This window comes from Excalfactoria chinensis, chromosome 14, assembly GCF_039878825.1.
Source record: "Excalfactoria chinensis isolate bCotChi1 chromosome 14, bCotChi1.hap2, whole genome shotgun sequence".
Taxonomy (NCBI): domain Eukaryota; kingdom Metazoa; phylum Chordata; class Aves; order Galliformes; family Phasianidae; genus Excalfactoria; species Excalfactoria chinensis.
In genome coordinates, this window is record NC_092838.1 from 6,518,336 (window position 1) to 6,590,424 (window position 72,089).

The 72,089-nt window shown below is 40.3% G+C and overlaps 1 long non-coding RNA gene across 1 annotated transcript; it reads left to right on the forward strand.

Moving 5' to 3' along the window:
* Positions 1–10,708: 10,708 nt before the first annotated feature.
* Positions 10,709–54,894, forward strand: LOC140258884 (uncharacterized). Its single transcript, XR_011905310.1, has 4 exons — positions 10,709–10,780; positions 43,777–43,940; positions 50,213–50,382; positions 54,851–54,894. It is a non-coding gene; the product is annotated as an uncharacterized lncRNA (long non-coding RNA).
* The last annotated feature ends 17,195 nt before the right edge of the window (positions 54,895–72,089 follow it).

The window sequence follows — 72,089 nt, forward strand, 5'->3', positions numbered from 1 at the left end:
TCATTTTTTAATGAAAAGGTGAAAATAATAGGAATTTCAAGCCGTGTTCCAGGGAGGATATATTCCTGAGACTACTACAGTGAAGGGCACTGAAATGTCAAGGAGAGTGAATTTAAAGAAAGGGTACAAAGCAACAAAAACATTCTGGCTGGCAAAAAGAATAGATTTTGCATTTTGGAAAATGGTGGAGAGACATTAAGAGCTAGCATAAGATGAGTAAGAAGTAATGAAAACACTGACAACCAATTTGTTTATTAATTGTTGTGACAAAGCATGCTGTGGGTTGATATTTTTTGCTGTACGTACACGGCAGTAATCTTTGGTACGAAGGATCGAGTCTGTAAGAAATTTTACAACATTCAGTACGGCATTTCCAGTAGTAAACAGTGATCAAAACGTGCAAACTCAAAGCTCAGGAAATGTTTCATTTTATTAGATTTGAACATGTACAAAAAATTCCTTGCAAATACCCTGATCAGACAGTTTGATGAATAAGGCATCGATTTATGACACATGAAATAAGAAGCTGATGGTTTAAAAATCATTTGGTTTTACTTAAATTTGACAATTAATGCAGCTTGCTTGTAAACCTGCTCAAAATAGCATGTTCTTAAATGAATATCAAGAGTACCATCCTGTGCCATACTGGTTGATTAAGCATCCATAAGGAAGAATCCCAGCTGTGAGTGCTGCCAGTATTGCAAAAAGCTCTTCTCATAAGAAGGTTTACTGAAATTCATCTGGGTGTTGGTTACCATTCTCAGCATGTCTCCAACACGTGGCACTCAATTCCAAAACCATTCTACTTTGTCTTCACTAAGGTATGTCCCTGATGACCAGACGTGCTGAGATTGGAAAATTAGCCCTGGACAAAAATAAAACAATTCATAAAACCCAGCAACAGCAAAGTAAGTCTGGTCTTGCAGCTCCTGCTATGAGTAGCTTATTCGATAGTCCTTCCAGAGGAATTTTCTATTTGTATTTGTATGCAGCAGGGTTAGCTAACAACTTTTTCTATGATCTATTAAGTAATTGTGTTGGTTGTTTTATTTATCAGGCTTCAGAGCAATGAAGCTCTACTAGGCAGAAAATGTGACCCTTTGCTTAACTAATAAAAGCTGACTTAAGCTTGCATTGCAAACATGCTGGTAGGGTCATAACAGAAAATGTTATTTATCATAGAATCATAGAATTGTTTGAGTTGGAAGAGACCCATAAAGTCGTGTAGTCTTTTACTCCCCTGTGATGAACACGGCAACACAAGGGTAATTTCCATGTTCTGGAAATTTGCTGGAAAAAGATGGTTAATAATTTGCATTGTGCAGCCTGAGAAGGATACAGCTGTGTGCATTTGTATTTAATATTCTAAAACACCACTTCCATAAAATGCTTCAAATTACTGTCTATTTTTATGGCCCACAAGCCTCAACAAACACTGAGGAGACCGAATGTGTTTTTCAAAACAAAAGCACCACAGTCACTTAGCATGGATTTCATTTATGGAGATAGAGATGAGTTCTGCAGTACTGATTTCATGTTCTGCATTGAAAGCGTTTAGGAAGTTTTAATCGTAGACTGTATAAACCCTCCTGCCTCCTGACTGTTAAAGTTGGATACAGAATTATGGGGTGCAAGGCCTGCCTCAACCGCTCTGCGAGCTGTGAAGGTATAAATTGTACAAAGATGATTCTCCTACTTTAGCTTATGTTGTGTTATTCCTGAAAGAAACAAAAAAAAGACTGGTCTCCAAAGCAGCCATGGCATGAAATCAATCTAGATATAGGGACTCTTTAAGAGTATTGGTAGCTGAAATGCCATGGAAAACCTACTTTATATATTCTGATTGGAAACGTTATAGAAACAAGTTTTGCACAAATGGTGATCTGCAGCAGAGAAAGCTGGAGACAAGCATTTGAACTGAGGTCAGCTTCACTGGTTTGTCACATAGGAGAGAGTGGGGACATGTTTGAATGGGGTGATAGCTTTAATTCATGTAATACATGCTGGTATTTCTGCTCCACCTCCTGAGTAACTGAGGATTTCAGAAATGAACAGAGAGACTTTGTAATTGCAGCTCCATATGTTAATTGGCAGTATAGCTTTATTCAAATCCTTCAAGATGCACTGAAGTGAAGCAGATCAGCACCTTAATTTTATTTAAATCACATCCAACTCTCCAGCAATATGTGGTAGCTTTTAATTGTTTTTCATTGATTACTCTGAGAAAGAATGATTTCAAGTGGATAAAATTAAAATTTTAGGTTTGAATTGCAATGAATTTTAAACATCAGTCTCATAAGTCCCATACTTGTTCCTTAAATGGATAATACTAATGCAAGAAATTCTGCTTCCTCCAATGTTATGTTCTTAAATTTTTTCTTATGTCTCAGGAAAATAGGCAGAATTCTGATTTCACTGAAATACAACCACTGAGGTTGATTTATGTCTCTGAGAGCTATATTTGACCAGGTTTCTCTTTATTAAGAAATCAGATGCTGGGATGTTTCCCAGATAAACATTTTATGTAACTTGTTTAGTGGTTCCATGAAGAAATTTAAGTTATACACTTTCTTAGTTTCTGTAGCATCTGAGAGATGTTTGGAAGATGGGATTTTATTCCACATTGATGTGTTGCACTGCAGAGAAAAACATATACAAGAACATTGCATATTCTGCCTCCTATTCATAGAGTGATAAATTAAATGTTGCTGTAATATTATTAAAATTACAATAGGATTGCCATTCATAATATCTTTGTTGTAATGAGAAAGTGGATGCCTGTGATGTTATTGCAAAGATGGTGGTCTGTAATGCATTTGTATGTGTGCACCATGTATATTTAGAGACAAGAACTTTTCACATGGTTTTGTATCTAAGCCTGTAAGTGATTTATATAATTCCTTCTAAAAAAGCATATAAGAACACAAATGCCCCTGAAGCAGTTGATATGAAGGAGTTTGTTTGTGATGTTTGTATTTGCCTCCCGTCGTAAGGTAAGATTCTAAGTGTACCGAGACATGATGAGGTAACGTTGCAGTTTGTGTGCAGTGAGTGCTTTATAAAAGATGTTAAATGTAATGAGCAAAGGCAGAATACAGTGGTAGCTGTAGTGTAAAAATATTAGCAAACGATATAACTGTCAAATTCATTAAATTCAGTATTACATAAGTTAAGGCATGGTTGTATATGAAGAGAAGATGAGAGCTTTAAACAGTGTTGTATTATCTATTTGTGATATTAAGGTCAGGGAGAAGGTTTCATTATGACAGGAGTCTCACATCTCACTATGGCTAATTTTCTAAATCAAAGAGACTTAAGAGTCATGTGAATCTACCTAAGACACCAATATAAGACAAATATTAAATAGTAAACATTGCCCTTGTCTTGGCAGAGCTTCACAGAGCTGAAAATCATTTATGCTCTTTACCTTGTTATACCCATTTTCATTTCTGAACCATAGAGTCATAGAATCAGAGAGTACCTTTGGGTTGGAAGGGACCTTGCAGCCCATGCAGTTCCAACCCCATGCCCTGGGCTGTCATTTATAATTTTTAGCCTTTATATAGATAAGTTTAGATAGGTTATAAGATGAATTAAGGTTTCTGAGTAACTTGTCTTTGTTGGATCTGACACACTCTCTGATATTTGTTGTCATTGACAGTTTGGGGAAGTGATGAGGGAGTCAACTGTGTGGGGATCAGGAGGCTCCTCTTCCAGTACTTGCTTGAACCTCTTTTGTGCAGGTGGTAGCAGAGGGTCCTGCTGAAGGCTACGGTAGAATGGTTATGGATAGCAGAGTTTAATGTCTGTTTTCATACATCATGGATGAACCACAGACGCTGCCTACTGACATTTTCTTGCCTGTATGACAGAGCTATGAACTGTGCTTTGTGTGTTGCCATGCTCTAGTAGGACGCTGAGACCAGGAACTGTCTGTGCTTCTGTACCACAAACCCTGTGAAACATGTGTTTGAGTTTTGCACTAAAATAGCACGCATGAGAGTAATACATTCTTCTCTATTTGTTTTCAACTGAACTGTTAGCCAGTAAAGCAACAGCAGTCATTAAACTTGAAAATAAATATAGAAATAAGCTTTATTATTTTTGGGAAATTAACCAGGAAAAATATATTGTTCCATTTGGAGTTTATAGTTTACAATGTATATTGCCACATAAGAGTGAAGTTATGGCTGACAAAAATGTAGACTTTTAAATATAGTTAAATATTTCAATAAAACTCGAATTAGGGCTCTATGGAGCTAAATGGAACTTCCTTATCTTCTCTTTCATGGTCTGGTGAACTTCACAGCCTGACATTTCTTTCAAAATAGTGGAGCTATGGCAAGCAAAAACATAGCACTGCTGTGAATAAAAACCACCACTGCTCCCCAATGAGTTTTGGTTGTCGGGAGGCTCTAGGAGATAAGGCTTAGTTAAAGGCAGAGGGAGGAAATGACTACAGATGTGAAAAATTTAGAAATGAGGAACCTGGGGTTGTTACCAGAAATTATTTTGGTCATTATAAGTAGCAGAAACAGTTCATCTTCAGCACTGTGGAAAGAATTCTCTGCTTAATGGTTCATTATTTTATCATTGCCTGCTTTGCTGCAAGGTTTATGGGTGTTACAAATCCACCAAGTGAGGTGCATTATTGAAACAGCTCACCCATATTCCTGTAGCAGCAGCTGTCCTGCTGTCCATATAATTCGGAACTAAGCCCTGTCTGCTTGGAACTGTTTCTAACTAGTCTGCAAAATACCATATACCCACAGCAGATTTGCACACATCCAGCCAAATGCAAATCTGCCAGAGACACAGGAAAATATAAAATCCCTCTACTATTGATGGAATTTGGATCCAGGGCAGAATTAATTTCGGGATATTATTATTTAAAAGACTTAAGAGCAGAAGATGATCAGGATTCGGGCTTTGATCAGCCAGCGTTCCCTTGACGTATGCCTTTTTTGAATCTGCAGTGTAAAATCTGGCTGGGATCCCAGGGGCTGCCCAGCGTCCCTGGTTCATCCTGAAGCCTTCAGTTTGGAGTCCAGCCCTGGGCCTCCCTCAGCTATCTGCTCAGCTGATGAGAAATCTGGAGGCTGAGGCTGCATTCAGGTCCATCCTATGTGCAGGGCAGGAACTGACTGGACATGTTGAGGTGGACAAGCAAATGAGATCAATATAATGACCAGTAGAAAATGCAAATTGATCTCTGAAAACATTAGAAAAAGAGCAGTGGTAAATGGCAGATGCCAGTTCATAAAGAAGATATTTGCTGTTCTGCCAGATCCTTCTTGGGTTACATATAAACTTCTGAGAAAGAGTAAGGATGCTTTTGACTCTGGCCCTCATATCTGAGGTACAAAGGAGATATTTTAAAAGCATTTCAAATTTGCCAGATGAGTTTTGCCCTCAGTTGTGCTCCTTTGCAACCAAAGCTCTGGGTTCCTGATTTTGTATATCTGAAAGGCCTGAAGGAAGGAATCTAAGATGGTTTTGTATGGACTATTTGATGCCTCCAAGGTAAAAACTCAGAAAAAGGCCCCCAAAGAAGAATTTTATTTCCATGCTGTTATTTGTTTTAAGTAGGTTAAAGATAAAAGAGATCTCCTACTTTTAAAGGAGAGTGAAAAAAGCAAGAGACAGATCATGGCAATAATGCAGCTGAGATACTAAAATGAATGGGTAGCATCTTGCTGAGCTGCTGATGCTGTGTCCACGTTATTATTCTTTTAAATACATTTTTTGAACTATGTTATTTTTTGAGCAGATATTACAGCAGGGGAACTCGTTATTACAATGAATGTAGTGCGTCAGTAGTGCTAAGCTGTCACCTCTGGAAAGGGCTCTTCCTACAGCCTTCAATGTAGCAGCGTGTCGGTGACTAGGTGGAATTTCCTGAGATATTTTTTGATCTCATGTTTTTCTATTTTTATCACTGGGAATGAGAGTGATTCACAGATTTGGCAGGCAGGAGTCAATCAAAGCCATTGCTATTTCGGGTCCTTCAGAGATTAACCGAAAAGCAAGAACATCAATTAAATACACATCTTCTCATTTGGAAAGTGTCTAAGGTTCAAAGACATACAAATGTATATCACTTCTCCATGTGGATTTTGAAAGATGTGCGTACTTTGCTAGCAACAGGAAAATGTAGTGAAGGGAACTGTATGTTTAAATGATGAATCTGTTTGGGAACTCCATGGGAAGTTGTTTGCATTTAACATCTTCTATTCGAGGGAATTCTGAAAAATCCCCCTTAAGCTTTTAGATTTGAGTTCTGCATTAATTTTTTTATCCGGTGGATTTTGATGCTTCTTCCTGCAGGCTGAACAAGCGTATCACTCTTTCAATGATCTCTTTTAACTTTTAAATTAAATTAATTTTTTAATTAATTTTATTTTAAAAATATTGTTCCTTTTTAAAAAAAAAAAATATTGTGTGTGTGCAGGAAGAGTCAACACTCAAACTCTGTTGTCTGATTGGAAAAGGGTCATTCTGAAGTATCTCATCTGAGGGTCAAGTTTAAAACTCAGTGGTGTTTATTGTCTGAAAATAGGACAATTTGTTTTCACTCTTTTATTTGTTGCAATAGCGCTTATAGAGAAAAATGGTGGATGTGGAGATGTGAAATCTAGTCTAGAGCTGCATTTTCTTCCTATAAAAATTACTGTCAATGAAATGTTAAATCTCAGTATTCAAATGAAGAATGCATACAGGTTAAACTCATGTAATTCAGTAGCTGAGGCTGAATTTACTTCCTTGCGGAGGAGTTTAAATAGCAACTAAACATTCATACAGTTCCTGCTGTCCTTCCAACAAAGTTTTTGTAACTTTTAAAATTAATTTTCAGTATTTATTTCAGTTCTGGAAAATTACGTGCTGGGTTGTTTTGGTTTTTTTTGTTAAAATAGTCTTGGGAACAGTCTTATCAGGCCACACAGATACCATGTGGTGCTTCAGTTGCACGGAGTCTGACTTCCCCTTGTGGGATAGAGATGTTTCTGAGACCTATTAATCACTTTTGTTTGTCAGATGTCCCTGCTCCCTGCACATCAGAAGGAACATCAGGGAAGGGACCACAGTACATTGTGTGTTAGCTCAGCTCTCACGGGAACTGCAGGATCAGTTGTTCAGATGTCTTGAAGCCATCTGCCATGGGTACCTGAGGTTACTTTCTGCACTGGGAGTCACCCACAAGGAAAAAGAAAGTAAAACTGTTTTTCACCAACAGCTGCTTTCCACTGCCATGTTAATAATGCATGATGGGCCTCTGGAAAGGTAACGTGGGAATAAGGTTGGGCTGTTTTATTATTATGTCTGATATTCAGCTATGAAGCCATTGCCTTAGGACCCCTCCATCTATAAAACTATGTGTTTTGAATTTCATCAACAACCATTTTAGCCTATAGGGGTCCAGGAATACAGGAATTTACATGTTGTGTATGTGCTGCTAAGGCTGGGATCTAACTCCCATGATTATCTTGGTATATTTCGGAAATACTACAGTGGTGATCCAAGCCCTTGGTTCTTATTTGTAATGTTTTTATTCTGGCATTTATCTACCAAAATAAAATCTTGATGAGCCAGTGAAAAACCCTTGGCCTGCTGGTGACTGTAAATAGGGGCCATTTAATGCAGAACACTATGATCAAATGCTTGCAAGCATTTATATTCAACACATGCATTTAATTAATGGCAGAATAAAAGCAACTAAGAATTCAAAGTATCTATTTTAAATATATTGTGATAAAAAGGAGAGTATGGGTGTTGCATAGCAGCTATTTGCAGACTGCACAACAAGCTCTCCTTTTAAATCTCCTGAGGGTTATTGCCTGTTATGTTCGTTTCCTCTATTCAACTGCCATCTCCTCATTTTTGGCTATAATAAAGTACCATATGCTCAGAGAGCTGATGGACTTTGCTGTGCTTGCCTCTTGTGTTATTAGTTCACATAACTGTAAAATGGCAATGTTTGAAGCATCGCATTGCCTCAATTCCTGGGAAATTTTTGGTTTTGATTTTGGTAGTTCTGAAGCATTTAGTAATTCATAAACAAACAAGCAAACAGACCAAAAAAACCCCTCAAAAAACTAATAAGGGCAATCACATACAGTGATATTATTTTCAATACTGAAAAGATTGAGTTAGTAAGAACCAAAAAAAAAAGAAATGGAATAAGCCATCCATGTTATTACTGATTCACTTCATGCTACTTAATTACACAGTACAATTAACAATGCTGTAGAAGCCATTTTTCTATATTTCAGTAGAATGATGAATGCCTAACTCGAGTCTAAAATTCCTGCTCTCTTCTGATAAGTGGTGAGCACCAGCCCACAGCCCTCTGCCCATCCATCTCCTCCCCATGGGATGAGGTGCAAATGGACACAGCATCTCTCCAGGTAGGGTGGACATAGGCTTGGTGCAGGTGGTGGGCAGCAGCCCCACTTCTCAGCATGCAGCAGGGGGTCTGCAGCTTCCTCATGAGAATACAGGATGAGGGAGGAGCTCATTTGCTCTCTGGGGACTGACAGGATAGGAAGAAATGGCTTAAAGCTGGGTCAGGCTGGGTATTAGGAAAATGTTCTTTGCCAGAGCACAATGGTCATGGCTCCAACTGCCAGGGCTCACAGAGCTTTTGGCCAATGCCCTTAAATGTATTATTTAACTCCTAGTTTGCCCTCCTGGAGCCAGGATTTGGACTCAATGACCCTCATGGCCCCTTCCAATTCAGGATTTTTCTTGGATCTATAGAAGGGGATCAGCCTTGTTCTGTGCCTCCAGTGAGAGCAGGCAGCCAGCACTGGTGGTGCTGGCATTAGCACAGCCCTGTCCCTGTCCCCCTACACTGGCTGCTGTTTTCTGCCAGGACAGCCATTAACATGGCCACATGGTGAATGGAGCTGGAGAGCAAGATAAAAATAAGCCTGGTCTGTAACATCAAATCATACTTATGTGGGCTGTGACAGGAAGCAGGGGCTAGAGGCAGGGGAGATGACTGCAGCAGCACTGCCATTGATGGGTATGTCTGTAGCTGGAGTCCTGGTTATGAGCTGCACAGGACAACACACCTCCTGACGGGCTTTGTGTGGTAGTTGATTCCAATTTTTCACTGCTCCCGCCATGAAAAATCACAGTAACTTAATTGCAGGAATGCTTGAGAATTATTTTTTTATTTATTTATTTTCAGATGTTTCCTTTTCATTCATTTTTAATGAAGTCTGAAAATTTACATTTGGATGTCTATGCATCTTTTACATAAATGATACTTAGTCAACTCTATTCTGCATTTAACTGACAGTCCAATTTTATTTAGATGGATCGTCCCCATTTCTGTTCTTAAAACTTCTACTGTCTCACTTGAGGCTGATGTTCATGGCCAAATAAGTCTTGAGTGGGCCAACGTTGTAAGAAACATTTTGATGTGTTGATGGCACTCTTTTTCCTTTTGATTTAGCAAAATAGGAATTTAGCAGAGATATAGGTTAGCAGGAACTTTTCTGCTGAGTTTTGTTTATGCCCTCCTGCTTAATGCAATGCCTTGGAGAAGCTGCAGTCTCAGGCTGGAAGCAGCTGTGATAGCGAAGGGAAAACAGGGAATTCAAAGTTATGCAACCAATTTTCAATCATGCAAATGGGTGCACAACTCAGCACCATGAGACAAACACCCTACTTAAACCCCATGTCTCTTGTAGATCAGTACTTGAAGAAAGGAACGATAATTTGACAGTAATTGTCTTGGTGTAGTTACATCCAGCACATTTCTACACTGATTTTTTCTTCATGCTTATATTTAAGAGCTCTACTTTTGCATCCTACTGACCTCAGACAAAATCAACAAAACATTTTGAAGGCAAAATACAAATCTACCTTGGTATAAATTACCTGGAAAGAAAATGGAGCAAATGAAAGCTTGAGCCATTTAGGATGATGTTTACAAGTAAAAAAAGTTATTTCTCCTTCAAAGACATAAACTCTACATTTCCCTTTCATAATTCCATTTTTGCAATTATTCTGGCTGGGAACTGCTAAAATCTGCAGAGAACCATTAAATCTTCATCTCAGATTCATTCCTGTGTTGTGTTATTAAGCATTGACTTATCCTGAATATGGAAAACGGGTAACATTTTTCTGCAGAGATGGACCAAACCTCTTGGGATAAAAGTAATTTCTATTGATAAAGCTGTGTGCTTCCTCTCCACAAGAGTTTAGTCTTAATTTTTAGTCTGTTTAATGGGGAAAAATATGAGTAACAAATCATTCTGTGTACATACTGCAGTAGATTTCCCCCTACATTCTCCAGGCATGAAGTAGAGAAGAGTACACAAGTGAGAGAAAGCAAAATGAGAGGGGAATACAGGGATGCAAGTGGGAGGATGAGGAGCTTTGTGGAAGCTTCACTTTGGGGAAAGAAGGGGAAAATCATGGGAGAGAAGGTTGCAGTTAGTGGGAAAACAGACAAGGAATATGGAATTATTGAGCAGGATTGGACTGAGTTCATTTCCAGACAAGGAAATAGGAATAATTAATGGTATTTCCAGGTGTATGGTAACTGCTGAGTCCCAGCCTGAAGCACTGATTGAGCACCTGGGGAAAGGACTTGGTCAGCCCTGGAAGCACAGGTGAAGGCAGTTAAGCTGTGTGACCAGAAAGGGTGTATCCTGGCTGCATCCCTCTTAGACCTCATTTGAGGGCTGACTGCTACTGGGAAAGGAACTCTTTCTGGAGATCCCTCCTTGGTGGAGCTTTAACTGTGAGCCTGCATCTTCAGAGATGGGTGAGCAATTTGCTTTTGTGACACCTTTCTATTGAGCTAGACCTTTGTTATTAAACCTTCTGTATCACTATTACACCACATTGATCTTCCTTGTTGTTACACCATGGAACGAATGGAAATAAAGTGGGGCAGCAAAGAAGACAAATAGTAACAAGAAAGTTTGGCATGCAGTTAGGCATGGTTTTTCTCTTGAAGCAGACTCTATTATTATCATTATTTTCTGAAGAGTTAAATTAAGTATTAAATTTAATGTTCTAAAAATAGAGATATAGCTTAACAATTTTTCAGTAAGGGTGACAGACTAGATAAATTTGATTTAATACTACTTGTCCAGAGCTATGAATACTACATATGGTAGCAACAAGACGTTTGAGATGTAAAAAGCAGTTTATCATGTTCTAGCTAGCTAGAAAATGGCTTCTCTATCTCCTCAAATACATGTTCAAATGAAAGCGTATGCAAGAAAAAATAAAAACAAACAGAAAAATACAGGCACAGATAGGCCCTTCTCTAGACCAAATACTCACAAAGTTAGTCTGCGTACTTTGTAATTTATGTAATTTTAATTGGATAGTTCACCCGTGGGGACTTCTTGTACTCAAAGAGTGGTGTAATGAAGCACTGTCATTTCTGTAATGCATCTTTTGAAATGTGTTGTCGCATTAATAATTGTTTGGCAAACCTACTGAAAAGGTAATATGCTCAAAAATGTCACTTTTTTTTTTTTTTTTTTTTTCCTGCAGAGTTTAATAAAACCCTTGATGTTTGCCTCTATTGATTCAATTGAGACAAACTTTGCACATCTCCCTTTTATTGATTAAGTTTTCAATAGAGAATGTTACAGCTGGTCATCAATGGTTATAATTGAGAAATTATTTATACCTCAGGTGTGTGACTTGAAGCACTGTTGCCATCTGTAGTCACTGGGCATGGTATGGTACTTTATTGCATATAATTTTGTCAGAAGAAACTTCAAAGAAACTTTGGTTGTTTGGTAAAAGGGAGGGAGGCTGTCAGAGCCCTGAAGGCACTAATGGGTTTCATCTGCTGTGAGCATCCTTACCTGTGCAGTCCTGCCCATGGAACAGGTGCATCAGTTAAGCTCAGAGCTTTGCCAGGGCTCTGCTATTCTGTACCTTTCTCCACCCATCTCCCCAGTTGATTGGTTGAACATGTTTGCGTTTCTTGGGTCTGCCAGAGGTCTGGATCATTCCTTTGTTGCATCTGTTCAGTGTCAGGCAAAAATAAAAGTAGTTTAGAAGAAAAAAGTTAGCAAGGGGGAGAAGAAAAAGGCTTGAAGCTAAAACAAAACAGGAAGGTGTACAGTCAGTGCAGAGAGAAATCAGTAACATAGATGCCTTCCTTGTGTGACTCACTGAGCTCTTTTCTTTGCTGGTAAATTATGCTTTATGTCTTTGTGAATCAAAAAGGGGTGCGTTATGTATACATGAAAAAAACTTTTCCCTGCCAAATCTCAGGCTCTATACTGGCAGATTCACAAAACCAGATTTCTATGGTTGATTTCTCTGTGTGTGTATCTGATAAAAGCAGACATAAAAAGAAGTCTGCTCTATTTGTTGAAACATCACATGGAATGTTTTATGGCAAAGATCAGTATATGAGGGTCTCTAAGTAGGACTGATGTCAAAGAAAAAAGTTGATGTCAGAGTGGGGGGGGGATAGCTGTGAATTTCACATTAATATGGATTATTTATGCACACAAATATTAATAGGGAATGCATGATAGGTAATTGATAGATTACATGTAATTTTCCATGTAGTTAATGTCAGGGTGGGTGGGAAGGTGGGAGAGTCCTTTGGCAGAAGGGGCATTGCAGTCTCAGAAAGGTTGCGCGTAAGAAATAGCTGAGCTGCATAGCTGCTAAGAGTGACTGAGCGCCCACCCCTCACTCTGAGCAACCACACAGCCTTCTGGTATGACTTTTATTGTGGTTCCTCTCCCCGTCTGGGCAGCTGTGATATCAAATGCAGACCAGTCTTTCATCTCCTATTTAAGGCAATTAAGATGAAGGCATGCCTTTTTGGCAGCTTAACATCTGAATTAAATCCATATCCAGACGGCAAATTGAAATTCATTAATGTATGGTATTAAAAGTCTGAGCATTTTTAATGCATCACTTGTGCTTTTGTGAGTGCTGGGATTGTCAGTATAGGCAATACTTGTTTGCATTGTGAAACAGCCTCTCGAGAGTGTGCAGGAGGTGGTATGCATCAGCAAAGTGGGTAGCAGTGTGTTAAGCACTGAACAAAGGGTTCCTACTTTTTTTCTAAGTTAAGAAATATTCATTTTAGAAAAGGAGAAGAAAAAAGGCAATAAGAAAAGCATTATCAATTGAGCTGTTAGGAATACTGCCTCAGTTTTTCTTCTGCTTAATTTTTGTTGACTTTTGGAAGTACAGTAAAAGGCAGTTAAAACCTGCTTTACTTGATCACTACCTTTGCTTCCCTAATGTTTTCTGAGGTCACTGCTGCCAAAGGTATCCCATTCCTGGGATGCATCTTCAAGGCATACACCAACCCATTCTCTTCTGCCTTCCTTTTAACTGATTTTCACTGCTGGCAGTGTCCGTTCTGGCAGAGATCAACCTGTATTCCTGTTCTCTTTAGTCCAGATGTCCTTCCTGGTGTGTAGCTTCCATGTTGACCTTTTCAGACTTTGAATGTTCAGCTCTCCATATTCTCTGATGTTGGGAATGAACAATTAAAAGGCCAAGCAGAAAGGAAGACATGAAATTCAATGTTTTGGTTTTTTTTAATTATTATTTTAAATGCCACTGCCAAATTGGTTATAGTTTTAAGATCGGTATATCTTCTGCTTTTTTTTTCTTAAGCTGCTGCTTAAAAAGAAGAACAGGGGTAGGGGAGTGGTGGTCAGGAAACTCTTCCAACAACCTACAACCATCATGCATGACCTTGACCAGTCAGTCAATAACTCATTTACATTCTTGATAAAACTGGATAATACATCTGAGGAAATCTTGCCACAAATGGCCTTGAGCTGCTACAATATCAGAAGCTGTTTCCTATTGAGAATGCTTTTAATAGCCCACAGTTCTGCTCACATTTGTCCTGATGGTTTCTTTCCCCAACAGGTTGTTGCCAATATAACTCAGAAGATAATTGGTTTAAAATACAGGGATTTATTATAGAGCTGTTTTTCCAGTCAGAGGAGTCAGGGAAGTATTTGCTGAAGGCAATTCATCCCAATTAATCCCTGACAGTGATTAGTTTGTTTTAGCTATATGCATGCTAATTTTTAAGCAGTTAGAATTGGTTGAGATTTGTGTCTGTTTTAAGCCAGTACAAGTTAATTTACTGTGTTAAAATATTGACCATTTCCTTCTTTCCTCTCTTTTGCTCTGAATGCCTGTGCTCTCATGGGTTTCTGAGCAGACTGCTGCAAAATATGCAGCCAGAAGTCAGACTCCAGTATTCTGCAAGTTGTCTGTGCAGAAGGAGACTTGTTAGGCCACTTCTGAACAGGGTGTCTCTTTGTTTTTTGCATCACTTTTGTCAGATGTGAATTAACAGCAATGGCTTCTTTCCTATTCCCTCACACACAGAATCACCTCATATTTAAGCAGAAATCTCACCAAGCAGACACGTGTGTCCTTCTGGGGTGAAGTTTAATTTGGGCATTAAAAATAAAATCTATCAGTTCCACTTTAGTACATAATAGAACAGTGAGATTTTCTTTCGGTTGGTTGTTGTCATGTTGGCCGTCAAAAGGGTCATTTAAAGTTATTAAGATTTTTTTACATCCCTTTTGCCTGTAACATAAATCAAGATGTCTTTCAAATTCAAAGCTCCCATTAGGGTTCTTAAACTCTAAGCATGCTGACAAATTAGCCCTTCCTTTGCATCCTTTTATTTGTCTGTATAGTCTTATAAAAGACTATAACATGGCTGTTTTGGTTTTTTTCCTTGATTGCAGGCTGGGGCTGCCTTCACACTGTGGAGTTTTGCTCTTTCTTGATGCTGCTCTGAGTACTCTGCATCCAACTAAATTATTGCTTGCCCTAGCATTTAAAACAAGATGAAAATCTTGGCCCAGTGAAACCGATGGCTTTTCTATCCCCCTCAATGTGTTCAGAATTGTAGTTTTTTATTTTCAAGGATGTTAGATTAAGCACTAAGCTATTTTGGCAGCCCAGACTAGTTAGCAGATTTAAAAATGCCTCTTTTCCAGGCTGTAATGACCTAGCAGCCACCTTTGCAATGCTGGGTAAATACAATGAACTATTTGATTGGAAAATGCTTTTAATGAGCAGCACTTTAGTAAAACCTGTGGTTTGCCCTCTGAATCCTGATTAATGTAAATAAATCTTAATTACCCTCTTGCTTGGCCTAACCTTCCTTTCTTGATAGAACAATGATTATTTTCAGTAACAGCAGTAAAGCTTCAGCTCTTATCTGGAGTAATTCTCGTGCATTGCAAATCTAATAGACTTGATGCACAGCATTTTTCTTACAATAAAGGCCAACTGACTTTATTCAGCTTGCACAATCCTTTCCTGAAAAAGCCCCTTATACAGCTCATGTCAGCAGTAATCATGGACTGAGTGATGGTGCGTGCCAATCAGTCAGCAGCTGCTATTTAATTAGGCTGGAGGAGTCAAATAATGAATTTGCCATTAACTGCAAGTGTAAATCATATTTAACACTGACTGTTACTCAGTATTGTTTTGTTCATACTTTTCAGTGAACCTTGAGCACTCTGTGCAGATTTTGATGCTACAATATAAGAAGGACATAATACTATTAGAGAGCCTCCAAAGGAGGGCTGTAAAGGTAGTGAAGGGTCTGAAGGATAAGACATAGGTTGATATCATTTGGTGATGATGTCATTTGGTTTGTTGGGAGTACGGAAGAGAAGACTGAGGGGAGACCTCATAGTGTCCTACAGCTCCCTTGTGAGTGGAGGAGCAGGCACTGATTTCTGGAGAGAGAACAGCTTGGAACTGCATCAGAGAGGGTCAGGTGTGGGTTACCAAAGGAGTGGTCAGGCTCTGGAACAGGCTCTTCAAGGAAGTATTCATGGCATCAGGCCAGCTAGAATTCAAGGAGTGCTGCTCCAGCTATTCCCTGATTTGATTGCCAACAAAGCATTTTTAAACAGCTCCAATAGTTGTTCCGTGAATTTCTGAAACTCCATGGGAAGTGCAGTCTCTAAGCATAGTACCTTGGCATCCATGTGCAAAAGTTACCTTGGAGAGGCTGTGTGAAAGGTTAGGACTGTTGAGTGTTACAATCAATAATATATGAGTTGGATGAGCAGTATACTTACTTTGCAGTGTGTGATCAATAATGCATTTTCATGCTCAACTTTTTAATCCTCATACAAACTACATCAAAAATTTCATGCTAGACTGACCATGAGAATCAATAATAGAGAAAGGTTCCCTCTTCCCCTTAGTACAGTTTAATGAAAGACATAATGATTTGCAGCATCATTTAGTAAACTATTTCTATTATGCATCTTTTGGAAATGCCAAATAGAAGATGTTGTTAAATTTAGTAAAAGAGTTATGAATTTTCAAAGGCTGTGAATGGAAAAGTTAAGGTTATTATTCTAATGCTTCAGGTAGTCTATTGTACATAGAAACACGAGGGAAATGGTTTACTCATACCAGGCTAGGTTCCACTCTTTTTATTTGTGCCATCATGGTATGTAAAAATAAAGGGGACACGTTCCAATATACAGGGAAAAGAACTGTCTCTGGTTTTCATTGACTTTACAGCAATGATCTCATACGACTTCTTTGGAGTTAAATAAAACTGCTTCTGTGAATGGAGATGCTGTACTGGCTAGGAATCTAGTTGTAAAATAATGTTTAAAAATTTCCATAATATGCATGAAAGTTTGAAACTTGAGTTTCTTTGCTGAATCACATAGCAAAGTTTTATTACCGAAGTTCTCATGCCTTGGTAGAGCATTTGCCATTATACGAAAAGGAAGATCAAACTTTGTCTAATGCAAGTTGACCACATTTCTATTTCAGGCTTGAAGTCATTAATTCCTTTCTGCTGAATCACAAAGTGTATTGCTCTGTTAGCAGTACTTCAGATCCCCCTGGACTTCTGCTGCTTTTTTTTTACTGCATCACCAATTATTTGTGATGTATTATTAATTATAGGTGATCTATACTTGTACCACTTCCATGTCTGTTTCTGGCAGCTCGTTTAAACAAGAAGCTCCTGTAAATAGTGTTTTTTCTTCCTCTGTAGCAAGCTGCCAGCTGTATAGTATACGATGACTTTTATTTCAATTCTTATGAAATTGCTGGAGTTTGCACATGTGTTCCTGTCAGAAGCAGGCTACTGGATACACTGGGATGCTTTTGAACAATGAATGGGGGAGAATGTGGGAAATGTGCAAGAGACACTAAATTCAATATTATCTGATTTTTGCCTTCTACAAAAGAAAATATAGCCTTTGGTACTGAGTAAAGATAGTTAGGGAGAGCCAATTTTATTTTCCTTAGAGGGGTTGTTATTCTTTTGAAGCAAAGGTCTATGAAAGCATGGAAATGAGTTCTTGTAGACCTGGGACTGTAGCAGGAATAGTATGATTGCTTTGGTGTCTGGTGCTTATCTCCCCTTTTGGGGTATTATTTTGTAAGGTATGCTATTCACTTGAGGTGTTCTGAGTCTACTGACATCAGAAGCATATCACCAATGCAACTTGTAGAGACACATGTTAGTGATGTCTGTGTGACGATTGTGTTGGTCCTACTAGTAACCTTCTTGTGTTATGAAAGGAGGCGGAGGGGAAAAAAAAGGAAGTGAAATTGCAGTATTTGTTTGTCTTATTTCCTGTTATCAAACCTCCCAGGAATCCTGATGTGAGCTTCTCTGGCTGGGTGGTTTTGGTTTGGTTCTGGCCAGCTCTGGTGGAAAACTTACCCATGGAGTACCAATAAGCAAAATTCAGCTTTTTTTTCATTAACACGAAAGAACAGTAAAAGTCAACCTCTTCCAGGCCAGGATTGGTACCTGAACATAAAGCTGTATTTCCTTATCTCTTCTAACATTTTCCACTTGATAGTTCTCATTTTTTGCACAATCCTATTAAGCAGGCAATTATGATACTAAGAACGTGTACAGAGCAGTTGCTGATGGTAGCAAATAAAAATAATGAAGAATTTCTCACAAAATGATTTTTGTCTTGCAATCTGCATATGTTGATGCTTCTTGAAAGCTCTGTTTTAAGGACATAACAACAATATGGCTTTTTTTTGTGTGTGTTGTTCATCTTAGAGAATTCATCTCTGAATTGAGACCCCAGTAGCAGCTGCATCCAGGTCAGCCTGAACTGGATGCTCAGATGTCAGTATCAGTTAAATAAGGAGAAGAGAGTTCAGCCTTTCTCTGCTACTGGGTGAGCTCATCTCCACGCTGTGCATTGGAGCCTACACTTGTCTTGCCTTACTGCAGGTGTAGCTCAGGTAGTAACTGAGGTGCCAGTTGGGACTGAAACCCTTGGATTTCTTTATGTCATTGGAGAGAGACACACACCCCCAGAGTATGACTCAGTCTCAATCTGCTAATTTTCTGGAGGTGTCTGCTTATCTGCATTTACTGTTGAGGGTGTGCAAAGTGACTGTTCTCCCAAATTAGGTATTCTGCTCAGATGTCTAATGTTGGAAGAATTAATCCAAATTTAAGTGCTCAACATACTTATAAAAGTTAAGCTGAGTTTCTTGCTGCCATTATCCAACGTATTAAAGGCCAAGCTTTAGTATGCCTGCCCATCAGGTCTCAGCCCTGATTCCAGTATGGAGAAAGCAAGTATTTACATCTTCATTTCTGCATGGATGTGGTTTGACACTGGTAATAGTAAGAGCCCTGAAAGCATGTGAAGTTAACAGCAGAGCTCTTAATGACTAAACAGGGACAGAGATGCAGGAATCTTGAGTAATGGCAGATCTTTATATTGTTCTATCTTTCCACTGTTTTCTGCTTTCCCCATCAGTTGTTTTCTTGACCACGTGAGTTATTTGTATTCATTTCTGATCTTAAAAATGCAGACCAAGGGGCTTTCTATTGATTGATATGTTTCTAAAGTGACTCCACACTATGATTATCATGGAATTAATCTTTTGACTCCATCAGCAGGAAGACCCCTGTGCTGACTTTCAGCAGATACGTCTCATGGCTGCTATTGCATGCCAACCAACTCATTTGAGGCTGAATGAAATCCATAGATGTCATCTAGAAGAGCTAGTTTGCAGTGCTGCTGCTTTTGTCTGATCGCTGCAGTGTTAGTTAAAATTACTCTCAGCACCCCAGTATTGCTTGATTGCTTTGGTACTGCAAATTCAGGAGAATTAGAGCTGCTTAAGCGTAGTGGATAGACTCTGGTGATTCAGCAGATATTCTGCCTTTGTTCTTTTCACAGTACCCACACAAGAAAACCTACTTTTCCTACTTTGCCCGTGGAGAGACAACCTATTTTATTTCTTTTAACCACATCCAAATGACGTCTCTGGAGGCATCTTGGAGAGAGATGGGAGGGGAAAAAAAAGATCCATTGTTAGTTATAACCCACTCTCTCTCTGACATATTTTATGAAATCAAGGACTGATATAGTCAGATGACTTCACTCACTCCTGTTTTTTCAGTCTCAGCTTTGTATGCTCTAAATGGTGGTGGTGAGGAGAAGGACTGAAAATCCTTTAAGTACATAGGAAGTAGAAATACGGCACTGCTAGATCCCGAAACTTTCTGCTGTGTTTAATACCTTCATGTTGATCCTTGACCTTCAGTAAGAACAATTGTTTTGGTTTCTGCTTCCATCAAAACTGTTACCTTGGGGAGGTCCCACTTCAGCTTCTGCCTTAAGAGTGTAATTCAGCCTCATCCATATTGCTTTAGTGGCAAGATTATTCTGAAGTGGGGCAGGGAAGCTTGCTGATCTGGCTGAAAATAAACTTGTACTTTGGGTTTATTTTCAGGTAAGCGTTGGGTTACCCCCATGCAAAAGTAGAGGTGAGAACCTGCAGGTACCTTCTGTGCTGCAGAAGGGCGGCTCTGCTCTTGCATCAGCACTGCAGTCTTAATCTGTTGAGACCAAGTGAAAAATCACAAATGTAGGTGTCTGAAGTGGGAATGCTGACTCTCTAAATAGCCACCAAGCACAAGGATTCCTTTCAAAGCTTTTCCAGTGTGACTATCTTCAGCAGCTATCTATTAATAGGCTGCTAATTTAGAGAAGTACCAGTGGCAATTAACATTGTGTAGTGGCACCCTTTCAAGGATGGAAGTGCTTATTCCCACAGCAATTATGTTATTGCTTAGCACAGCTTTTGCTAGTATGTTTGTTCATGCAGCGTTGCGCTTAATCAGGGGCTGTGAAATTCCTATCGAGTGAGGAGTTCTATTAAGGCATTGGATCTTTTTTAGTTTTAATATATTTTTAAATGGTTTGATTGCCAGCTGTTCCACAGTAAAGCTGTGTGGGGAAGGAGGCCTTGCTGCTATATAATACAGGAGGGCTGTACCCTACTCCTCCCCAGGGAATCGAGGATGTAGGACAGAAGGGCCTTGTTGGAATGCCACCCTCACACAGCATGCAAGTGTGTGCAGAGCTGATGTCACAATGTTCTTTGTGCTGTTCCCCCAAGTTCTCACTCGCTTCACATGCACCCCAGGTCCTCTCCCTGTTCACATTTGTTTTACTCCAGATGAAGTTACGCAAATATGGAGACAAGGTCAGTACCAAACTCTACTACTGGTCAAGAACCATGTCAGGACTCTTTGTCCTTTGCTGCTGAAGACAATGTAGCTTCCTCCAGTCTCGTCTCTGTTGCTTGGTTCTTTCTATGTAGTGACTTGGGCAAGCAAAAGATGCCAGCTTACTTGTGCAAGGCACCTTGGGGCAAGTCAGCCATTCAGATACTGTTCCAGATTTGATACAGTTTAAGCTTTTCAGTTTCTGTGCTCGTCTGTCCTTTGAAGTGGCAACTGTAGGGCAAAATCCCTTTGATTCAGCCTTTTCATTGTCAGCACAGGCTGCTTCCTTCAGCCTTGCTCCTCTGCTGTGAGAGAGGGAGAGGAAGCAGTCCTGCAGCTGACTGGCAGGCCAGATCCGGATTACAATGTGCTGTGGACTTTGCAGGCCAGATTAGAGTACTTGGAAGGATCAGTGTGGCTCATGGGCTATGTTTTTGACGTTCTCGTCATGGAAAAGTATTACGAGTTGTAAGAAGGACTAATGTGAGCTTATATTTTACAACAAGTGGTGTTGTAACTGCTTTGTTAGGAAAAGCAGAATTTGAACTACTATTTTTGCCTGGGTTTTTTTCTGTTGCTGTTGCGGCAAATACCGGTTACATCTCCTGCATGTATCCATTCCCCCAGTGCCACCTTTCAATTACCCTCACCTTTTCTGTTCCACTTTTTAAAGCAACTTGACAAGACAAAGACTTAAATCATGCTTACATTGTAAACACTACAATGAGTTGGGTGTTTATCGTAGGCATCTTTCCACTGGTGAATCAGTCTGGAGCAGATTTATATGGCATTTGGCCACCTGGTAGCTCTGGGACGTGCCAGACAAATGAATGTAGTGTTGCAAGGGTAAGAACAACAGAAAAGCATCATAAGTAGCAGGAACTGCAAAAACTGTAGTGCAGAACTGGTAAAATGAGTTGAAAGAGGGAAAAACCTATAGGAAACTTTATCAGCTCTGCTTTTGTCCTACACAGGAGAGGATAAAGTTTGGAATTGACCTTATTGTCTTTAGATTTTTTTTTCCTTCTATCAAAAAGCACTGGCTGCAGTTGGAGAGTTAGAAATACCACCTGCAAGTCATTTTGGTTTTCCTTGAGCTTGCTGTTAACTTTTTATATGCAAATGTGTATGGATATTTTGGGTAGATTTTTGTAGGTTGGGTCGAGCAGGCTGGATAGCATAAATAATGAGAATACAGTGGTTTTAAAAGGATGTTATCTTGGTATTTCTGCTGTCATTTCATATGGAACTTGGCATTCTGCTGGGTTTAATTTCTTTGTTTATTGCTTCAGTCATTAAATTGCTGCAATTAAAAAAAAAAAATCCTGTTTGGGGAGAATGTGGGCATTTAAATTCAGCATTAGAGGTCATTTAACAGTATTTCTGAGACTTCAACTATTTATTCTCTTAAGCCTTCCGCATTTACACTTCTATGCTTTGACACTAACATTTTACATGCATTTCAAAACTGATTAGAAAAAAAAAAAAATCATATTTCATCTCTTAATTGCTGTTCCTTTAAAGACAAACTCTGGTTCAAGCAGGCTTAGCTGCACACAGCAGGACTCTGTGGGCATGACTTAAGGGTTGTATGATCACCTTTTCTTTGTTGTACTTTTCTCTGGGCAATCTGTTGGTTGCTGGTACAGGACACTGCCAGCTTCTGTTGCAGCCCTTCCAAATAACATATGCATCAACCAATAAAAAATAAAGGGAAAAACCCTCAAATATTCAAGAAACCACTAGTCATCTTCCCCAACTCTCTTACCCTCCCCTCTCTCTGTTTGTGAAGGGATTTCCCATTCTTCAAGGCTGATCCTAAATAGGACAAGACAATCTCCTCTTTAAAGCTTCGCTATGTCTAAGAAAGCCCTTGTATCTCAAATGCAATATAATTCAGGAGTTACCACAATTGTACCCATTTGAGCTTGTGCTGGGAATGATTGGAAACATATGAGTAAAAGCAAAAACAATTCACTAGGCTCTAGTTAGAGTAAATATTTTAGAAGCTTGTAAGTAAATGACTGCTGAGCTCTTGCCAAACTTGGGAATTGAGTCAAGGAAACTTTGATGATTTGAAATAACTGTAGGTCGTTCTGTTTGTGTATTCAGTTTTATATTAGAAATCATATTCTAAATAGTATTTTTTTAAAAAAAGCAGGTAATCTTGAGTGAGATCGCTTGGCATGTGTGGGACAGCTGGGGGATGAGGGCCAGCCAGCATAGGTTCATGGCAGGTGGGTCCTGCCTGATCAACTTCATTCCTTTCTAAAATCGAGCAACCCAGCAGTGGATGAGGGACAGGCTGTGCCTGGAGTATGTGTGGAGAAGGGCAGTGGAGCTGTGACAGGTCTGGAGCACAAACCTTATGGGGAGCAGCTGAGGGAACTGGGATGGTTTGGTTTGGAGGAGTCTCAGGGGAGACCTTGTCATTCTCCACAACTCCTTGGAAGGAGGTTGTAGTGGGGTGAGGGTCTCCATCTTCTCCCACATAACAGTGATGACAGCCAATGAGCCCAAGTTGCTTCAGGGGTGTGGTGTATATGTATATATACATGCCTGATACAGCCTCAATTAGAGCTGGTACTAAGTTTCTGATTTCAGTGTAGTTTAGATTTTGTTGTAGCTGTAGTGCCCAGTCATCTTCTATTTGCAGACTTTACTTAATTTAAACAAAATAATTTATTTACAAGGAGAAGGTTGAGCTTTGAAAAAATAACATGGAGTAGTTCATAGAAGATTGTTCACTGAAGCATCGCATTGCTGACAGGTTCAGACTTTGTTTTCCAAGTTCTCACTTGATAGAGCTGGGTATGAAACTGCTTAAACTGCCAGAAGCCTGAAGAAGAATCATAGCCATTCAGCAGGGACACAGCAGTTGGGTCATTTTCTTTTCATCAACCTACTTTGATATGTTGGTCATGGCAGACTTTAGTCTTTGCATTTGGTATGTTCCCATGAATTAGGATAAAACGAATAGATAATCTTCAAGGTCCTGTTCTAAGCCTGTTCCACCTCCCTTCAATGGGCAGGGTTTCTTCCCACCAGGTCAGGCTGCCCAGGGCCTCATCCAACCTGCTGAAGAATTGTTCCAAAGCAGTGGTTAGATCATGCGTTTTCCTGGACCATTCATTTTCTCATTGAAAGTTCAGTTTGGATAGCAGGGTGGGCTTTCTTTGAGTGAAAATACAGAAATTTGGTCTATATTTCTGTGGAAGAAAATTACAGGTTTTTCCCTGGAAAGAAGAGTAGAAAAATGGCAATTGGGAATGTCTGTGTGCTGCTGATTTTGGTGGGTTTGGGAAGGCCCTTGTCAAGAATGGAGGCACCTCCAAAATGTCATTCTGTATTCTATACTTCATATTTTTAGTCTATCAAAACTTGTAAGTCCTACTGAAAGCTGCTAAAATATAAACCTGACAGTTTCCTGTGAGCTGCGTGTCACGCAGGTCTCCAGAGGGGTGGAAAATGCCTCTGGAAACCTTACATTGATAGATGGATTTATTGCCAACGCACTAACATAGTGTGAAAGCCTGAAAATGTCAGCCATCAAGTGAGGTCCAGGTGACTGGTGAGAAATTGTAACTGCAACCTGCTCTGAACATGCAGGAGTACAATGAAGACATGAAAGAAACTAAGCAGAGGAGCAGCTAAGAGTAGAAAGAAAGATTAACATATTCCGATTTATTTCTTTTAACACCTGAGAATGTAAATCTTGAGTGCTTTTGTAAACTCAATAACGTTTATGAAATGGATCAATTGAATTTTTTCTAGTGCCTGTATTTGTTTTAGATTTGGATTTGATCGTATTATGTGTTAAGGATTATCCTGGATGAAATGACACTAGAAGGAAGAAGAGTGTGAAGGAAATTACATTTCGGTTTAATGTTATAAATATGCTAGTGTGAAATGGTTTGATAGGTCCTAGCTTTTGTTAGTTTAGGTGTTCAGTCCTAATGAAGGACTTGTTCTTTAGAAAACACAGGCTCTAAAAGGACAAAAACTGTTAGTGGGTCAAATTAGAAAACAAATAATTTGTAGGGAACAGAAATACTATGTATGCTCTGCTGCTGTTCACTGAGTATGGATAACTCATTGTGTGATTCTGTACGCACTGGAACAGGTTGCCCAAGGAGGCTGTGGATGCCCCATCCCTGGAGGCATTCAAGGCCAGGCTGGATGTGGCTCTGGGCAGCCTGGTCTGGTGGTTGGTGACCCTGCACACAGCAGGGCGTTGAAACCAGATGGTCATTGTGGTCTCTTTTAACCCAGGCCATTCTATGAGTCTGTGGAAAAACAGACAAATTTAATGAGGCTATAATGAACTTAAATGTGGAGGGCTCGAGTTATGCAGAACTGTCTTTTTTGATGCTACAATGAAATATTTGGTAGGCAAATCCAAAACAGTGCATATTAGGAAGAAAGAATTTTAAAATGCTTTTGCATAGGAAAATGTTGAAAACTATTGCAGACCTTAACGAAATGCATCATACTATTGTGGATCACTTGGATATGATGTTTCTTGAATAAACAACAGAAGTAAGAGGCAACGGAAATCTAAAACAAGAGAGGAGGCTGTGTTAGACATGGTGGGTGGGGTGGAAGGATTGAAAATTGCTAATTAAGTATGCAAATGAACAACTCTGTGTTTATTCAAAACACTCATCTGTGATATCAACAAAGACATATAACCAAAAAAGAAAATGCATCTTAATTTTCACTCTAATTAATTCAATTTCTGTCTAAGAAACAGAAAGTCACAGCCACTGAGTACTGTGGGATTTTTTTACTGCAAAAACTGCAATTATTTGGTGTGCTAGTTGGATGTATGCGTAAGGAGATGGTGGGTTGGAGTTATCTTCACTTAAATCAGCCTAATCTCAGTTCAAATTTTTTTTTTTTATTTTTTTTTTTAGTTCTTTAAATCAATATCAGTCTTGTTGTTTCAAATGGTGATTTTTATCCTGTTGTTGGTTTGCGCATGTTTTTGCTTTTTTTCCCCCTCCATTTTATGCTCACCTGCTGTACAGAACAGAGTTTCTTTGTAGTGCTCTGATTTCTTTCAGAATGGAAAAAAATCACATGCTTCTGCTGATGTGTTTAGATTTGAAAGTTACAGGCTATAGGCCAGTTTGGGACTGAATGAGATGCTGTTCTTTTTGGCTGTTATTGGGACCTTTAGTAAAGAATCACAGAATCACAGAATCACAGAATTATAGGGGTTGGAAGGGACCTCTAGAGATCATCGAGTCCAACCCCCCTGCCAAAGCAGGCTCCCTACACCACGTCGCACAGGTAGGCGTCCAGGCGGGTCTTGAATATCTCCAGAGAAGGAGACTCCACCACCTCCCTGGGCAGCCTGTTCCAGTGCTCCGTCACCCTCACCGTAAAGAAGTTCTTGCGCACATTCGTGCGGAACTTCCTATGCTGGAGTTTCAGCCCATTGCCCCTAGTCCTGTCCCCACGCACTACTGAAAAGAGACCAGCCTCGCCACTATAGCTCCCACACCTCAGGTATTTATAAACCTGGATCAAGTCCCCTCTCAGCCTTCTTTTCTCAAGGCTAAACAGACCCAGTTCCCTAAGTCTCTCCTCGTAGGGGAGATGGTCCAGGCCCTTCACCATCTTTGTGGCCCTCCGCTGGACTCTTTCCAAGAGATCCCTGTCTTTTTTGTACTGGGGAGCCCAGAACTGGACACAGTATTCCAGATGAGGCCTCACCAGGGCAGAGTAGAGGGGGAGGATCACCTCCCTTGACCTGCTGGCTACGCTCTTTTTAATGCACCCCAGTATGCCATTGGCCTTTTTGGCTACAAGGGCACACTGCTGGCTCATGGCCAACCTGTCGTCCACCAGGACGCCCAGGTCCCTCTCAGCAGAGCTCCTCTCCAGCAGGTCTTCCCCCAACCTGTACTGGTGTATGCAATTATTTCTACCGAGATGCAAGACTCTACACTTGCTTATGTTAAACCTCATCCGGTTTCTTACTGCCCAGCTCTCCAGCCTGTCCAGGTCTCTCTGAATGGCTGCACAGCCTTCAGGCGTGTCAGCCAATCCTCCCAGCTTCGTGTCATCAGCAAACTTGCTGAAGGTGGCCACTATCCCCTCATCAAGGTCGTTGATGAAGATGTTGAACAAGACTGGACCCAGCACAGACCCCTGGGGGACACCACTAGTCACAGGCCTCCAGCCAGACACCGCACCGCCAACGACAACCCTCTGCACTCTGCCAGTCAGCCAATTCTCGATCCACTTCACTGTCCACTCATCTATCCCATACTTCCTCAGCTTTGTTATAAGGATGTCATGGGGGACCGTATCAAAAGCCTTACTGAAATCAAGGTAGACTACATCTACCGCTCTCCCCCCGTCCACCCAGCTAGTGACATCTTCATAAAAGGCCACCAGGTTGGTCGAGCACGACCTCCCCTTGGTGAACCCATGCTGAGAGAAGAAGTTTTGCATACGTGGAGATGTTTGTCTTCTACATGATAACTGCCCAATTTCTCTTTGTTTAAATGCATATTTTTCTACTGTTCACTATCCTTTCGTTTTCCCTTCTGAGTTGGAACAGTCTTCTGTTGCTGGGAGCTGAGCCAGATGTTGTCTGCTGTACTGGCTCAGTGCATGGTCTGAGTACCGTTCTGCTGCATTTGCTCTAAGAATAGGTAAAAGCAAATGACATGGGTATAAAAAAGATGAGGCTTTTTTAAGGTCGGCCTTTCTTCTGATTGGTAGTATGCATGTCCTGTTTCTTGAGATTTTCAGGGAAATCATGGTTTTCCTGAAGCTCTACCCCAGTGCTATCTGACTGTATGTGCTATACTTAAGTACTTCTGTACTGTGCTATGAATTTGAGCTCTAAAGGTTATCAAAAGCTCAGAAGGTAGAGCTCTTTGGCTGCAGTTTTTGCCAGCTGCCCAAGGAGCAGCAGCTAGAGACCTAGCAAATTTGGTCAGTCGCTTTTGTTTTAATCTCTGCTTTGGCCTTCCACAGCTTCCCCTGGAAACAGGTCCTTCCTAGTTCTCTTTAAATATTTCTGGGCTCAGACTATGGTAAATATTCAGTAGCATATGTCTTATGCCAGAACCACAGATACATTGTGATTCGACGTGAACCTATTGAACCCTAGTCAATGTAATCAGCACAAGCTGCACATTGTGATTTCGTAACAGCCTATGCGTGCTGTAGGGGCTGCAGCCCTTCCATGTGAAGCAGGTGGCAGACCCAACATTGTGTCCTGCTCGCTTGTCCCAAACAATCAACTTATCTATGCAACGGCACTGATGCTCCAGCTAAAGTTCCTGCATTAATTATGTCTGCCTGAACTTACAAGCTTTTAGAGCTATTTTGAACATAAATTTTGCAAGCTTGCAAGTCAGTCAGGGGTTGCTATTTTTTCTAAGGTACCCAACCTGCAATTAAGTTAAGCTGCCAGATTCTGATCGTTATCAAAACTATCATTAAATATATGGATTTGAGATGAAGGAGTGAATGACAATTCTTTGTTACTGAATAAGTACCAGGATGATTATAATTCAAGACACTTGCTGTGCTGGAGAGCTTCTACCCAACCATCTCAAACAGAACATATTCAACTATGTCTTTGCCAAGGAGTACAAGAAACATGGTTCTTCAGTATGTCTCCATTGTGTTCCTTGAAAAGGAACCAAGGTGCATTATACCCATTTAAAGCCAGTATTTGGTTTACTATCCTATTATCAGCCTATCCCCATAAGGTTTGTGTTCCAGAGCCTTCTCAGCCCTGTTGCCTTTCTGTGGACATGCTCCAGGGCCTCAATGTCTTTCTTGTAACAAGGGACCCAAAACACTTCATTCTGTCTGTGCCTATCTTTCAGCATGTAGAAATAACTGTGCCTGAGTTTCTGTATTAGTAGCCATTTGAAGGCACAGTTATCCAAACAGCATCATGTAACTTGAAGTTTATGTATCTTTTTGTTAGGTTTTACTGATGTAGTAGGAATTGTAGCTTTTATCCACCAAGAACTGATTAGAGTGAATAATTAATACATAGTCCATCCATATGGAAAAATGAATGAATATCTATTTGATATGAGTCTTGATGGATGATTTCATAGCTGGTTTAATCTCTTCTATTGGCTAGGCTATCGTCTGAGCAGAATTTAAAACATGCTCATTACTAAAACACATAAATATTTGAATATTTTGGTGTTTTAATCTTATCTTTCAGAGGAACTTTGTTTTAAAAAGTGTCTTCTGAAATGAAGCCACAGCAGACTTCCTGATTACTCAAAACATAATTTCTTAGCAAAATAAATTATAATAGATCTTTAAACTGAGCTGGAAAGAGTTGCTTTTAATAGAAACCTACTATCTCAAGTTTTCTTTAGTGTAGCCTTGGAAGACAAAATCTGGAAAATGAGCCAGCCTGGAACAGTATCAGGAAATGACTGCTCAGGGACCTGTAGGCTGAATAATGACAATGTCTATTATAAAACACCTAACTAAAAAGGGAGCCCCAGTAAAGCCCTTGCACAAGTGATACCTCTCGGTGTACGTCCCAATGTACAGAGTGAGATCTGCGTGCATTTATCTCTTTTATTTTTTTAGGAAGGTGATGTCATTATCAGGCACTTTGCTTTCAGACACCTTTGCTTTCAGAAAGGCCAGCCCTTACAAATTGGGTCATGGAGTTAATGCTGCAGGGGGCTACTTCTGAGGCAAAACCAGGCAATAGCTCTTTTCATCTTGGATGGCTTCTCTCCATTCTCATTCCTCACTCCCAATATAGATCAGATTCTTTAAAGCAGATGCTTGACTTCCAAAAATGCTCAGTCTTCCCATCTCCTACTGAGAGAGGGAAGTGGTTACTATGGATTCTCTGCACAAGAACAGATGTGTTCCAGCATGCTGCGTGCTAACCATGCAACTCTCTGTGTACCTTAGGTTTTTTCAAGTCCGGAATATGACTGGGCATGGATAGCCTTAGTAGGGCTGCCCTGGCTTTAGACTTCTCCTGTTTCTCCTTTGCCTACCTGTATAGATGATATTAGTGAAAAACAATCACCAAGGTCTCTTCGTACTTCTAGGCAGTGAAATCTCCTTTCCTCCTCTCTTAGCACTTGGCCGTGTGTCAGACTGATAAATGACCTCAAGACAGAGTAATGCATTCAGACTGCAAAAGCTGCATTTGGGGCTGGTTCTACACACAGTATATAAAGAAATTACTGATGTGTTTGTGAATTAAGAAAGGGGCTGGGAGACTAAGGCAATCTATCAGAGGGAAGGTGCTTTCAGTGATTATGCTGTCTACAAATTAACATTGTATTGCAGTCTGCTAGAGGGAAGTGAATGTCAGATTGTAAACTGGAGTTAGCAGAAACTGCTTCTCAAACTTCAGGGAAAATCTGAGTGTGGATCTGAGTGTTGTAGTTTGAACTGCCTTCTATATGCAATGTTAGCCAGTGAATCATTAAAACATTTTGACATTCTGCCCATGCAATCTTATTCACTTCAGCTCATTTCTAGCGCTTGATTCTATGCTCTGGTATATTAAACCTGAAAAGAATGATGGGGGAGTGGGAATAGTTTCTGGATCATTTCCTCCATCACTAACTTCTACGAAGGCTCTAAATAGAAAAGGAGCATAGATTGCAGAAACACATGAAATGTCAGACCTGTAGTGCTGTCATTCATGAGAAACTCAGTGCTGTTATGGTAGTCGTGTTTCTAAAACTGCAGTCATTTTGGCATTTCTCTGTTTTTCATCTTTGTAGAAAACAGTGGAGCTCCTAGAATCACCCTGCCCAATTCAGTGAGACCTTCCATTAAATGCATTAATAAGCTCCCTCTATGGAGTTGCAGCTCTTGAAAGACTTTTAAAAGTAGTTTTCTGTCGTGTATATTGTGTAGTATATTTACCCTGTGTGTTAATATCACAAGGTCTTATAGGGCAGAAAGACAGCCTAGACCTCAGTTTCATCTATATTTATACTCTACAGGAGAAAACCTTTTGCATGTCTGAGCTGCCTGGTAAGTGGGTTTTTTATTCTGTTCTCCATTATTTCTTTAGATTAGAGATTTTCTGCTGTGTTTTCCAAAGCATCACAGTTTATTTCTTTGATGTGTGTGTAAAAAATATATCCATTTGCAAGGACACTTATTTTGTAGGTGTCTTTATAAATCCATAAACGCCCTCTGTGGGATGCAAAATGATTAGAATAAAGTATTGAAAGGCTTAAGACTGGAGATTAGGCACAGAGTAGGTTGTTGGTGTGATACCTCTAGGGGATCAATGAATGTAACTTCCATAATAACACAAAATACTGCAGTTGGGGTGCACCTGTCCTGTACTCTAAGCAGTGTCGCCTGCTCAAGGTTTCAGGTTGTAACTCAAATAAAGTGGTACAAGTTAAAAACAGATCTTTTTGTCTAGCGGACAAGACCTGAAAATGATAAAGTAAAAAGCCTTGAACATATTGTTAGAATGCTGGATTAAATTAATTGAGATTCATGAATAACACAACTCTGCCTATTAACTTTGTCTCTCCTAAGAGACAATAACTATACAAGTAAATCTCTAAAGGTTCTTTGAAATTGTTGCCCACAGTCATTTGCAGGCAATACTTCTGTGAGGTCTCAGCGGAGGTCTGTCCTACTTAAGAGAGAGGTCCAAGATCTTTGAGGCAGAATGACTTCCAACTTATGCCCTTAGGAATCTACATTTGATTTTGTTGGAAGTATGCTACAGGAACAGGAGCCAAAGCAGTTGTGACATGTATTCATTAGTGAAGTCTTTTATAACCCTTTTCTTAAGTCATCTCCGCGTTTCCAGATGCGTTGCTGCTGAGAGCAACTCTGTGAGAATGAATTCAAGGCCAGTAACCAATGGCTTAGACAATTTCAGCTGAGCTTCAGCCTCGTATCTCAGAAAGCCCCATTTACCAGCTGGTCAGTTTGTCTTTAAAGCTTTCTAAATATGGCCTTAGAGCTTGAAGGAGCAGGAAGTATCACTGCCTTCAGTTTTACAGATTGGAGACTGAAACATAAAAATGTAAATTGAATCACTCTAGATCTACTTTTTTGTGGTGCTATCATTTATAAAGTTCAACTCTGGTCCGCACAGGTTTATCTATTTGACCCTCGTGCTTTCCTGCCCTTTTGAGGAGCATTTCTTTGATCACTGTCAGCATTTATCCTCTGACAGAGCCCTGTTAGATTTGCACAGTGGGGAGATAAAAATGAGTGTGTACGTTCAGACATGAGGCTCATCACAGTGACGTGGTGTTAGTGCACTGAGTCCAGCTCACCCTGAAAGATGGTCTGATCCTTGCTAGATTTATCACAGGCAAAGACATGATTATCAATCCCACTGCAGATATAACTTACTACTTTTCTTAGAGGCACAATGTGTCCCGGTGCTTTCTGCTAGAACTGTAAATACTTTTGTTTCTTCTTTTTTCATAAACATTTCTGCAGTCATTTGATCCTGGGAGGCCTTTTCACCGCTTATAATTTTCTCAAAACCTTTTTCTTAGTCACTTTGCAAAAGCAGTTTTTCTATATCTCTGTGCCCAGAGACAATGCTGATGCCTGCATCCCTGCAGGAGGGTTGTAAGTAGGTGATCTTTAAGCTCTCTTCCAATCCAAGCCATTCTGTGATTCAGCGATCTTGTACAATTGCAAATATTCCTGTAGGAAGTTTAATTCTCTGTGGTCTTCCAACTTAGATTTCATCAAAGCGAGTAGAAAAATTGAAGTTAAGTTCCTGTTACACATAAAAGTGAAGAACATAAGGTTTTTAAAAAGAACATATGGATACAAATGTACATATTTAAACAAACATGTTCCAATCAGCTCGGATTTTTCTTTTCTTTCTCTTGTGATCAAAATGCGATAAGACATGGTGGATAATGATGTCCCTACAGGGCCAGATCTGAGTCTTACAGAAGATGGTAGGAAAATTTCCAGTGATTTCTCTGAGTCTCAGACCAGATCTTTGTTGTCAGGAAAACATCAGTGAGGAATACTTCATCTATGTGCAGAACTCCTGTATATAGTTTCAGATGCTGAAAATGTTCAGTGCAGTTTCAGTTTTATTTTGAATGTGTATTTCTTCCACTAAATGACTCGTTATCACTTATGCAAAAAAACCTTAACAAATTACAAGAAACATACAACCAGGACAGTGAACTTGTAGAGGTGAGAACATGAACAGAGATATTTACCATGGAACTGAATGATGATTTTTATGCTGTTTTTTTTTCTGATCCATTTCTCAGAGAATAAATAGGAGACTCACTCAGTTTTAAAGGGAGCAGTGCAAGTCGCCCTATGCACCAGTTTCTGAAATCTTTCAGTGTGTAGGGAAATAATTCAGTTACTAAGGACCTTAGTGTCTCTAGAGTTACAGCAGCTAGGTAAGACAAGAATCTGTTCCTACAGTGTGTCTTGAATATCAAACATTCAGATAATTCAAGGTTTTAGCATTGGAATATCCAAATCTCGTAAAGATGAGTAGTACTGTGATTGCAAATGGCTTTTGTGGTGTTCATGTGCTGCGTGGTTGCAGAGAGGGATCATTTTTATACCTTAAGAAAGAATAGCCAGCTCCCTGAGGTACCTTCTAACGATGCCACAAGTGCACTGCAGTATCTAATTAATGGCAGCTTTGTATTGATGTGGACTTCTATGAATCATGAGGAGCGTTAAAAAGAAAACATTTTCTTATCTGTATGTTCAGATGCTTTCTAATTGCTTGTGTGTATTTCAGATAACTCTGCAATACCTTGTATTGCATTATTCAGATTTCCTGGTGTCTCATACAAAAATAATTGAAACGCAGCCAAAAAATGTGCACTCCATTATTGGGGAATACTTCATTTTGCACATTTTTTATCTTGTTAATAAAGGATAAGAATGTGCACGTGTTCACTGAGTGCCATTGCTTTTATTTTCTACTTTCAATTGTAGTTATTTTTCATTGGTAATAGGTTGTAGATGTACCAACTTCTCAGTATCAGTAGAACTGAAGGGAAAAATACAGAGCATTAAAACAACAAGGAAAAATATTGAGCATTTGCTGGAGAAGCAGATTGTGTTAGAAACTATCATTCAAATTCCAGTAAGAGCTGAGGGCTTCCCAGATCTCCCATTCTCAACACAGACTGTAGGGCTCACTGTTTCCTGCTCTGCACAGTCCTGGGGATGTTCTACAGCTACTGACAGTTGTATTTGAAGTGCTGGAAGATTTGAAGGAAAACAAGTTTATAAGAAATGTATTGCACTCATAGTTAGGACTTTGCATTTGCATTAATGTGGCCTAAAATACTCCTCTCACACTTGCATTGTTCAACTTTAATATTAAAGCTAAAATATCCATCTTTTTCTTGTAGAAGAACATGTATGGAAAGAGCATATGATAGGTGCCATCTGTTCTCTCTTTCTTTCCCCCTTGCTTGCCCCTCTCCCATATTTTCCCTTAAATATATACATACATACATATATATATATATAATGTGTGTATATATGTATGTATGTATATATATATATATATATATATATATATATATATATATATATATATATATATATATATATATATATATATAAATTTTATATTGAAATTGGTAACTGTGGTTGTGTGCCAGGCCTCTTTCAGGGAACAGAGTGAGACTGAAGGGTAGCAGGACTGTGGGAGACTGGTGGGTTATCTGAAGGCCTAGGGATAAAAATCTCATTTCTGTGCTAGATGATACAACTCTTTGGCTATTCAGTCATCAGACAGCAAAGGCTTTCAAGGATGAACAAAAGATCTGTGGTAAAGCAAAAGGCAAGAAAAGATGAGGAGTTTCCTGCAGGAGGATGTTTCCAATGTGAACTTGTCTACCCAGTGCCCCTTAAAAAGATAAGTATACAAAATTTCAGGCTCTCAATGGGTCACCCAGTCTTCCTCCTCCTCCAAGCAGATTATCTGCTCTAGTCCTGACAGATGTTTGTCTAGCCCGTATTCAAAGATCACCATTGAAGGAGCTCATTCTGCCTCCAGGCAATCTGTCTTCCACATCACTTTTCATGAGAGACTGTTCTCTGTATGTGTCTTGAATGTGTAGCTACTATCTGGCCGAGTCACTGAGGACATCAAAAGAAAAAGCTTTTTTTTCTTCCTTCACAAAGAGTTTGTAAGTCAGCACACCTGATGGATTTTTCTTGTTGGTTGTTGTTGTTGCTTTTATTTTGCATTTTTCACTTTTCAATGCGTGACGTGTACCAATAACTGCAGTAATGGGAATTCAGATCTGAAAACAGTGCCTGACTCTACTGCACTGTCAAACATCAGCCGTGGATGCTAAAAGACCTAAAGTTTGTAGTTCAGACTGGAGTTTAGATGGTGTATTTTGGCTGTGGTCCAGCATGGCTTAAAAATCCACTTGATGAAGAGATAGAAGCCATAACAAGCTGGGCTGATGGGCTGCTAGCCAGGCTCTTCTAAGTACTGGAAGAAACCTGTTTCATGAGTTGGATATAAGCTATGTAGTAAAGCCAGAGACAAAATGCATCCCAACATTAATGTCCAAGATTACCAGCTGCACACGCGGCTTGTTGGGGGGCATCCCCAGAATGCCAAGAAATGTCTGGTAGCTGTTGTGTGCAGGCATATTCTGTGCGGCACAAAGAAATTGCATCAAGGCCTTTCAAACTTCAAAACATCAGAAAATGCTACAAAATGCTCTCAGAAGTCAAAAACACTCTTGAAAAGTAATCTTGGCCTCTCGGGACAGCAACCGTGATGCTGGACACTCATTTCCTATTCCAGCTTTTGCCACTCAAGTATGAATGCAAAATACAGGAGCATATTGTCTGCTGTCACAACTCATCTGCGAAGCAGATGTTTCTTTTGGGGCAATTATTCATGCTAAAGATCATTCTTCAAAGTAAACAATAATTGTCATTTGTTGCCTGTTAAAACAAACAACAAAAAAAGCTGGAAATCAAACTAATGAGTACATTTCCTCAAGGGAACAGACAGAGCAGGGAATATGATCCTTTTGCAAAACTTCTGATAAATACATAGGTTGCTCTGAAAGAAATGCCTCTTTCTATCTGTGGAAGCTACAATGGATGCAAAGAGCACAATAACACCAATAGTGCATATTTTCAGCTACGAAACACTTTTTTCAATGTAGTCACCACCATTAGCTGTGTATTTTGCCAACTATGAACAGGAGTCTGCGTGCTGTGCACAGAAAATTCTGCACAAGCAGATGTGACCCACTGTTTAACAGCTGTAACAGTGGCATCATTGCTAGGAAAAATGTTGCCTATGCAGTCTAGATCTGAACAGGTGGAAGTCAGAAGGCACTAATTCCCGCTATATGGTGGATGTGGTGGGTCTGTCCAGTCAAAACTGGCAATGTGTTCCTTGGTCTTCAAACTGGTGTGGTGAGCCCCCAGCTCAGTCAGCATCTTGATGTAGCAGTCAGGGTCTGCAGTCTGGGTTAGCTTTGTAAGCCCAGTTCTGATCATAACATGTCTCAATTTATACAGGCCAAGAAGTCTGCAAAGAGCTGCAGTAGGTTTTCTGATAGACTGCTGCTTTACAGCCTCTTAGCTAAGACTTCATTTCAGGAAGCTAATATGACTCTACAAAAACTAAAAGCAGCTGTCTTTCAGCTTCCTACATGGTTTATCCCACAGGACAGTTTTCAACTACCTTGAGTCAAGTACAGGATGGATGGTGACCTCTAAGTGTTCATGAATAACCTGGGAAGCCAGACTTGTATGGTTCTGGGACTCAGAGACTGTCTCTACTAATAAGTTAAACGGTGCCAAGGAATGTTCCCTTGAACTGAACCCAAGCTGTCTGTCTGTGTAGCTGCACTGCCAAAATGAGCCTTTTTCCATAGAGCTGCAGACCTCTATTTTGATATTTGATATTTTGGATTTGCTGAATGACGACAGCCAACAAAATTATTTCATCAGTTGTTTCTGACTTTTTCTAACTGACCGCGTGTCATGTTTTAAAGCACGGGAGATGCATATTTTGCATTTGCACCAGCTCCATGAAGAATGCTGTGTAGACAGGAATTCAGTAGAAAATTTCCACTATTTACTGAAATTTAAGAAGGTATTTTAGAAAACAAGGAAAAATACCGTGATTTCGACTATTTGTCTCTTGGAAATTCTGTGGATTACCTATCAAAAAACAAAAGACTAATTAAAAACTTCTGACAGCATTCTAAAGATAGGCGTCTTCAAGTCTTCTCATTGCCAATTCAGAAGCATCAGACCTGGTGCAATTACTTTTATGAACTTTGAGAGTGGTTGTTTACTGCCATAACCTATATTACATTATGCTAAATACATTCCCTGCAAGTTTGCATCCCAAAGATGATGCTGTTTTGGTTGGACTAGCTTGAGGAAAAAATCCTGTATGTTTGAGCTCTTGGAATGAGTGTCTTACTTGGAAGGTAGGAAGAAAATGTTGATGTACTCTGGATTTGTGTGTGTTAAAGCTGACAATTCAAGACATGTCTGTGGTAGTTTTATTCCTTAGCTCTTAACAGAAACCCGTCTCCCTGAGCTGATTCCAGATTTATAAGCACGGTGTGTAAATTGTTACAGCACAGAGTGCAGGATAATTAAACAGCTGCTTAGCACAGAGCTCCTTCATTCTTCAATAAGCAGATGTTTTGTCTCGTTGCTGATTTCAAACATCCCACGATATGAATAACTTTACTCAGATTTTTAATATTTTGATGTGTTCCTAACCAAAGATCAAAGCACCGTGCCCCATTATATGAGGTTCTGCACAGGCAGTTAGCACAGAAGAGATCCTAAGTGAGTGCCAATCAGTGTGTCTCCACTGAGACCAGGGGAACAACAGCAGTTCACGCTGGCTGACATTTCCCTTGCAGATGTCAGACGAGATGCCATGATTTACATACCAATGGCAGTGAGTGGGAGGATGAAGTAACAAGAGGAGCAGAAATGAGCAGGGATGCAGAAGTTGGAACTTGCCATTTGCCTTTCTCCTGCAGCTGAACAATGGCAATCTGAGTTATTCATCTCCATCTACCCCTCTTAACAACAAGATTCGCTTCTGATGATATCTTGTGGCCTTTTGAGTGTGATAGCAGAGGAACTAGATTCTTTTCTGTTTATCTTCTGTGTTATCAGACACAGTAAGCAATTCCTAAAAGGCAGATGAGGTGAATAAAACAAAGTATCAGGTTAAATGATGTACGTTACTTATCAGTTTAGGAAGGTGTTTGTGGATCGTGACTTTACGCTGTGTGTTGTGCTGGATGTAAGAGTGGTATATGTGTGCTGAGCCATGGAAAGGGCTGAGGTACAAGCCCTTCTGTCCTGCCCTGTTTGTGGTCTCCCTGTCTGCTGCTGAAGCTGCTTCCTGGGGCAGTGTGTTAAGCAGTTGCTAAGAGCATGAGAGTAGAAGGAGAAATATGATAAACATCAGGAAGTGGCAGCCAGACTGTTGGAAGGTTACATACTGTGTGCTGGTGAAGTAAGATAGCCTGACTCCATTATCAGTGCTGTCCATCAACCACTGATTTCCAAAGGTCTGTATCTTCCACGCATTGATATTTCCATTTGTGTACTTCACTGGAAGGAATTTCAGGCAAACTTGATAATTTTGAACTTTCTGATCTTTAGAAAGAAAAAAATTTGCCCTGCTGGGGAATGCACTGTTCCTATCCCTAACCTCTGTTTTACACATTATATATATATAATCTCACTATAACTATCATGGGAATAAAATTTATACTTGAATTCATGCTTTTTCCCTGGTTGGGAAAATGCCCATGAACTGCGAGGAAGCAGATCTGCTTGTTCCATAGATGAACTGTTGTTGTACATGGTCCATATTTTGCATTTTTATATATCATTCCAATTCCTCAGCTGTTTCAAATTCATTTACCTCTCTGAGAGTGAATGAAGCAGCTGTGCCAAATTCAGAGCCTGGCTGAGCCCAACTTAGTGTCTGGAGGTGCTGAAGTTCCCAAGGCTGGTGCTTCACCATTAACTGATGCAGAAGAAACGACTGCCTTAGAATTTCTCTCTCCCTTTCACATAATGGCAGAACTGTGAAATTATTGTGTAACATGCCCTTCTTCCCATTACACGATCCTCATTCTGTTCACCATTATTTTTAATAGACCAATTTTCTCTCTTGCTTTTCATCCACCGAGTCTTTACTATTATTATCATCAAAGTGTCTGTGGGCTGGCAGCATTTGATATTTCATTTCACTGATTTAATTATGTCTGCAGCCTGTTCTGGGGCTGTTTATTTTTATAGATCTCCAAATCCTCTCCTTTATCAAATTGTTTACATCTGAATCTATTTGTTCACTGTTTATATGTCACTTTGCAATTGTATCCTTTTGTACTTTGCATTTGTTCCTGAGGGCTGTTTTAGTTTGATCAAATTTTACAACTTTGTGGGCAGACAACTAAGAGAAGATCTTCCTATCTAGGGGGTGAAAGGAAGTTCTGGACACAGCTAACTCCATCTGCTTTTTCACCCATGCTTCCTGCAGGCATATGTGAGTGTGGATCCACATCTGTTACCAGCTAGTGGGAACTGACAGCTCTTGGGAAGCTGGGAGAGTGTTAGATGAAAGAGACATTACATGCGCTTGCTCCTCTACGTGCAGTTTATATGGAATATTAATATGTAGGTAATGTAGGGTATATATAAACAGGATGTTTACTGAGCTTAGTTTAGTTTCAAAAGTGCAGAGGTTCTTTGGCTCTGGGCAGCCTGGTCTGGTGGTTGGCAACCCTGCCTATAGCAGGGAGGTTGAAACTAGATGCTCTTTGAGGTTCTTTTCAACCCAGGCCATTCTATGTATTTTTATTGCAGAGGATTGCAGGAGAGGATGACAACACTATGAATACAAGAGCGAAATGTTGGCTTAGCAGACACAGCATTCCACCAGAAAAGCTCTTGGAGCTATTGATCTTCTGGGGAACTTCAGTCTTGCTTTGAATTTTGCTGACTGACCTCCTGTCATTGCAACTGCTTTAGCAGCGGTGATGCACGTACATGTGCACGTGCCGTAGTTCTGTTGAGTTTCTTGCTTCTACTATAATTAAGAGTCCATAAATAAGTGCTTCTAATGCACTTGACTAGAGAAAGTAATTGCTATTTAAATGGATAATTTATTGTGTGCTAATTAAAAGCCCAATAGGTGATAGCATTATAATGAAATGTAACTTAGCTCAATAAGAAGATTTTTAATAATCATTAGTTGCCTGTAATATACCTGATACAGCAGTTCTGTAATGACAAGCTCTAATTGATGTTTTTAACATATTTTTACTGAGGATAAATTGCTGTTTTGTTGTTTATCTCTCTTTCCCTGTCTTTCACATGTACAGCTTCCCAGCTGGAGACCCCATTCTGCTTTATTACAGTTTATTCTTTCCTGCTTTGGGAACTCCTCTCCCTTATGCTGGTCAACTCATCTCAGTTACACCAGCATGAAGCAGGATGTGAGTAAACGGATGTGGGGAGCTGCCAGCTTCTACCGAAGAAAAGGTGCTGGCTTTTAATTTCAGTTGACTATCAGAATGTACAATACAGATGTGTTTTCTTTCCACTTGACTTACAGTATAAGGTAGAGAAACCCTCAAAGTGTCCAATGTTCCAACCACTCATCTTAGAGCAGAATGATTATGCAAAAAGAATGGTAAACCTCAGTGTCTCTAGGTAATAAATTTCACTTTCAAAGAAGGAAGCTTATAAACAGGGGCCAGAGAGTAAATGTGCCTCACACAATGGAGCAGCGTGCCAGCTTTGTTGGAATTGAACATCCTGGAAGATGATGGAGCTGGGAACAAGTAGCATCTGATTTAAGGACTGAGACAGTAGATGGCTGATTTTCTTGTCAAAAATAGTATGAGAAAGCTATACTGACCTTTCAAGGATGAGAGGTAATGGCCTTAAATTGCCCCAGGGGAGGTTCAGGTTGGATATCAGGAAAAATTTCTTCTCAGAGCAATGGGGTATTGACACAGGCTGCCCAGGGAACTGGAGGAGTCACTGTCCCTGAAGGTGTTCAAGAGAAGTGTAGATGTGGAACTGAGGGACATGGCTTAGTGGACACAGTGGGAATGGCTTGGTGGTTGGACTGGATGTTCGTAGTCTTTTCCAGCCTTTTTGATTCTATGATTCCATAATTTCACTGTGCTTTTCTGGTGTCTTTTTCCACCTCTGGGCAACAACAGTTCTTATGTTACTGAGAACTTAAAGAATGTTCTTCTGAGACTGAAATGCACCAGACATAGAGTGGAGGCTGTTAGTAGCTCTCATGGGATGGGGTAACCATTAAAAAGTCACTGCATTTTTCTGGGCCTCCTTTTCCCCCAGTATTAAATGGAGATAACTACATGTTTCCTTCATGAAGCCATGTGGTATATCCTGTTGAAAAATCTATATATAAGTGTTCATCATATTTGTCACTCAGGCACTGATATAGGAATTTCTGGAGCACTCCTACATGTTGAGAATCACACTGATAGTGCGGATGAGAATATTAAATTCTGGTGCTGAACCTGGCTAATTTGAAAATGACGTATTTTTGTAGGGTGATGCCTCAGATAAATCTTATGTAAGAAAATGAATTACATTTATAGCTAGAGAGGACTGCAGGATTTTATGATCATCTCAGCACTTCTGCATTTAGTAAAATATCTTGTGTTTGATTATGGCAGGGTACATCTTGGTTTATGTCGAAGTTCTTTCCTGGAGTTTGCTCTGTTTCCTGGGAACTAAATTCTGATGGAAATTGTTATTTTGGTTGTTTTTTGTTTTTTGTTTTTTTTCTTTTCTTTTTTGTCTGATTTGTTTGGGGCTATTTTTTGTCTTTTAAGTCTAAGCAATCCATCGGTATTACAACTCTTTAGTCCTGCCAGTGAAAGGAGATACTCGTAGATTAAATAGTTAAATAAGAAATCCCCTTGGGGGTTTGATCTGATGAAGATGATGCTCATTTAGAGAAGGAGCAAGTACTTTAACTAGGACTATCCTGATGAACTATCTAACTTGACTTCTTAAAAGTAACTATTAATTGGAGAGAAGAAACAGTGAATTAAAAGAGCAAGCTTGAATGCTGGTATCATAATCTGATCGTAGTCATGCATCATAATTAAATTTTAATTTAACTGTGGGCTTCAGATGCCATGTTTGGAATTCTCAGTTTGAGTCCAGTTTTTATTAAACAATGAATAACCTTCTTAAGGATTCAGAATAAGAGTTCAGCAGGTCTAATCGAGTCAGCAAACAGGGATCCACCTCAAGTCAAGAAAGAGAAAATAGTGGGCAAAAGCTGATACAGCCCACTGGATGCAGGCAGAATAGTCAGAGGAAAAACAACAGGGCATGAGAGACAGTATCTTTCACTCAACCAATTAATAGCAGTTGGAGAAAATGAACAAGCTTTCAAGCATTGAAATGCTTCTGCAGGTCTGGCAAAGAAAGCAAAAAAACTTGAAGCTTTGTCCAAGCTGTGAAAGAAGTTAGTGTTTAACTTAGATAATCAGCTGGACAATTAGGTGGACAAAAAGGTGAACTCCTTAGGCATAGTGGAGCATCTGGGGATACAAACAAACGGTCATAAGTTGATGTGCACCTGCAAGCCAGAAAGAAGGAGTGGGAGCTTAGAGAGAGGTGGGAAAATGGTGCCACCAAGCCATTGCCTTTGCTGGCTCCACGGGTTCTAGCGCCTGGGAGAACTCTGAATTTAATTTCCCAAACATTTTATTAGTGTCCTTTGGGGCAACTGGTAGATTAGGACTCAGAAAATTAACTGGCAGACTTGCATGTACTTGTAGTCAACAAAGCAGCAAACCAATCCTGAAAAAACCACAGTGCGGATTAATTCAGAAATGTCTTAACACAGAACATGAAGAGCATTTTTCGCTCCTCTCAGCTCCAGATTCCTACTCCGCATGTTAAAGAAGAAACCTTAAACTTGTCTGAATTACAAGCAAAACTGTCATCCTCCCTCAAAATGGGGGTAGAAAGTACTTCTAAAATGCTTATGCATTATATAACACATACCCATATATCATTTATACGGACATTAGCAACTTGGGTTATTTCCTCATTTTGGAGGTGATGCATTCAAAGTGAGAATGCCACTACTGCCGTTTTCATCTTACATAAAGCAGATTTGTGTCCACAGTGCATGTGTAGAGTTCTTCTCTGTGATTTTCAAAAAGTAGATTGGAGGCCATTGCAATAGCTTGGGTATTGTGGCCAAACAGATAAATAAAGATGGCATATAAGGAGCCTGGTTGGCACCAATGCCAACTTCATGCACATGCTCTGTCTTGATTAAAGCAGAGATGTTTGCATATGTCTTGTATCCAAAAGCATTTTGATGCACATCCCCTCCTGCTGAGCCAGCAAAACTCCTCTCACACTTATTGCTTTTGCATAGCAGATACACATTAATGGAAGCAGTCAGAGCATTCATCTACCTGGTTCATGATTTGCACATCTCTGGAATATCCTTAAAATGTAGACAAAGTTTAAAAAGCAATAGAAGAGAGTTGCAGAAAATCCAGATTAATAATAGTTGAAAGCTGAAATAGTTTGTCCTCTTACACAGGGGTATTAATTACAAAGAGCATCTTCAGTCTCATTTGCAGAGTTTCCCTTTCACTATCTGGAACTGAAACAGTAGATTAATGAGAGAGGCTGGGAACGTGCCACCTTGTAATGAGCTGCATGAAAACGAAACACTTTAAAGGCACAAACAAGTTTTATTGCAACTGCCAAACCGAGGAACCATGTAACATCCTACTATAGAATATAGTGTAACTAATGACATCAACTATTTACACACGTTTATTGTGTTGCTGTGTTTTGTTTTTATATATAGGAGAACATTTTGAATTTTTTGCTGAAGATTTCCAAATTAACATCTAAAGGATTTTTTATTTTCCATTTGTATTCTCTCTGGGTTATATCGGTGCTGCAGGGCTGCTCAGCCTGTGTTGTAGAGATTCCTGCTTAAATGTTATTAATACAGTGCAGGAGAGGATGATAGATACGAATCTTGCAGAAAAGAAGCTAATACTGAGAGTCACTGTTTTCATTTCCTTGTGCTTTTGCATTTGAATTTCATAGCACTGAAACTCTTGGTGGGCATAGTGTGGATGGCTTAATGGTGGAACTGGAAGATCTTGGTGGTCTTCTCCAACCTTTATGATTCTTTCTGATTCCAGAGAGGAAAAAACACCATTCCTGTTCACAGCTAAGGAGCCCAGTCCACCACCTCCAGTGGCAAGGCTTTGCCGCCACCACAAGGCATGGAGTGCCATAAGCAGTGCTGAATGGAGCAAGGAGGAGGAGATGGCCACATATATAGCAAGGAAGCTTTGACTTTAGGGTAAGTCAGATCTCTCAATATTGTTTTACCGTATTTTTGAGCTTCATATTTAATTCAGGTCAAATCTCATCTACTAAACAGAGCTGTTATGTAGCGCACACACCAGATACACGAAGTGCGGTTTTAGCATAGCTCTGACCCAGTTACTTCATGCAATGTTGTCTAAAAGCAAAAACTGAAATCCCTTATCTTAACAAAAATGAACCTTTGTTCTCCTACTTATTGTGGCATTTTGCATGTATTTGGTTTCAAAGACTGATAAATTTTACTATTCTGAATCTTTCATGGGCATCATAAAGGCTTTTCCCTTTTGGTAACCAACTGAACAGCACACTGGAGAAATGAATGCCTGCCAATTGAGATATATGGAGCAATCTTGACAAATCTGATGGCTGAAACTACTTTTTATTATTTTTTTATTAATATTTATCAGCTACAGTTGGTAAATATTAATGAAACATTAAAAATAGCTGCATGTGATTAAAGAATTACTCTGTTGTTTCTGCTGTCAGAAACAAAGGATGAGGTAGGAAAGGCAGGAAAGAACAGGAAAACCAAAAACTGAAACATTGAGATGTTGGAAGGACTCTTAGAATACAGATGTGCTTCTCTAATCTTTCTGAAATGGTTCCCCATGCTTAGATGCATCTCTTCACATATAAGTATCTCTCTATGTATACAAAGATTGTGAATATGAGAGGAAAAGACATTAGGCTGCAAAGAAAAAAAGAAGTGTAAATTTAAATGTCAATATACATTCTGATTTTTAACATAGACCTAAAAATCCATAGAACGGCTACAGGGATTTTCCATGTTTGTGATCAAACGTGTTTTTCAGTAATATTTTTTCATTATGTTTGATCTTAACAGTTTCTGATTAAAATGGGCAAAGTGACTAAAATGAAAACAATGAAAAATAAAAGAGAATGTTCTGCCTTCAACCCCCCGCCTCGACTATAAAAAAAATTAATGTTTAATTAAGAACCGAATTTTAGAGAAATTGTTGTTTTTTGTTATAAAACTATGATGACAAATTGTGAAATAGCTGTAAGTGCTGCACAGCATTTATTAGGCAAATTTCACCAAGATGGCTAGGCAGTGCAGTGCAGTGCGTGTTACTGACTTGGCAGGGAAAATGCTAATATCCTAATGGATTGATTTAAGAAGTGCCAGGTAATTTGTAACACTTCAAGGAAGTCCAGTGATTGCACTTACAAGGAATATAAATGGGAGCTGGAATGAATTGCTAAGATAGGCAGAGGGAATAAGGACTCAGTTATTCCTGTGAGGTTAGTCACTGGGATTCTGCCGTCATCACAGAAACATCTCTTGCTTATCAAGACATCAGGGAGCACCACTGCAACATAATCCTTTCCAACATTTCCACTCTGTGCTCTCTGTTCAGACAGGCTATTTCCCATCTTGTTTCCTCATCTTGCCTTTTTCCTCCATTCATGTCTTCCTCTTTTCTGCTCTTCCTCTTTTCCCTGCTTTTTTTTTGATACCACTGGAAACAGAATAATTATCACTCCCACATACCAAATTCTCAAAACTAGAATCAGACCATGCTTCCATTCCTTTTATCTAGTGTTTAGCACGTCAGGCTTTTGAAAGCATTGATCACTGTTAGATATAAAGACTGCTGGGAACCTTGTCAGACAGCATGGTTCAGATGTGTGCAGGATCAGACATACCATGGTGGTGGAACAGCTGTTTCAGAAGTAAAAGTGAGAAAAATAGCTGGCATTATATGATTCAGTCATGCAAGGTTACTTGTATGATACCAGTCAACTTTTTCCATATTTATCTGCTTTCCAAAATTGCATGTAATAGGGACAGTGAGTGAATAGAACATAAGAGATTGCTGCTTCTGCTGGTTGGACTGAAGCCGGTACTTACAAAGCTGTGGTCTGTGCAGAGACATCAAAACCTTGCCTTGGGTGATACACCACAATTCCCAGTCCCCTCTTGTTCTCAGGAACAGTAGCAAAATGTGTATGTGGCCTTATCTCTTATTCCTAGCCATGGGCGTTTGATGTCATAGATGGTATCAGAGCCTGGAGAGGATTCTCTGAAACTTGATCCCTTCCTGAGCTTTCTTCATGAACATCAACCAGAGAAGAGTGAAACATTGCCTATCAGTGTTGCATCACTTGAAAGGCTGAACAACTGTTTCCAGTTCCTTGCCTTACCAGTGTCTTCTCAGTGATGACTTTATTCCCTCTCCTTTTGAACAAGGCTGAGTGGTTTCTTTGAATCGAGTTTTATTTGAACCCTAAATTCGAGTGGAAGCCAGATTGTCTTAACTGCTTTTCCTTGACTTTCTGCTCATTCTTCCTTCTGTAACTCAGAGGTATATCTGTCTTGGATGTGGAAGGATCTGAAGAGTAAGGGCAGACTTTTTGGGCTGATATCATTGAGATTCTCCTTTGGCTTCTAGTATTTGTGGCTCATACTTAGACATTCGTCAAGTTGGATTTTTTCACTTAATGTATGATTATGATTATGGTAGGCATAAATCTGCTGTCACTCATGCAAGAATAAATGCTGAAGCTAATGGAGTTATGTGAAAGTAAAACTCATCTTAAATGAGAAGAGAATCAGGCCCCCTATGGATACGAGATCAAATTACTGCCACATTTTCTTTACACTGAAACTGTTTCATACCACTCTGGCAATCAAAGATAACTTTAAATTGGTGGAACAGTGATATCCACTCACTTTAAGATGGTATTATACTCCCTGAGCAGTGGTAAAGTCTGCAATGTATGAGTGAATAACATTCCCTGCATAGAAAGGAGAGAAAGACAGCAGGTCCTGGCACCAGCACAGCCCTCCCTTCCCTTGGTTACATCGCCTCGGACCCCACTGCTCCCTTCCTGCATCAGAAAGAGCACCAGTACTCTGAAGCCTGGGTACTTCTCAACACCTGGGGAAGCAACAGTAATTTTGCTTCTTGGTCCCTTGGGAACCTTCTGCTCAAAGGACTCTTACTTTGGTCATACTTTCAGTCTTTCAGCAGCACAAACGTGCACAGTTGCCTCTGGGAAGGCTTACTCGGGGAGATCACATTTCTAATCTGTTTGCTAATAAGTGCATAATGGGAGGCAGAATATTTCTTTCTCATGTTGAAGATCTCCAGTTAAATAATTAATTGATATTGAAGTGGGTCCAATTTATGTTGGATTAAACAATAGCGAAATGTTTTCCCTCGAGTAGACAGCAGTGCATTGTGCATATCTATATCCATCTTGCAGCATTCACTGCAAGGCAGGAGGAATACTGCACAATTAGACTGCATCTAAAATACAGAATAAGGCACCAGGATAGATCTGCTACCTTCATCACATCGTCAGTTGTACGCCAACAAGATTTGCTAGGTCTGCTCAGAGCCAACACAGTTAGATGAGGCAGGGAGGAAGCCCTTAGCAGAGCACTGGGAGTCTCAGCTGGAATGAGCATCTGCTCCCTGGTTGCTCTTGTGATTCTTCTTGGCAAGAAACGATATAATCAGCTTTCTGGTAAATTCTTCCAAATCCTTCTTTGCTTTGACTCTGTGTAGAAAACTACATAACTCTCAGATAACTTGTATTGCTATGATGAGTCCTGAAATTTGATGTTAAATGAAATGTCAGATAATGAAACTGTAAATCCTGTCTTCTTAAAAGTGACTGAATGAACTGCTGAAAATAACCCATCATCTTCTTGAGGAGCAGCCAGGTTAGATGATGATAATGGTATTTCCCAGACAGACAGCGACACTGATTTTTTATATGTGATATACTGGGACCCCGTCTCTGACCTGTATGCAAGATGAGGAATGAAATGGATTTAAGTAATAACAGAAAATCTGATGATATATTTAAGATGCTTATTGTTAGTCTGTTGCCTTATGGAGCCTTTCTAACCCCAGGGGATCACCAGAATAGATAACTATGATGCACACACATCACAAGCTGGGAAATATGATGCAGCTCCTGATGACTTATTTGCTGAGAGAGATCAACTGTTTCTTTACTCCTTCCATAACGTTTCTGAAAATGCTGTCACTTTTAACACCGCAAATCAGTGTTGCTTAAGTATGAGAGGAACACTGAAAAAAAATTACAATTGGATAACAACATGAAAATATAATTATTTGAAGCATAATCAGCTGGTAGTATTTTAACAAACTCTCTACAGAATATGTAGAAAAAGCAGCTTGTTTACTGAGCTCAGCATTAAGTGCTACGCTGTAAGTTATTAATTGAAGGCGCTGCATATCTCTGATTTTATAATCTATTGACTCAAATCACAGACTGTCAAACGCATCTCAAGATTATCCCTGTTTGCATGTCAGATTATATTTCCAGGGAAGCACAGCTTCTATTTATTCTGAACTCTGATGATTTTCTCAGATTGCTGCCATATGCTACACGTCACAGGTGAGTATTTTACTGCCTTAAAATCTGACAACTCTGTATCCAGTTTAATAGTTCTGTCATCTCAGCGTTGCCATTAGCACTGCATTACAATAGAGGATATTTAAACATTGGATTAGGGTGTCAAATATTTGTTAAATAACAAGGGTAGACATTATAAAAAGAGTCAGTGATACTTTAAAAACATCAGTCAGTCAACAAAGTTGACACAGTGACTAATTAAACAAAGTTTGCTCGATGTTTATTTGTTATACTGCAGTTTTAGGCATCTATCTTGCTGTGGGTTTTATGCATAATACACACACACTGGCCAAATTCCTGTCAGTTGAGAAAGGCACATAGACAATATATTTAATGGCCAGTCTGAAGTTCACAGAAAGAGGAAAATTAATAGATCTGATTTCAGAAAGGATGGGGATATGGTCTTGAGCATAAAGTGCATATTATCTCACATTCCAATGTGGTTTATGCAGAATAGAGGCAAGATGCAGTACTGTAAAATGTTAATTATGTTCAGCTCTTTTGGTCCTGCTGAAAGTAAGCACTCACCCTCAATCAGAAACACAGAAAAAATGAGAGTTTAGCTAGATAAATGCAATGAAAAGCACAGCCTTTTAAACATCAAAGCCAAATAAATACATAGAGTGAAATGATAGCATTCATTTCACCTGCTATAATATCATCAGCCCATTAAAGCACTGAAACACAGGTGAAATGTAAATCCTCTTAAAAAGGGGATTATTCATGTGCTTGAAATTATATACTTTATTACATCTGAACCACAGCTCTTAATGCTCATCAGGCGTTAGAAGGTAGTGCTTATTTCTGTTCATTTTCACACTACGATTTTTAATAGAACCTGAAAGTTTAACTCCTGTGAGTGAACATTTTTTCTCATGGAAGCAGTTTCTCTGACACGTTCAGGTTACTAACTCAGTTAGACTCGATGATCTCTGTGGGTCCTTTCCAGCTTGGGATATTCTGTGATTCTATCGTTTGCTTTGCCTTTGCTACAAACAGTTTTTCTGCCTATTGCTCCCAAAGCTGCTATGCAAGGATTGGCCTCTTCATTCATGGCATTGCTGGGCTGATTGGAAAACTTGTAGCAAATGGCAAAATCTTACACATGCTCTTTGTCTCATCAGCGTCGAGGAGATTCTTCACTAACATTGCCAATGAAAACTTTTTAAGCTGCTGCTTTTGCTTTACCAGGAGAGTCTGAACACTTTATTGATTAAGCTGCCTGTTTTTCAGTTTCATCATATTCTTTATTTGAATGTGTATCTGTTTTGCTGATTCAGCTGTGTGTTGAAATGCTTGAGGATTCAGCTACTGTTTGCGCTGCATCTTTGGCTTAATCCTCCTGTGCTTTTTTGCTTACTCAGCTGGCTACTAAACCAAGTAATTTTGGGGGTGGGGAGATTGCACTGCCAATTTCATTTCTGACTAGGAAACATATACTATAAAATGAGTTCCAGTCATTCATGACTGCAACTGTATATTGCTTAAACAAACTGCCTTTTTAAAGAGTGAAAAAAAGAACCCCTTCTCCTTGGAGAAGGGGAATTTATTATTTACTGTTTCTTTTAGTATCTGTGAGGGCTGGAAAGCCAAGTACACAGCCTAGCAAAGGATGCATAAGTTGAGATTCAGCTGCATCTCAAGCAGGCAATAGATTTCTATGACAGTAGCTCCTCTCAGAAGTGAGACTGGGATCACACTTCACTATCACACTATTTTCTCGTGATGGAGATCCCAAGCCCCAGTGGGTGCTGTGTAGTGCAGACCCAGATACGCTGCCTGGCCCAGGTCCTAATTCTAGCTGAATAAACCATGTCTCTCTCTATCCAGTTCCTGCTTTTGGCATTGGGCTCCTGATCAAGACCATAGAAATGCTGCAGAAGATGTATCTGGCCCAAGACTAAGTTTACCTCTTGGAACAGACTGCATGTTGTAGCACACGAACAGGCAACTGATACCATTGACCTTGGCAAGAAGAGTGAAGTCCGTTGCCAGCAAAGGTATGATTCTACAGCTTGGGCATCTGTCTTACATTCCTTCTTTCTTCCTCATCCTCTTTCATCATCAAGCAAAACCTGGAAGCATCTGAAATCAGCACTGGCTTCTGCAAGTCTTTGATGTAGGCACCAATCCACGTACCCTCTGGGATTTCTGTATGGAACATACTGATACAAAACTATTCACCCTAAACTGGATGCAAGACACCATCATTCTTCCAACAGAACTGGAAGCTTCATTCCTAAAGCTGCTTTGATGTTTAGCTGTGTTCAGTTCACCTAGAAAGAGCACTGAAGAGCTGCCAAAAACAGACCAACCACCAACCAGGCTGCCTGCCTGACAAAGCCTCTCCTCCTTCTCTGCCTTCCCTGCTACCTGCAGCCCACGGGTGACCTGATGTGTCATGGCCATACAGCACACAAGACAGAGGCAGCAAATCCAGCATCCAAATAGGGATTCCAGCAACTGGCTAAATCTGCTTGGTGGGCTGGCTGCCAGCTGACACACTCCAGTGCTCGTTCACAGCAGGACCAGACACTTGCATGAGTGTTTTAATTTACCTTGCCACCCCTTTTTCCTCTCTGGAGAGGGGAGACCCTAAAACATGGCAGGAGCTTTCTCACTGGCATTAAAATAGCCCCCATTGTATCTACTCCTTCTGGAGCCAGAAGAGTTTTGTACAACTTGGACCCTTCAGGTGCCATGCACTGTGGCTAGCAGAAGTTCATGTCATTCCATTCTCTTCTCATTTATGCCTCTTTTTCCTTTCTCTTTCCCTTTCTTTTTTATTCTTTTCTTTCCCCCTGAGCCATGTATCACAGTTCAGGTCTGTGTTTGCAATAGCACCTCTGTAAGACCTTTATCCTCATATGATTTCTGATTATCACCTTTCACTACAGGATTATTATTTTTTCCTGCCGAGTAATTTACTTGTGATATTTGGAAAATGGACATAATAAAGAAGAACTGTTAGTGATAAATCTCCTGTTTTCTCCGTAGCACTTAGCAATACTGTTAGCAGTAAAAAAAGAAGACACCTGAGAGGTCCCCATACAAAGCTTTTCACAAACTCCCTATACAGTGCTAAACAGGTTTCTGTGCAGGCAAAGGACTGCAGTGGCATTTCAGTGAGATTTATCTCAGTGGCTACATCTGCCTCTTTTGTTCAAGTGGTTGCAAATCTGTGAAGTAATTACTTGAAATGCTGTGACCCTCTTCATCTGGGCCATGCAAAAGGCTGTCACTTAACAGGGAAATTAAATTAAACTTGAAACAATGCAGGAGAAAGAAAAAGAAATAAATAAAAGAATCAGCTTTTGGAGAACAAGGCAAAACTGCAATGAGATTTAACTAAAGGGAATTATAGTGAGCCAGTGAGCAGGATGTCCATAACTGACTGCTGCTTATTGTACCCCTGCTGTAGGACTCAGCTCTCAAGGCTCTTACGTCTGCAGGAAGCTCCCAAGCAGTTTCTCACCTTCAAACACTTTTTAAAGATACGGTATCATCTTCTTGTGCCAACGTTTCTATTCAACAGATTTATGTTATTCATTGAAAAAAACAAAATCCCACAAACCTCCCCCTGGGAAAGATATGGGACAGGAGAAAGCTCCCTGCGCTGAGAATATAAAGGCTATGAAGGAAAAAACACTGTTTTTCTGTCCCAGCACTGGAAGTGTCCCCAGAAGTGATTTTGCCTTTTATTAGCAACCCACAGAGATTAGAGCAGCCAGAGCTGTTTGCAATCAGCCCTCAGAGACCTTTGCTCCCTTGAGCTGAGCTGCAACCAATGTAACCTTGGTTGACTGAACTGACATTGAAGTGAAGGACTTTTTAATTTTCTCTCGCCTTTTTTTTTTCTCCCTCTCTTTTTCAGTGTATTTAATACTGATGTGGATTAGAAAGCCTCTGATGTAAAGGAGAGGGGGGCTCAAATGGCATCAGTGCTATCAATTTGTCTGTAACCAGTTCTTTAAGCAAGGCTTTACAGTAAGCCAGCCTGAAGCTAAGCGACTCTGCCATCATCAGGCTCAATTCTGCAACACAAAATACAGGAGGGACCATTGCAGCTGCTCTGCAAGCCCTGGAAATGCTGCTGAGAGCTGCAGCGGTTCCCTGCTGCAGGCATTGTGCTGGAGAGGCATCCCGAGTGTTTGCATCTCTCCTGTGAGAAATTTCCTATTGAGTACTGGAATTTTCTAGATCAAAACTTGGAGGGGGAGGGGATGAAATCTGAAGGGAAAGGCTGTAATTGTAGCTCATGAGCTGACATTTCATTCGAAGCCAAGAGAGATAAGAAAAACATCAATGCAAAATCACCTGAGTAAGTTTGGGATGGCTTTGGCAAATAGAGCTGTTAAGTATTTCCAGGAGATTTCTGCAGATCACCTTCCAGCTGTATCCACAGTCCTGATGGAGGAGCAAATAAAGCACAGGTGGGTTGTTGTTCAGGGTCTCTTGAAAACGTTTTGTTCCTAAGGCTATGCCAGCTAGCTAAGAAAAAAAGGAAAACCTGAATGAAAACAGTACTTAAAATCTGAGCTGAACCCAAAACAGTCTGTGGGATAATAGGTAGGAGCATTGGTTGGAATTGAATTAACCCTTGGTAGCCAGCGGTCATTGCCATGTGGATAAGGTATATAAAATCTGAGTGGCAAGTGGTGTTCTGCCTGCCTCCACCATTTTTTATACCAGGAGGGAAAACACCAATATACCGGGTAGGGGGTTCTGTCTGAAGCACTCGAGTACAGGAGAATTTCATTCATCTTTGATGAAATTATTCTTCCCATACTTCATCCTTGTAAACAGTTGTTCACCAATGTGCATGCTGCCAAAATAGTGATGATGTGAATAAGGTGTGTTTGTGAAGGATATTTCTCTCTGGTAAGAGAGGGCTTATGAATGCCAGGTAAAGAGGTGACCCACACAGTGCTGTGATGTTTTAGTGGTGCTATTAAACACAGTCCAAATGCCTGAACGGGCAAGGGAGGCAAGGGACAAACAGCACTGCATGAAGGCAGGCAAATCAGTCGGCCTACATGCTGCCCACGCACACTGCTGCTGGGGGTTTACCATTTGAATGAATTTCCTGGGCACGATTGAGATCTGATTTCCATTCAGCACAGTGGGAAAGCACAAGGACAAAAACATGCAAGGAAAAGAAAGAGAAAGGAGGAGAAATGTCTCCCACAGCCACACATCCTTGCCTCGCTACCTGCAGCTATTAGAAGCAGAGCTCTGTATGAGAGGTGAGCTTTGGGGTGACTTTGTGTTGCTGCTTGGCTTGAGCCTTAATGGCAGCACTGGAAGCCATGTGTCGGTCTCTTCACTTGTCAGGGTGAAGAGCTCACCTCTGCTGCAGGTGACATTTAAGCTCCTGAGTCTCACTGTGCACTTCTCTCTCTCTCCCACTGCATGTGTTCACCCTTCCTGGAAATGCCTCACTTGAGGTGTGAGTCTTTAATAATATCAGAATACATAAATAAGAATAAAGCTCCGTACCAACCATCAGTTGTCTCATTCCACAATCAGGATGGACATAGGATAGCCTTTTTGCAGCCTTTTGGGATCAAAGAGAAAGGTGTATGATTAGTCTTACTGTAAGAAATTCAAAGATAAGAATATGGTCATATAAATAAATAAATCCATGAGCAGCACCCTGTCTAGAGGTCTTGACTGCTTCATGACTGAGAAGAGTGAGCTGGATTCTTCCTCTTCCATACAAGCAGCCTACAGCTACTGCTGAGGGTGTTGCTGATGCTGTACTTTGCACACAGATGGTTGCAATGTTAGGCTTGCACGCAAAGAAGAGTGCAAGGCATGTGTACATCATTTAGGAACAGGATTTTTATTCCTTGCTGGGTATTTTTCTACAGACAGTTCACTCTTATACAGGTGTAAATGTCACAGCATCATTATGGTTCTGCATCCTTGTTTTTCCTATGAAACTGTTAAATTGGCCAAATATTGGGGGGGGGGAGGAAGAGCCCCAGATCTCCATTTTCTTTAGTGTCTATCTGACATGAAAAGACTCCCACATCTGTGTATTTCGCTAATGATCTCATGGTTATAATTAGCCAACATTTGTATTTTTGTGTCCAAAAACTGGAAACCTTAATCAGCTCCTGCTCTGCTTTTTACCCCCAAGGTCTGTATGGACTTCTAAGGTATATGACAGCTAACAAAGTGAAGGAAGCCTATTTTCAGAGTATCGGAACTGTTAAATAGAGGTTAGCACCTGCAGTTGTGGATTTTCTATCAGAAAAAGGCTGGAACTGCTGTCTTTTAGAAAAATAATTCCTTACTGACTCAGAGCAAGACAGTAAGTTCAGCTAACAAAGTGAAACGGACCAAGTCTGCAATCTGAATCTGACTGGTGTGCACAACTTCTTTTCCTCTGCCAGGTAAAATGCACAAAATGTATAAAAGCTGGAAATAAGTTCCTACCTAACCTCTAAACCTCTCCTTCAGGTGTCTCCAACTCAGAAAAGCCTTCCTGTGGACCCAAAGCCCAGAGGAGACATTTGTTACAACTGCTCATAAAAGGAGAATGTGGTGAGTTTTTTGAGCAGACAGCTCACTCAGATGCACACAACTGGGAGGGTTGTCTGACAGACCTGTGGGTTGTGCTGCCATCCAGAGGGATATTGACAGGCTGGAGAAATGGGCTTTGTAAGAAACCTCTTGAAGTGCAGCAAAGAGTGTTGCAAAGTCCTGTACCTAGGAAAGAAATACCCCAAGCATCAGCACAAGCTGGGAGGGACACTTGAATGGAAAGTACTTGGGAGTCCTGATGGACACCAGGTTGCTCCAAAGAAGGCTAACAGTATTCTGGGCTGCAATTGGTAAAGTATTGCCTGCAGATAAAGAGAGGTGTGCCTTCCCTTCTGCTCAGCACTGGTGGGGAGGCACCAAGAGCCATGTGTCCACTGCTGGTCCCCCTGTACAGGAGACCTTGACCTGGACACACACGAGAGTCTCCAATGGAGGGCCATAAAGATGATGAAGCGCACCTCTGCCCTGTGGAGAGGCTGAGAGAAGCAGAGCATCAATCAGAGATCCCCTCTGAGCCTGGAGGGGGCTCAGGGGGATCTCATCCATGTGGATAAATACCTGAAGGGAGGTGCAAAGAGGACACAGCCAGGCTCCATTCAGTGGTGCCCAGTGCCAGGAGCGGAGGCAGCGGCACAGCCCGGAGCACAGCAGTTCCCTCTGCCCATCAGGCAGCACTGCTGTGCTGTGCAGTGCTGGAGCCCTGGCACAGGCTGCCCAGAGGCTGTGGGGTCTCCTCCTTGGAGTTCTCCCAAAGCCGCCTGTGTGTGGGGCTGGGCCCTGCCCTGGGTGGCTCTGCTGGGGCAGTGAGGGACCCCGAGGTGCCTCCAACCTCAGCTGTGCTGTGATCCTGTGTTACATAAACACATCATCACAGAGATGGCAAGAATAAACTGGAAAGTATCCTGACTGAAGATAAGCTTATTTTCTACTGACATTAATTCTTCATGAAGTGTGCATGATAATGAATGTTAATCCGCAAATAAATTCTTAGAAAATTATCTGTTACATCTCCAGGGTGAAAAGGTCTGAGTTGTGGCACTGAATACTAGCAGTATTATATATGATTTACCAGCAATTGTCAAGTTTCACACCAAAGGTCAGGAATAAATCCTGAGTTTGTACGCTGTGAGATAGAAATGTATGAACATTTTAATTTATTGCTCTGTCACTGTTAATTCCATTTGGTATTCACTGTGGTAGCACTGCTGCTAATGAATGTATTTGGTAATAACGTGCATGTCATATATATTTATGCTCTAATCACTTTCAGTGGTTCAGCAGACAAAACAAGTTAGGAACTTAGCCATTTTAAATTGTTATAAATTAAGAGGGAAAAGAAATCATATTTTATTTCAAGGAAGTCCTTAACAAATACGTATCATATTTAACTTCTCTCAGTAGGAGCCTGTCCTATCACTACAGAATTCCTCATGTTTTTAAGGAATAAATGCGGATCAAACAATTCTATTGAACAGACTTTTCCTGTTGTTTGATGATAAAAATCATGTTCGTAATGCTTAGAGTCCAGCTCAACAGATTCAAGCAGCAGGAGGAAAATAAATGACTACAAGTACACTTTAGAAATCTTAATTATGACCTAAACAACCTTGCATATAAATCATGATGCCGCAGTCTCAAAACCTGACTGAATATGATATACACACGCTAATGTAATCTTGTGTCCCCATCACCTTCCAGGCTGGTTCTTGAATCCCCATGAGCCCAGGCAGAGCAGAGGCTGAGTTTCTTTGTGGTGAGGAGGATAGACAGTCATTCTGTGGCTCTCACAGGCCTCTTTTCCACCACTGTCTATTATTTCTGTAATCACTTCATTACAGCCTTTGTGAATTGATTAGGTTTGGAAAGCGCTGCAGTGAATAAAAGGAGAGCCTGGCAGCATTCGTACAAATCTGGTGGCTATTGCTGAGATGTGCTCCTCTCCTCTGCCTTTGGAAGTGGGACTGACTTTAAAAAAACATTTCAGAGAGGGAGAGAAGCACTAAACTGTTGTTTTTTCAGACTCTTTCCATGTTTTCTTCTGAAAAGATCACCAGTTTACCACGTGGTAGCGTGACATGGGGATTAACTTCATGCTTTGGTTAGGAAAAAATATTTCCTTTAGGCCTTTTACAATGTGTTGACTATTAATTAAGATGGAAAAGTATGTAACTGTCTGAGCAGTGGATGGATTATGAAGCAATTTACAGGTTGATGCTTTCCCCGTTTATATTTGCAACTTTGTGTCATACCAAATTTAATACATTCATTTAGTGATGATGAATGGTTCTGGAGCCTTTACAAGTGTTAGAAATAGAATCTGTAATATTTACAGCATACTTATTTAAAAGCTTATGAAATGTCAGGCTTGTCTTTATTGCAGACTTGACTCATTGTAAGGGAGTCTTCTGGCTTCCTTTGTTACTACACGAAGAATTCATTTCGGCATCTTCCTTTAGGGATGGTTTCTTTTAAGCTGTGACTGCATTAATAATATCTTACTCTTTCTGTCAGGCAGTTGGACTTGATGATCTCCAAAGGACCCTTCCAGCTGAACCAATCTAATTCTAATTTGCTACCAACCCATAATCAGTAAAACCATGGAGTAAAGGACAAATTTGCTGTCAGCTTTTCTGTATGAGATATATTAATTTTTATGTTTTTTACTCCTGAGTTAATTAAATGCCCCTAAATGTGGAAACTTTTTATGTAAATGCCTTTTTAATAACAAAGACCGTTCCTGCTCCCAGGGAACTGTGTTACTTTAATAATCTGCTCTCATTTTTTATTATTTTTTTTAAGTAAGTGAATATATTTTGAGGCTAAAATTGATGATTTATTAGTAGTACTTTCCTCAGATACAAAAGCTCGTTTTCAAGCTGAAGAATAAAAGGTGATCTTGCTTTCTGCAAGTGTACATGCCGTATTCTTTGCATGGTTCTTTAGATCTATTTGCTTTAGGATTAGAAAGATTTCAAACATATCCAGGTTATAAAAAGTTGTTATTGGTGGTGCTTTTTGAAGTACTTAGCTGGAGCATTACAAACAAGTTGTGCTTGCATCTGCTAAGAAAAGCACAAACAAACTTGGAATGGAGTCACCTATATCATATTTAAGAGCAGGATCATTTCTACAGACTGATCTTCTCAAGAAAACCTGTCATTTACAGTCAGCAAACAGTGCTGATGGATGGCCGTGGTTCTGTGTGGATGTTTGATTTACATCAATGACTTGATGCTGAATGAAGGCATAAAGGGATTTGGCTGTACATTACATTGACAATCGCAAAAATATTGTCCAGGTCATTACCATAAAGCAGTAGAAGGTTAGCAGGTGCTATTTTCCATCTGAAATGAGTAGCCAAAGCCAGAAAAACTATTAGACTTGCATGTAGACCTCCTGCACTTTGTGCCTGTTTGCCTTCATTTGCTTACTTACTATGAACTTCTCTACTGGATGTGGTACCCATCCAGGTAGTAGGAAGTTGTTCCTTCAGAGGGTGGCGATGCACTGGAACAGGCTGCCCAAGGAGGCTGTGGATGCCCCATCCCTGGAGGCATTCAAGGCCAGGCTGGATGTGGCAATGGGCAGCCTGGTCCTGTGGTAGACCTGCACATAGCATGTGGATGACCATATGGTCTCTTTTAACCCAGGCCATTCTGTGATTGATTCTATGATATGATTGGATGAAGAATAAAGCTTGCACAGGGACTGCTATGATTTGAATAATCTGATTTGATGAACTTTCTGAAGTTACCGGAGTAGGCAGATTTCATGTTTGCCTCCTCTTTCTAGGCTCTAATTCTTAAATGCTTCCTTCTGAAATATAAAAGGATTTCTGTATTTTTTTCAGTGGGAGAACTTCATTTTTTTTCCTTTCTAGAGACACAAATGCCTGATTCTTTCCAAAGATCATTACATTTCTGGGCCTAGTGGCTCCTTGTGATAATGAATCCTACAGCTTAATCAGATTACAAGAAAAATATTCTTCTGTCCAGTCATGATTTTTCCTATTTATTTTTCCCCCTGTATGGGAGATTGGTAATCACAGCCTGAACCTCTGATTAATCAGCTGAGGCAAGTATGGGGTCAGCTGTGGGAGCACAGGTGAGAGTGATGTAGCTGTGCTCCTGGAAGGGGTGAAGCTCGACTCCACCTCCTCTGAGACCTCATTTAAGGGCTGACTCCCACTGAGGCAGCATCTCTTGGAGATTGCTCTCCATTGAGGACAGCCCCAGGTTCTTCAGCTAAAGCACCACCACTGGTGAGTTTCCCTTTGCTTATTACTTCTGTACGTTTGTTACCATCTTTGCTGCCATCTGTATATTAACAACCAATACACCCCCCATTTCAATATTTTATGTTGTGCAATAAGTCACTTAAAACACAGTTTGGTGATATCCAGCTTAGGTAGAAGCTACCTCTATATAGTTGGGAAGTACAGTAAGCGCCTAACTTGTTGAGCTGACTGAGCCATGCCTGGACCTTCTGAGCACTGAGAAAGCAGAGGAAGGAAGAAGAAAAAGCCATTTAAGCTTACCATATAAGCTGCAAAGAGGCATACCTCCAGGGAGGTTCTGGAGCAGGACAGAAATTCAGGGAGTACAACCTTGCTCTGCTTACTGAGGAACAAACTTGTCTCCCAAGTCAATAGTCATCCATAGTTGAACCTATGTGGATTCCCACAAGATGGTTTAGAGACAAGAAAAGTCACCTACAAAGTTAAACTTAAAAACCAGTTGCACTGATGAGTATTTTTGGCATCAACTGAAGAATCCTTTTGTTCCAGCTTCAGCCCACATGCCAATTCAGCTCAGCAGCTCTCCTCTTTTTTTTTCCTCTTTCCCACAGCTTTCTTGAACACCACTTCTAGGTTGCTGTTTTCTTCCAGCCTGCTTAAGTTATGTTTTGTAATGATAGTTCATTAAAAATATTGGCACATACTCTCAACTGATGGCAATAGTCTGTGGGAGCATGCTATCAGTCAGGATATGACTGTACTCTTTCTCATGTTTTTACTATGGTGTTTTGGTGTTGGGTTGTTTGGGTTTGTTGGGTTTTTATTTTTAATCTCATTTACAATAAAGCTTTTTGAAGGAATCGTGGTATTCAGGCTTTTCAACATGAAATGATTTTACTATAGTTTATGGTAGTGCCCAAGTTGGTCAACATTGACAGGCAGAGTTTTACTGGGATGGAGGGTGTACTGTGACCCTTACACACCTGTGTGTAACCTGCTGACCTGACTCCAGAGAAAAGGCAGTTTTAAGCTGACACTGACCCCGTCGGATTGAGTTCTGGTTTTTTTTTTTCCTATTGTAACAGTCAGAAAAATCATCATGATGGAATGGCTACACAGGAGGTGTAATGACAAGGGAACTAGCACAACAGAAAGGTACTACAAAGAAAAGGGCTCACCTGACTCTGAAGATGTCAGCCCACAAGGGGAACTCCACAATGGAGGGATCTCCAACCAGAGGTCATTCCCCAGCAGCAGCCATCCTTTAAATGAGGTCTAAGAGAGGTGCAGCCATGCTCCACCCCTTCTAATCACACAGCTGAACTGCCTTCACATGTGCTCCCAGGGCTGACTGGGTCCTTCCCCAGGTGCTCAATCAGTGATTCAGGTGATGACTCAACTTATGGCGATGACTCTGTTTATTTGCTAAACTGTCATAAGAATGATAGCTGAATATGTTAGTATTTCAAATAAAGCAAGAATTAAATCTCAATATATGCTAAAACATCTATTATGTTGAGAAGCTTTTTATTTAGATCTAAAAAATGAAAAGAAAAAAAAAAGTTTGAAAAATATAAGGAAAAAGATAAATGTGATGGTCTGAATATGCTGTAGGAGAAAGAGGGGCAAAATACTTAAGAAAAGCTAGATTTGAACCAGAGCTTAACTATTCTCCCAAATGTGCAAAATTTCCCTGCAGCAATCCTCTTTTCATCCTCAGGAGTAATGTAGTTGAACAGCGCTCATGAGGAACTTGCATCTGCACTAGCTGAGCTTTGTTTAAGAACTGAAGAGGGGAAAGCATCTAATTAACAAGTGATGAAACACTGAAGCAATGAGGAGAGCTATTTTCCCAATGGAGGTTGCTCACTGTCCTGCAGAGCTGATGTTTCCTTGTAGAGATGCCCTCAACTGCTGTATTCAATTCGAAGAGAAAATAAGGTTTGTTCATAAGATTTATCCAGGCTTTATTTTCAAGCAACATACAGCTTGCCAAGAGGAATTGTTTTGATGCTGACTTGCTTCACATGGGTTAAAGATATGACAGAGGTGTTTCCGTCACAGCAGTTGGCATCATAGGAGTTCTAGGGGCATTCATTGTGTTTTGAGACCCAAGCAAGTGATAATAACATAATGCATATATTTGATTTCATTCAGCAAAAAGATAATGATCTTGTATATATCTTCAGGCCAGTCAGCCTGTACATTTTATTTTCCCAATTTTTTGGGGCAGATGATTTCTCAGTTACCCAAAATGGAATTTTTCATCCTCTGTCTTCAAGTTACAAGTTACTTTTTGTACACTTGGTAATAAAAAGTGTATGCCACCATGAAAAAGACAGCTGTATTTTATTCTTATTTCTCCTACAGAATGATTTCTAGAACAAATAACAAGCTGTTTGTTGACTAACATTACTCACGTCTGGACGATCTTAGCCCTAACCATAATGGCTTCTTTCTGAATCCTCCACTCATCCTTAGATCTTTATTGGATATAAGAAAAAAAGTCTCTTACAGTGAGGTTGGTTAGATATAGCAATAGTTTGCCTAGACGTGTTGTAGAAGCCCCATCCCTGGAAACACTCAAGGTCAGGCTGGACCAGGCCCTGAACAACCTGATATGGTTGTGGATGTCCCTATTCATTGCATGGGAGTTGAACTAGATGACTTTTAAAGGTCCCTTCCAACTCTAAGGAATCTATGATTCTGTGATGATCCTTTCACTCAGAAATCTCTGCAAGGCAGCTGACAGTAATTCATGCTTACATTTTGTTACCAGTAGCCGTGTGAGTTCACCTTGTGTCTTCTCCATGAAGATAAGTGCTGGTAATTTTGTGATCATCACCTCTTGAAGTACATCTGTCATGGTGAATTTCCACCAATAACCAGTGGGTGTTATTCATGTAGCCCAACTTTGGGCGTATGCTTTACCTGGGTAGGTTGAAAGGTTAGTCTCCATTGGCTTCTTGGAGGTAAGAAACCAAAAATAGTGGTCCAGATCTTGTGGAAGCATTTTTACAAGGGACTTGACTTTTATAATTTAATATAATAGACATTTGAGGCCATTTGATAATAAACTAGACAAATCCCTGTAAAGTCAAAGCTGACTATATTTGGTAACCTTGAATTAACAGTCTGATGTTTCTTTAATATTATTTTCTGAAGACAGAATTCTTTTCGTTTGAAAAATACCACAAAGAATTTGGAAGATTTCAACCAACCGCGTGTCTTATCTGATGTCCTTCCACAGGACAACTGTGACATTATCAGAAATGTATAAAAACACCTTGAGAATAAAATCTTTTTCCTGATTGAGTTAAATCTATACAAAACATTAGAAATTACCTTAGCAAGGTGATTATTTTTTTCCCCTTTAAAAATTGGAGAAGGTGAACATTGCACTGACTGCTTTTTCCTCCTACCATTTAAAATAGTGACCGACCTTTCTTTGGAATGAAAGATCTAAAAATGGCATTCATTGCTAGTGGCAGGATGGTGTTTGAGATGCAGGCTCTCACCCAATCAGTTACTCAAATGTAGGAGTAAGCTATTTCTATTGAGCAGTAAGACGGATTAAATACAGAGTGGCATTAAAAAAAGAAAGTGAGAGTAATGCAGAAGCATCACCATTGTTTCTAGAGTGTAATTTTAAGTAAACGACATTAAATTTATTTTCAAGCTCACATGCTTGAAAATAAATCTCTGTTCTGCTTGGGTAGTGCTTATTTTATTTGCAAGCAAATATGAACAAGCTAGATGGGTATGCTGATGCCACCAGGCCTGGAGCAGGAAGTGATGTGGACCCTCTCCTCTCTTATCTTGTCTCCTTTCCCTGGGGGTGGTCAAGCAACACTTGAAAGTTCACTTTTGTATTATTAGTGGTAGGAGTCCAGTGCAGGTCGGCTGTGCTTCCCACTTGTGGGCTGCCCATCTTTCTGGGCTCTCTGTTGACTTCTTGTGAGCTTCTGAGCAAGCACTGGTGCCAGGCAGAGACATGAACTCATCCCATAGTCTCCTGAAATGATGTGGCCTGTGCTTCCTAGGGGCATCCCAGGCTCAGCGTTGCAGTGGGATGTTGTTAGTTTTGCTGAAGGCTGGACATTGTTCTGTGAAGGTGGCACGTTGCCTGTCCTCACCCATTTATTCAGACAGTGCCCAGTCATAGGCTGCACGTTGCTCTTGGCAGTGGGCACCTTGCTGGTCCACCTCCATTATTGGTAGAGGCTGCCCAGAGAAGCTGTGTAGGCATTCAAGGCCAGGTTGGATGGGGCTCTAGGTACCTGGATCTAGTGGGTAGCAACCAGCCCATGGCAGGGGCTTAAAACTACATGGTCTTTAAGATCCACTCCAACTTAACCCATTCTATGATTCTATGACTTCTGGCCCTCAGGCTCTAAGAGCACTTCCAGATTCTGGAGTTCCCCACAGCCAAAGATCCGAACAGCTTTTTCACTCCTCAGGAGGGTTGTTTAGGTTCACACATCTGCCCATGGAGTTCGTGGCTCCTCTGGCTGGGTTTCAGCGTCTGCCCAGCCATAGTGGTGGGCAGATGCCATTACTGTTTCAACTGCAGGAAGCTCAGAGAAGAAGAGAGCAGCATGCCTTTGGACTCTGCACAGAAGGAAAGTTTTCCTAAGAGAAATTGGTTGTTCTGCAACAGAAATTACCTTACCTTTGCATTTTTGAAAGTTTCTATGGCAAATGTTAAGAACGTGAAGTGCCACTTAAGCCTTGAATTGCCTCGTTTGGCTAACTTGAATTCTGAAATCATGTTTTGCTGCTCTTGTCCTCTTTTTAGTCTTTAATTCAGCTGAGACTGCTCAGACATTATGAATTCACATCAAGATGCTTCACAGACTGTCTCTGGGGAAACAGCCTTTTAAAACAGCAGTCTTTTAACAGCGTGTTTATGACTTCTTTTTTCAGATTGAATTCATAAAACTTGAAGGAGGGAGATACTACTCCCTTTATGGAGAGGATGAAAGCTTTCATTTCTGCTACCCACCCATCTTGGTACTCTGCAGAAAATACAGTTGCAGACTCTTATACAGCTGGACATAGTCTAGAACACTGATGCCTGGAATAAAATCAACATGATTTTTAATTATGGAGATTAATGGGACCAAGCTTAAAATTCTTTAATAGATACCAGTAGACTTAGACATATGCTTAAAATTAAGTACTTATGTGAGTTCTGCATGGAGGTGCTGATAGGCAAAAGCATATGGAGCAATGAAACATGAAGAGTAGGATATGAAAGTGAGAGGTAAATCTGCATTTTTGCAGGCACAGACATTAGGTGAAGTGTTAAACAGAAACTAGCTCTGATGTTTGAATTGAATTTCAAATATTGGAGCAAGGTGGTTTTATCCAAATTCGGGCCTTGATGTTTCTGGTGGGAATAGGTTCATTGGCTGCAGTGCATTGGTGGCCAGTTTCGAACATGAGCTTAAGCAGTCACACTACTAGAAGTGAGGAGAAATGTTTATGTGAGCAAATATAAAAAAACAAAAACAAACAAACAAAAATAAGAGCATCGTTTGAAACAAAGCTGATTGGAAATGGAAAATGTAGCTGCTCAGCAGTGTGTAATAATATTATTCTTTTAAGAGTAAAATAACATTATAAGAAATAATCTGAAATGGACCAACAATGCCCATCTTCCCACCAGGCCATCCAGTAGTAGGAAATGGATCTGCAATACGTGTGACCAAACCCCTCTCCTTTTGGGAGACCCACAAGCCCCCCAGATCACAAACTCCTCAGATCCCCTCTATTTTCCTTGCTGCTCTCCTTGCAAGAAAGGACTTGTGAGCATGTGGCTCTTGTCAGAGTTGTAGCAGGAGCCCCAGGAGGTCAAGAAATACCTAAATTCCATCCATCTAGACTTTTAAATGCATAATTCACCTTTTAAATTTATTTTGGCTTTGTCGTATCACTATTACAAGACCTCCTGCTCACTACACACACCAAGCTTTTAAAAAAAAATTGCAAAAGCCTCAGCTGTTAAATAGCAGTGTGTCAATAAAATGATTGCAATGGAGCAGATGGGCTCCCACCACTGTGTGTGTTGGCCCAGGGCTCCTCATAAATATAGAAGAGAGTTTTCTGTCATTCCATTGAGTGTATTTATACACTGCCAGTCGCTATCCTATCAAGGGCAGCATAGTATTAGGATGCTTTCCCAGCATAGTTTTTTGGACCATTGAAAATCTTTGCTGTGGCACACCAAAAAAGTCACATAAAATGTTAAATGAGAAGCAGATGAAATAAATGTAGGTCAGTGAACCATTTAGATATGAAACACAGTGAACTTTTTCATCTTCCTCCTTCCAAGAGGCACAGTAGAAACCTGAGCTTTAGAGGGAATACTTCCAAGTATGACACATTGTAGACAGAAGGGGAACAACAAAAGTGAATATTGTAGGGAAGGTAAACTTAAAGTTTCAACTCTTTGATATATATGTGTCTATTAGAGAATCCACAGAAACATGAAAAACAGATAGACAAACAGTGAATTCAAGGAACCAACAGAGCGCAAGGAACACTAGGAAAACACAGGAAAACCTGACATTTTTTTAGAAGAAAAGTGAATACAGCATTACTGACGTACCTGTAACTTAGTGGTCATCTGTTGACATTTCAGGATCGATGCAAGATCCACTGATACGGATGGGATTCTTTCTTGGTGATTCAATGAACTTTGGATCAGTTCTGGAGAAGGAAATTGAACAGTTCTCAAGTAAACATACAAAAATGCCTTCTACAAAACTCAGGTGAATTCATTTCAAGTTTGCTCTTCTCTCAAGCCTGAATTGTATTTTATACAAGGTCCAAAAAAAAAAATTCCACAGACCCTGTGAGCTCTCCTCATTGCTTCAGTGGTAATATTGGCAGGCCATGCCAGCCTGGAAAGTGTCAGTAATGCAATGGATAGAACAAAATTCCTGTTTGCTTAGAAAGACTCATTTGATTTAGACCGTGCCAAGTATCAACCTGAGAACAGCACAGCTAGAATTGGAGAATAAAAGCCTAAAATGTGGACAAAAACGCTGCCATAGAAACAACGGATAAGGTTGATTTTGGATTGGAATTACCAATTCATAGCTTTGGATCAGTTACTGTTTTCAGTCACAAGTGTCATAAAGACTTTTTAAGTTCTTCTCTCGGGGCAAAATTACCATCTTCATGGGCAGGGCTGAGGGATGACCAACACAGACGTGGTGGCAAGAGCAGGGCATCCTGTAGGGTCTCACAGTTCAGTTCCCTTGACCCAGGGTGCCTGGTCCCCATGCAGCTGGGAGGCAGGAGATGGGGGATGCCTTGATAAGTAATGTTAGGCTTTTGTCTGTTTTGCTTCTGACAAAACCCTTTCACTCAGCTGCAGAGGTTCACCTTCCTACCACTCCTCTCAAAGTACCTCTGTCTAACTCATGGCAAAGTCCAGAAAGGCTCTTCTTATTTACTTCCCCACAAAGTAATTTCTCGAGGCTATTACTCCTGTGCTATCTTTGTGTCTGTGTTATGAGTAGGAAAATAAATCCCCTCCTGTGTACAGAAGGATTTTTCAAAAAATCCTGATAACCCTCGTATTTATGAGCATCAAATTCTTTTTGGAATAACAAGACCCAAAAACTGTTTTCAATTTTGATGACTGGCATGCATAAGATGTGCAGTCCCTTATCATCCCACAACTTTACTCCACTGCACCTTCTTTCCTAGGGCAAATGTTTATGAAATAAGCTTATCCTTATCTTCTGAAACAGGCAGGCCAGTTATAAGAATCCAGTCCCTTTGCTTTTGATGACATCTTTCTCTTGTTCTGAACAGTGAAATTGAACTTCTGAAACTTTATGACCCACTCAGTCATGACATCTCTGAGAATATGTTTAATTCTCCCACTGGTTCCCCACCTAGCATGACTTTACTGCCATTCAGACTGACAACTTTCCTAAGTGGTCAACTGGCTGTGTAAACTCTCTTTAACTTCAGGCCACTTATATTCTAATGGTTTTATTATGAGTATGTGTTCTGATTTGGGTTTGTTACAGCCCCTTCCTTCCTGTTTCTTCTATAGAAACACAGGTGCATTAGTGCACCTGCATCTCCCCTAATCTAAAGAAAATACCTGCACTGCAGCGGAGGAAGTCATACTACTTCTAGCTTCTGTGATGAAAACATCATTTCATAAAAATGTTTGCCACAGGAACACACACAACATTTATGCGACTGATGTGCAGCACACAATGTAAGAGTCACCGTGACTTGGAGCTAGCACAGTGTCCACAGCCATGAGAAGGCGGTCCCTTAAAGACTATCATCCTAGCAGCATGAGCTGCTTGGCTGTCAGCAGCTGCCATGGGAGAGAACTGGGAACAAGAGTTTAGTAAAAGTCAGAGCTGACCTCTCCCAGGGAATTGCTATCAATCTTCACTGCAGCTGAAATACCTTTTTCACTTCCCAGAGGAGAATATATATAATCCCACGTGGCAAAGAACTGTTCATAAACATCTGCCTATTTGTCTAACCATCCAGAAGAGAAAAGGGGGGTAAGTATGTCCATTGCTTATGAAAGTATTAGGATTCCATTTCCTTCACTGCAAAGGAAAAGAAAAGCATGACTTTTTCATTCAAATAGGAAAGAGAATCTAAGTAGACTTCATTTTGATTGCAGCAGATTTTTCTTACTTTCTAATAGCTCTACCTGTTGGAAAGAAAGCAATGTGCACAGAGTAGGAATCGAGTCACGAACACAGGGCTCAGGTAAATACCAGCCATCCTCTTTTTCACATTTGTTTTTCCTCTTTCCTCCTGAAAAGAGAAAATTATCACATTCTTGCAGATGTCCCAGTTTCTAAGGTAGCTGCAATCAGAAGTGCAGCATGCTCCCTCCCAGGAATGGCCAGCAGCTACACCTATGTGCAGGTTCAAGGACAATATCAGCCCCTTCACTGTTGACTTACTCCAAGCCTTCCAGGAAGGTAACAGAACAGCATGATACCCAAACCAAATTTTGTGTGTCTGAATTCTTTCAGGTATAAAACCATCTCTAGCAGGAGGGGGGTCTCCTTTGCTTCATTTTAGTCTTTTTCTTTCAAATCAGCTCCTTGCTAACTGTAACATGACTCTGCTTTGTGTCTGTACAGAGGGCATGCTGCCATCCAGCACAAGTCTCACCTATCAAAAAGAAAAAAACGTCCTGAACTGAGGGATCCAGCATGGAACGAGCTGATAGGTGAGGTGCAGCAACACAAATGGGCAGCTGTAAGGTGAACTGTACAAATCTGCCACCTGCTAGCAGAGAGCTTGAGCTCAGCTAGTGCAAGAACCTGGCTGCTCTGTGCTGCCCTGCTGGAAGGTCTCCTGGTGCCTCCAGACTCCTGCTTCCCTGTAACCATTCCAGTCTCATCCTGTCACAATGAAATCATTCCTGCTGCAGTAGAGGGATTAATTAGGTCTACCAGTACTTCACTACCTGCAATCCTAACTGAAAATCAAAAAGCTTCTCTTGTTTCACACGTCTGTGCTCTCTAGGTCCACGATGTGACTGACCTGACAATTTGGCACCTTAGAAAAACCATGCCCTAGTCTGGATCAGGACTCAGGAAACAAATCGTCTCCATAACTGCATAGAGCAGAGCATAAGCTAATGCCAGAATGATGTGATGCTTGATGCTTTGACCTTGCTTTCTGTGTGAGACTCTCCAAGCTTCATACCACTGGGAGCGCCATCATTTGTGATGAGCAAAAAAATCAGAGCAGCTGGTTCTTAAAAGATTTGTCATAGTTTTGCTTTAAAAATAATTCATCTCAAAGCTGAATTCAGCATTTTGGGTCAATTATAATTGAATCTGCTAGACAGAGAAGTTATATGAGACTAATTAACTACCGTCTCTACTTGAAGTAAATATTAAAGGCAAGAAAGATAAACATGGGCTGAAGTGTGATATGTAAATCACATTGATAATTATCAGGTTAAGACTATGAATATATATTCTTTTAGTCATTATGAGGTTCAGATGGTATCTCCAGCAAAGAAAAGTCAGTATGGTGGTATACGACTGTCTACGATTTGGTCCCTAATTGCCAACAACAAAAAAAACATTCACCTGTTTGCATCCTGTGTCTCATTATTGTAATAAAAAATGATAAGAAAATTCCTTCCTTGTGAAATCCAGGCTGCTTTACTCTTTTCAAGGACTGCTCCTGTAAGAAAGGAGAGTAAGGCTTGGGTCACTTATACTGTATATAAGGTGGAGGAAGATTTTTCAGAAGCAGTGCACATTGAGCATCTTTATTCCTACCAAAGTTAATAAAGTGAAGCCAATTCTGAGCACTTCTTCAAACTGCAATGGATTTGCTATTAGTTTTCCTGCATGAAAACGTGATGAAGAACATAATTGGAGAAAAGATAGTTCAAGAAATAACATCACAATGGCATTACTTACTCTCAAAGAACAGACAAAATCAAAATATCCTGGGTCTGGTTAAGACAGCCAAGGACTTAAAATGAGACTGGGCATGAAAGGGCTGGAGAAAAGAATCGGGGTATAAGTTATGACATTTTCACTTTTTTATATGCAAATTCTTGATGAAAAATACTTAGCAAAAGAAGTTTGAATGACTTTCAAAGATTAGAACTACCTTTGTTCTTTTCCTTTTTTCCTTCTTTTCTTCTCCTTCCCTGCAAGGAATTGTTTATAAGGACACATGAGATCCTGACAGACATTTCCACTGACCCTTTTACAGGAGATTTGGCTCAACTTCTCTCCTCTAAGGCGGTCTGTGATTTTGGCAGCCCAAGGCTCAGGGTCCTTTCCAGTGCTGCTAGGCCTGCAGCCACACCAACATTGGCCCCTTGTAAGTGGGAACAGTTAGTGGGAGCTCCTAAAAATATACAGAATGAAACAAGGCACTTAATGCTGCTGGTTTGAGCTCAGAGAAGATGCATTATTCATACAGTACATAGACAAAATAGAGAGAAGATGCCTGGCAAAGCCCCCAGAATGGCTTAGTTACCCTCGAGTAAAAAACTTCTATTTGTTGAGTAGACTCCATAAATATAGCAGGACTCCTGAAATGTCCAGATGTTTCTGAGCAGATGAATAATGTTCTCTTTCTGAAAGCTTACTGAATTTTTTATTATCTTATGCACTATTTGCGAGGGCAGGTCTTCTGAGCAAGGCAGAGCAAACAGCAATCACTGCTGCAGGTGTCCAGTGAGAGAAGACAACTGGAGGTACCCAGCTCTCCAGGACCTGGGAGATCATAAGGAGGTCCTAAAGTGGAGACTGCTGATACATACACAGAAAATAATCACAGAATCAATCAGCTAAAGTACTCTGAGGGATCTTAATGGAGCCATGCTATGAAGAGAGGATTATTTAGCATTGATAGCAATGCCCTCAGATATAACCGTGGTGTTATGCTCTCAGGCACACAGACCTCACTTTCTTCCATGGGAGGCACAATGCTGTAAGAAGATTTTGGAGTTAAGGCAGATATTGAGTTAGCCCTCCCTACTGAATTGGAGTTTTTGCAGATTGGAAATAGCTTCTTCTCCATGGTAATTCTTGAGTAATGCTGCTCCACTTAGACCAATTTAAACTGGAAGAAAAAGATTTGCCTGTGACATCTTTGCCTCAGTAGGACGGCATGACCAGATTTATATCTTTACCTTGTATTTTTGTCCAGAGGGCTTACACTTTCATCTGATTATGCTCTCTCTTGTGAGATTCTCTCTATGCTTAAAATAGAAAATGCCACTAACCCTAGGACTGCTGATAGGGCTGGATAGAGCCTCCAAATAGCAGTCTTCTGCGTTCACTCTCCTTTACACCAACCCTGTATCTTCTCTATTTGTACTACCACCAACAACGCAGTGCAAGCCATATGTATTTAAGGGGTTGAGCTGACTTCCTTGACTTGATAATCAGTGTGTGATTATTTTGTTGTTTTCCATGTGGATTACAGTTTCTCCAGTTCCTACTTGTATTGCACACTGAAGATTCCAATTACTTGAACGCTGCTTTTGCGTGCTTTCTTTATCGAGCATTAAAGAAACTAGGATGATTTTGAGTGTGTTTATATGCTCATTAGATGTGTGTGTTCATGCTTTTCTGAAGCTACTCCCACCTGCACATATATATGTATATACATTCCTATAACTGTGTGCAACCAAAATGAGCTGCTGAAGACCACCAGCAAATAATATAAAATAATATACAGTAGTGCAACCTTGATACAGTGTTCAGAGTTGCAGCCTGACTCCAACCACAACTGATCGGACTCTGCTTAGTTCTGAAAGCTCAGTTGCTGTGTATGACAGTCCCTCTCACCCCTTTTCTCTTGTGCTGAATCCTTGCATGTAAGCCAGACTGAGCAGCTGGAAGCTTGACTGCAACCTAACCCCGTTTTGAATCCTGCTGAAGATGCAACAGCCAGATTTGTTACTGCTCTATTATAAAGCATAGGTGCTTTTGCGGCGCAGCAACCATAATGGCAAAGGCAAGTGGGAAAGATGGCTCCTCCCCAGGTGGAGAGCTGCAAACTCAGCTCACCCCTTCCCTACCTCCCAAGCCATGCAGCAGGCTGTCAGAAGCATGGCACTGTTAATCACATTAATGTTCAGCTGCTGTAGATGTGAAGAGGAAGTCAAGGGCTAACAGGACAGAAGAGATGGACAGAGAAGACCTTTGAGGAGGCACAGCTTTGCAGCTTAGCACACAACCTGGGAAAAGCCAACATGGAGTTGGGAGTACTTCTTAGACACGCAACATTAAAAAGCTGTTAAGTAAAACCCAGAAACCATTCAGGATCAAGAGGCAGGACCTGAAGTTTCTCTTGCCAGCTCTATGCTCAGCTTCATCTTCCCTGCACCATCACTTATCAGTCTCTGTGCAGGAAGGTGCCCTTGCC